A 72,089-nucleotide genomic window follows, 5' to 3' on the forward strand; every position below is an offset into this window, starting at 1 on the left:
GACCATGTTTCTTTTTAGCTGATAAACATTACACCCAGGTAACCTGCAGTGTTAAAAATGTGTTTTCTGACGATGTTTGCTACCCTACAATCCATCCTGCTCTGTAGTAAAATCAGCGACATTTCACCGTCCTGTTGCTCCCATAGAAATGTATACAGCCTATTTAAAATCTAAAACTTAAAATTGTCCGTAGCCTACTGTTGTTACCACTGTCCTGTTTTAAATGGATACTAACTAACTAACTGACTGAATGCCCATTAACCTTATAACTCCTGTTGTGTGTGTTTGTGTACAGAGAGACAGCCAGGTTCATAATGGATATAAGGAAGTTTTTTCAAAAAAAGCAGCGACATTCAGGTAAAAGTGTAAAATCAAATGATCCGTGAATCAAGAATAATGTTGGATCAGTGTTTCAATGTGTATCTTTTATTAGATGTTCATGTGGTTTGGTTGTTTGCCTTTTGGTTGAAAGTAGACTGAGAGAGGACTTTTTGTTAGTGATCTTAATAGTATTTTTTTCATATTAATGTAATTTTTCATCTAATTGAATATAATCTATTTGTGTATGATTGTTAGTCCAAAGAGGCAGAGAGGAAAGAGGGAACGTGAGGAGAAAGTACAAGGTCAGGAAGAACCAGGTAAGAAAACAGACAGGGAATACAGGGAGTGCAGAATTATTAGGCAAGTTGTATTTTTGAGGAATTATTTTATTATTGAACAACAACCATGTTCTCAATGAACCCAAAAAACTCATTAATACCAAAGCTGAATGTTTTTGGAAGTAGTTTTTAGTTTGTTTTTACTTTTAGCTATTTTAGGGGGATATCTGTGTGCAGGTGACTATTACTGTGCATAATTATTAGGCAACTTAACAAAAAACAAATATATACCCATTTCAATTATTTATTTTTACCAGTGAAACCAATATAACATCTCCACATTCACAAATATACGTTTCTGACATTCAAAAACAAAACAAAAACAAATCAGCGACCAACATAGCCACCTTTCTTTGCAAGAACACTCAAAAGCCTGCCATCCATGGATTCTGTCAGTGTTTTGATCTGTTCACCATCAACATTGCGTGGAGCAGCAACCACAGCCTCCCAGACACTGTTCAGAGAGGTGTACTGTTTTCCCTCCTTGTAAATCTCACATTTGATGATGGACCACAGGTTCTCAATGGGGTTCAGATCAGGTGAACAAGGTGGCCATGTCATTAGTTTTTCTTCTTTTATACCCTTTCTTGCCAGCCACGCTGTGGAGTACTTGGACGCGTGTGATGGAGCATTGTCCTGCATGAAAATCATGTTTTTCTTGAAGGATGCAGACTTCTTCCTGTACCACTGCTTGAAGAAGGTGTCTTCCAGAAACTGGCAGTAGGACTGGGAGTTGAGCTTGACTCCATCCTCAACCCGAAAAGGCCCCACAAGCTCATCTTTGATGATACCAGCCCAAACCAGTACTCCACCTCCACCTTGCTGGGCAGTTATTTTGCGCCTTGGTTTTTCCACATGCTTCTTGCGACCCTGTTGACTATTTTGAATGAAACGCTTGATTGTTCGATGATCACGCTTCAGAAGCTTTGCAATTTTGAGACGGCTGCATCCCTCTGCAAGATATCTCACTATTTTTGACTTTTCTGAGCCTGTCAAGTCCTTCTTTTGACCCGTTTTGCCAAAGGAAAGGACGTTGCCTAATAATTATGCACACCTGATATAGGGTGTTGATGTCATTAGACCACACCCCTTCTCATTACAGAGATGCACATCACCTAATATGCTTAATTGGTAGTAGGCTTTCGAGCCTATACAGCTTGGAGTAAGACAACATGCATGAAGAGGATGATGTGGACAAAATACTCATTTGCCTAATAATTCTGCACTCCCTGTAGTGACAGGCAAAACAGAAACTATTAAACTGACAAAGAGAAAAAAACAAATTTTACTCACACAATCTGGAAGTTGTGTTCTCCCTATATTAAAGCTGCTATACAGAATCTGCAAAACGAACTGGGTTGAAACATTCTTGACCCTCTTTAACAACATTCCAACATAACATTATAATTGATTGGGGAGATTAAAATTAATGATATATTTTTGTGGTTCAGCCACAACTCTACTAAAACCTCAGCCAGTAATAGGTAGGCCAACTTTTGGACCGTCCAGTTGTCTGTATGACTGCCGCAGTACGTACATCACATCAGAAAGTGCCAAACAGCCCTGGTGGAGTGAGGAGCTGTAAAGAGAAGCAGATGCTCTGTTTATATTCTAAAAATGTTTTAAGCTTGTTTCAAAATTCTATACTGCAGCTTTAAATGTTTTCCAAAAGCACACATATACTTATCATTGTTTCTCAAACTTTTTACAGTGTGTACCACCTGATAAAAATGTCAAGCTCTCCTAAGTACCACTATGAAAGCATGAAAGTCATAAATCTTACAACACAAAATTAGCATTATTAAATTAGTAAAATTAACATCTGCAGTAAAGATTTTTTCATGCATGGTATACATTCTACCACAGGCAAAGTTGCCTCCATTTTTTTATATATATATTTTTTATATTTTGTAATAATTTATTTGTAATAATTTATTCTGTTTTGGGAGTGTTTTTTTATGCATCTGTATTATATTATACATACACATTAAAAGTGAATCTCTGTCCAAAAAAATGCACTCAGTTTACTTTTCACTCACTATAAGCATCATTCATAATTCCCCCCCAGTAATTAAGGAACTAGATGTATTTTTTAAAATTCCAATCCATTCTTCTTTTGCAGCATTTAAATAACCTTGATCAGATTTGATGGTTTTGTTACAGACTTTTCAAAAAAGTGTTTTGCTTTTCTTTCACAAATGTGGGGGGTTAAATTGTTAAAATGCACAAAACAGTGATGTCATGTTTTGTGACGAGGGAACAGGGAGACTTGATGAATTTAAGAATCTTATGATTTAATAAAGAAATTTGCAGACTTGCACAGAGATGGTCAAATTATGATGACTGATAATGGAGACGAAGACAACAGACGACGAGGACAGGGAGGATGCAGTCTAAGCGGTTAGCAAGTTCTCTGAGTAACTCAGAAACGGACTTGTTTCCTGCAGCCATGCCCTTCACAAGAATTGATACACCTGTAACGTTATTCATGCCCAGTGTTTTGCATTTGTCGGTGCCTTAAGTTTATTTTGAGCTGCATACTGCCGCCAGCTGCATAGGAGACGCATTGCACCATTAAACCTAAATCGACAATTCATGTGCTATTACTTATGTCTGAGTAAAGGAGCAACCAATCACACAACTGGCTCCGCCCTGTCTCTCTTGATTGACAGACAAAGTCATTCTGCTGAAAAGTCGCATTATGAAATAAATAGACCATTGGGAAAAACGGGATTTTGAAATAAAGACTGACTTTGAAAAAAAGACATTTTGGAATATAAACAGCTGGAAATAAATAAAATGCCTCAGGAATAATCTCTGTTATTGTGAAAAATAATGACCATGAAATAATATTTCACAATAATAAGTAAATTTATATAGCAGAATGCAATATATTTCACAATAATGAGCATTTTTTTCAAAATGTGTTCCATGATTTCACAATATCATTCTCACATTACATATCTGTGTCTTATTTATTCACATAGTTATTTATTTCATCTTGACCTATTTATTTATTTAATTTTGAACACTTTGGAGTTCCATACGCCTAGGCTACACTGTCGAGCGCAGATCCACTGAGCGCTCAACACAGACAGCATCGTCAGAAGGAAGAGCGCAGGGCAAGCTAGCGAGACAGAAGTTAAGCTCTCCTTGCAACATGGCAAATTGAACCTCCCCGACCCTCATTCAGATGTGGCGTTTGGAATTATTTTGGTTTTCATGTGATGTATGACCCTGAAGGTAAGCGCGTCATGGACTAAAGTAAAACAGTATGTTGGATGTGCCATGCAATGCTCAATTACATGGGTGGGAACTAGTGTGTTAGCGGAGTTAGCTCGTTAACGTGTTGGCCGTCTAGCCCCATGCACGGGGCGATCGGCGGTAGCTCGTTAACGGAGATTTGCCGTGTTGTGGCGTTAACGTCATTTCAACGAGATTAACCTGAAAGCACTAGTGGGAACACAACGAATATGACTGCACATTTACATCATTCTAGTGCAAAAACAACAAGCATGCATGCTACAAACTTTAGCCGAGTCATTTAGACAGCCGTTAGCACATGAGTCTCCTTATGGGGACCTGATATGTTTAATATGCTGCTGAGAATATAGCCCAGAAGAAGCGTATAGTATAGCTTTTATTTTGGAAAGAGCCATTTCTCTGTAATAAACTCTCTTTTCCAAAGATGAGTGATTCCTCAATCAGATACAGGGCTGGAAAAATCGCTAGCCCGACGTCCAGGGGCTAGCGATTTTTCCAGTCAGGCTACCAAAATCTATCTCTGCCCTGCCCGTCGGGCTATTGTAGGAAGGAAAAATATATGTCAATGCTTTTGCATTCTTTCGGAAATGTAGCTGGGTAATTATGTTATTGGCATCGGTGAGCCACTGTCAATATGTGACATATTGAAATCGCGTTTGAATTTGTGCTTGTTTTTTGCTTTCACTTTGCAATCGCTCGGACAGCACTGATTGGTGCGTGATGATAATTTGCGCACCAATTCCTCTGACATCGTCTTATTAATCATTAGCTTACTACACAAACATGACAAGTGAAATCTCCCGCAGCAAGCTTAAACATGTGAGAGGTTGATCGCGCAGAGAATCGCTGAGCGTTATGTGAGTGCGTGTGTAAAAGCAGCAGGATATATATTTCAGTTCTGCTGAGCCAAATAAGACAGGTCAGGGTGAAGAAGTGACAGCCAAAGAAAAGCTTACCACAAAACGGAAAAGTTATGACAAATCAGACTATAAGGCAAAAAGAAAGTGCAGCTTTATGGTTTCATGGACAAAATAATTTCTGTGGCTGCAATATGATGAGCTATATAACCAGGGCTGCACATAAGTGGTCCACAGGTGCGCATTCGCTGTCAAAATAAAAAACACACACAAGGGTTAGGGTTAAATTTAAAAACTGTACTTTTGAGTTAAAATATATATTTACAATTTTAATAAATGACAAATTAAAAAGGCATGAACATTTTTTTGTATCGAAAAAATATCGAACCGTGACACCAAAGTATCGAACCGAACCGAACCGTGAATTTTGTGTATCGTTGCACCCCTAATAAACAGTTAACTATATATAAAGAGATGCTTGACTGGTCCCTATTAGTGAGTGATTATCTAATCCATCATTTTTTATTATGCAGTATACAATTATCTAATTAGTTTAATATTAACATACTTTAATGTGATATAGAGCGTAGGAGTTAGGCAGTGAGGTAGAGTGGTTAGAGTGGCTGTCCATCAACTGTACTGAAGGCTCTGTGTGGGCCTCCAGACATGCTGCATAAAATGGCCTGAGCCATGAGACTGAGTATAAACCAGCTGCTGTATAATGATCTCTAACACTGATGTAAAAAAACGTAATTGAGACTGTGAAAAAAAAGTCACATATCACCATCTGTATGCTCATTTTGAACAGCATTTGTTTCTGTAAATATTAGAAGATTTTTCAGTGTAGATTGGTGCTACAGTGTTAGTGGTTTGTCGATTTGGTTAAAAAAAAAGTAATGAAAGAACATTAAAAATATCAAAAATGACTAAAAGATAAGTCAAAACTGAACACAGAGCTTGTGGTGCTGTGATAAATTAGACAAAAAACTATAAATGTACATTTTCACGAGGAAGTGAGAGGTTTTTCTATCTTAGCACCAATTCAGAAAGCTGGAGCAAAGAACCTATCCATCCATCCATCCATCCATCCATCCATTCGCTTCCGCTTATCCTTTTCAGGGTTGCGAGGGGCGCTGGAGCCTATCCCAGCTGTCATAGGGCGAGAGGCAGGGTACAGCCTGGACAGGTCGCCAGTCTGTCGCAGGGCCAACTCACAGAGACAGACAACCATTCGCACTCACATTCACTCCTGCATTTACACAATTGAGATTGATAAATTAACCTATCCCCACTAGCAAACAACCTAGTTATGTCCAACAACTTAAATAGTTTTGTATACTGTTTTTCTTATTTAAAGTTTGGCAGAACAACACTTGACTGCAATTTCATTCACTGAAATTCAAAGAGACACGAGTCAAAAACTTAAAAACGAATCATAAGAAGGAGCAGTCCAAGAGCGTAAACCTCCGCCAAGGCAACTCACTCTCAGGGAAGAGTACTGCACATATGTACATGTATATAGTTATTTTGCTTTCTTTGTTCTTTTTAAATGTACTTCAAGTTTGCAGTGCAGGAAAACTCAAACAAGTGAAGCATGACAGATGTTTACTTTGATTCAACAAACATGTAGGAGTAGGCAATGAATAGCTATTGAATTGTAAATAACTGAATGTCTAAGGAGCTGGAAAGAAAAGCATCTGGACTTCTTTAAGTTTCCTTGAGGACGTTTCTCCTCTCATCTGAGAAGGTTCTTCGATTATAAGAGCAAATTGGTAGAGAGTCCCAAACCCTATTGGGAATGTCCCTAAAAGGGTCGTTGATGTGCTATTAATCATCTGCCTAATCTCATGAGCCAAGGTGTAAAAACCGGTGTGGGCTACTATCAGCCAAGGTTTTGGATGAGCCCATTGTGGGACCTTGCCCCGCTTCATCATGTGATTCACTGAGGTCAAATGGCCCAGGATGTGAGTGGGCATTAAGGCGTTGTATGATGCCAATACAAAAAGTAGTAGAATTGTAAGCATCATTTTAAAAATATGTGATGGCCCTCTGCCTTGGCCAGGTGTTGCTATTTTTCTGTTTGTCCCTTTGTGTTGTCTTGCAGGTTCCTAGTAGGCGGGGCTAATCAGTGCAACTGATTAATCAGTTGTTTTCACCATACAACACTATGCATCCTTAGCATTCAATCACACATCCAACTACTGACACACTAATAACACTAATGAAGGTTTTTTAACTTGTTTTTTAATAAACTTGTAAATTTTGGTTTTAGTGGCATCTTCCCCATTGTTTTTCATGGCCCCCGAGCCGGACTTTGACAAACTAAAGAGATTTTATGAAGTTTGATCTCATTTGAAATTAAAGAAGAGGTCCAACGTACTGAGATATTTAGAATCCCCGTGTATTATTCTTGGTATGCCTATATGTTGTCAATACAAACGATGGCAGTAAGAAACATAGTTTTAAATAACTCTATATAGCATTATTTGACCCTCAGATCTATTGAGCTTGAAGGAGAGATCAGAGGTCAAATGTGACATGATATTTGAAATCTTTATACAGTACTTTGTATGTGTTGACAATACACACCACACTTGTAAAAATCATAGTTTTTAAGTAATAAGGCTTTTTGTTCATTTTTGACCAATAAATCATTAAGTCGATCTTGAGGCTAGTTCATATGATGACATTTTTTCACAATTCACAAAATGTATAAACTAAGGAGTGTGAAGTCCCAGTAGAAAATAGTTCTTTTAATGTGTCAATCATGAAGCCACTCAAGCAGATTGCAAGAATGAAAATGTGGTGTTGGAAAAAACATTCGTCCTTAAAAAATATTGTCATTAAAAAAGGAATACAAATTTACTTGTAATAAATCTTGCAGTAAAGATAATAGTATAACAAAAAGAAGGGGACATGCATTTGAGTGTTCTGCATGTGACAAGTTCTTGGTGTGCAGCTGTGTAGTGAATAAAATCTGCATTCAAACTTTAGCATATAGGAAAGTTCAATTAGGGGTCCAATGAAAGACAGCAAGGGAGTTAAAAACAGTCAGGGCCAATAAAAAAAGAAAAAACAAAAGCCTGGGTCAATCATGTATATGTGTATTGGCATTTAGCTCACCATGAAAAGTATTATCACTGGCTGTTTATCACAAAACTACCAACTTCATAATGATGTCAGAACTGTGGGAAGTCACGCTACCAGCTGTTCATAACATTAAAGGTTTTACGAGGGAGAGTGGGTGTGCTCTGATTAAAGCGCACCTGTTCTGCACAATACCCTCTTCTGCTACGGATTCCTGCTGTTTTATATACACGGATTTAAGATGGTGGATAAACTGCTGACAGGAAGTATATTTAAAGCGACTTGTCAACCAAGTTTAATGGAACTGCCAGCTAAACCAGACTCTAATATTTCCCGTAGCTGTAATATAACAGGGTATTGCTGTCAGACATACAGTAAGATAAAGAACATTTTAAACTGAAACTTCTGGGGCATGGTGCACACAAAATTGTGGCAGAATTCAGTTGAGATGCTAGGCAGGTAAGAGAACTATCTATTGCCATTTTATTGAGGTCACTACAACTTTACTCAAATGTTTATGTTACCAAAAGGCGCTCAGCTGACAGAGCTGGGCTGATGAGGGGAGATAGCCCTCATATAGATCTTCATGGATGGTAGCATCAAGCAAGATGGACTGAACACGTGTATATTTCTGATAGTGTAAGTGCAACTGGAGGTAACGCTTTGTGCTCTCACCTTTCTCATTTCAATCTACCTTTTCTAGAGGTATTCTAAAATTCCACTGTAAATTGTGAGCATATTTTAGGAGTGGAACCCAAAAAACAGAAGAATTAAATGAAAATTCTTATACAGTACACATAATTGGGGGGTGTCTTTGGTCTTTATGTGGCGATCGAGAAGTCTTTCCAGTGCCAGACTCCTGCTAAAGTAAAAAAACAGAAAAAACAGCCGAGGACACTGAAACAATAGTGTCCAAAGAGGAAGTCCGAAAAGGTGCACCACTGTCAGCCCTAAGATGAGAAACTTACTAGTATTACTGAAAAAAAATCTGTCACTTGCATAAATTGCATAAATTAGACTGTGATGCTCAGACAGGATGCAGGCAGATTTTAATGAATGTGGATATATTATGCTAACCCTTTAAATTGATCTATAATCACATTGTGCATAAATTGTCTGGCTGACTAATAAAATATGTTCCAGAACAAAGCCTATAGCTGTTCAAGTAATATTTTGTGTTATTTTTATAAGGACATAGGTTAAAATTCAAAGTCACTGGGTCAAGAGTTAAAAGTTTCTTTGTTTGCTAGGCAACCATGATTAAGACAAAAGGTGCCAAGGTCCGGGGGCCACAAAACAAGCCCATATCATTACGCTTCCACCACTGTGCTTGACAGATGCTATGAGGTGTGGATGCTGATAAGATGCGTTTGGTTTCCTCCAAACGTGGCACTGTGCATTTTGGTCAAACATCTCTATCCGAATTATATTGATCCAGAAGTCATGCAATTTATTTAGATGCAATATTGCAAACCTGAGCTGTGATGCTCTCTTTAGACAGAAGAGGCTTTCTCCTGGCAACCCTTCCAAACAAGCCATACGTGTTCAGTCTATTTTTAAATTGTACTGTCATGAACTTTATGCTAACCGAGGCCTTCAGAATCTGAGATGTATTTTTTCACTCTGATTTTCAGGGTGTCTCGTTGATCATATTCAATTCCAGCAAATGATGTGGCATCCTTTTATTCCTAACACATTACCCTGTCCATATCAGTATAGATGTCCAGCATGATTTTTTTCCCCCCATTGAAATCTGATGGGCTTTTAAAGTGGCCCTTAAATTTTTTTGAGCAGTGTATGTTACAATGACAGAAAATAAAGAAACGCATTAGTTGGTTTTCAGAGAGCTTTCTGAAAGCTGTTGATGACGCCGAATGTGATGACGTACAGTCTCCTGCCTGGCCTTGAAGTCGCCCTACTCATACAAGGCTGGATATATGGCTATGGCATGTGCCAGTCTGATTTACCACATATTGTTTTCAATATCAAGTACCAGACAGAGAATCTCATTTCACTAACAGGTTCACTTCACAACATGACTCTACAGCACCATGCGTTCGTCTATATGCAGCAGGATACTTATTGTTTCAGTTTAACTGCATCTCCGGGCTGATTGCGAAAGGCGATTGTATTTGCTTTGCTCATTGCTTGTTCTGTAAAATTAACATCCCTGGAGTTTGTTCAAAGGACACACGGGCTGTTCTTTTCTTGTGGAGGATACATGATAACTGTTAATCATAAGATGCAGCCACCAAACTGTTTGTGAGACTAGCCTGAGGTTAATTCATGCTATCACCTCAATGCTTTGTTTCTGATATCTTGTCCGGCACTTCCCCTTTCTCCCTGTTCCTCATCCTTCAGAGGAAACATGATAAAGTCTTCATTTGGTTAGTACTTCATCATGGCCTCCAAAGCAGCATAAGGAGACTCGGCTCTTTGCTGAGCCCAGTTGGAAGCCAATGACAGAAGTTTATGTGAGAGTTATTTGAGAGTCAGATTAACTTCTTCCCCAGAGCATTTATCAATAAACATCAGATTGCTTTACTCGGGTGACAAAGATCCCTTTGATATTTAATTGGCTGGGGTCCAGACATGGTGCACGCTGCTTGTTTTAAATACTTGCAAATAAAAATTTCCAGTAGTTGCCAAACTAAACTCACAAGGGGAGGACGATGAATTGATACAGTATGTGGGTTGTGTGGTCTGTTTTGAATATGCTGTGACACAGTCTGTGTGGCTCTCTTTCAACATTCTTCATTTGAATCTTTTTGCTAATGCGTGAGAGCAGGAGTTGGTGTGCCTGTGTTTGGCCTCAGAGTGTGCATCTGTGTGTGTGTGTTGGTGGTGGGATGGGTAAAACGCAGAGGTCAGCTATCACTTTGAAACATGCTGGTCCTTATCTCTGTCACAAGGCCTAATAGAGTAATGAATCAACATAAAGCCTGGGTCTCTCATGAATGGACCGCTGCTTCCTGCAGTAACACTCGTGCTTTACTTCAACTACACTTACTGCCTCTGTAAGCATCTTTTGCCCTCCTCCGTTGTTTATGGGCGGTTTTCAGAAGTGCCTGACTTGTGACTACAGAGGTGTATTCACACATGAGCAAGTCCTACCACCTCGTCCTACACTCAGCTGCTATGAAATAACCACAGCCATGGTATAAACGGGGTGGAGGGGCTTTGTGAAGGGAAGGAAATTGGGCACAAAAAGGAAAGCAGCATATCTGCGATCACCTTCTGATCTTGTCTCATGACCGGTGCCAAATCACTGACTGCATTCATTACGAGCTGTGGGAGCTATCAGGAGGGAGAAAGCATAATTCAAAGCATAAGGAGTAACAGAAGAAAAGCATTTTAAAAAATGAGGTGCCAGGTTTCTACAAAGAATGGATGAAGTTTGTTCGATGCGTTCAATTGGCAGAAAGAAAATGACTTGTGTGAGACTTATTAGGTGTTCAAAGCCTCCAATAGCTGCTATTTAGCAAGCAGCACAAAGAAATAGACATTTTTTTTTCACTGTCACTTTTAGTGAATATGTGTCTCACAGTTTCATTCATTAGCTCATTTATTATGATTGTTGACTCAAAGTAGGCAATTTCCTCCATTACTGAGAGCTGCAGCAAACCTAGCATTGATTATTCACAAAGCGTATAACGTTTTATACAAAGATCTGTAAAAGCTTGTTTGTCTAACACAATATTGGAAACTTCTAAAAACAGCTTGTTCCTATACCTATACATCAGACATGAATTTTACACCAGCACTGAATGTGTAGAGGCTTTTCTTCCATACCACTTTCACAATAAGGCTGCAGTGTTGGCAGGCTGTATTTGGAAAAATTCAATTTTTGAATTTGGGTATTTGCATTCCTTTTCCAGTCACGTTCAGTATTTAAAAAGCAAATGGACTGTAAAGAGAAACCAAAATCTGGGTTTCCCGAAATAGACTGTTTCCAAGCTGACACCATCATGTGTGCAGTTGTTTCAGGATACTACAGGTCATCCAAACCACTGACACACTCTGGCATGCTAGTGCTTGATCAGAACTGCAGGCTTGTCATCCCTTTTAATTTTCTGGGATAAAGGAAATCGCTCTTGAATAACTTTGCATCACAGTAAAGGGAAACAAGCAGCAGAAACCTGCAGATGGTAATGTTTGGCCTCTGTGTTCACACTCTGACTTTTTCTGAAAAAACAAAAACAAAACACACACATGAGCAAAATTGGCACAAATATAATGATAGTCCGCTACCCTAGCATCTAATCACTAGCATTACTGCCAAATGACCATACAAACTTAGGACAGTATTCACTACATTTCTTACCATTTTTATCTTAATACTAGTATATGATTGTGTTCAGTATAACAAACAGAGAAAATAGAAAGGAGCCTTTACAGAATCAGAATCAGAATCAGAAACTTTATTGTCATTGTCATGAGAACAACGAAATTAAGAATGGTCCCCGATCATTGCATCATCCCTAGCAATATCAAAATATAAATAAAACAATAAAATTCAATAAATAAAATAGATAGAATACTTAAAATACTAATAAGATATAACAGTAAAACATTCACATACATTCCCACACACATGCTTCAGACCGTGCATAGATTAACACAAGAGTGGCGTGATGGACATTTTTTTGTAGTATTCAGATGTGTTATTGCAGTTGGATAACAGCTGTGTTTGAGTCTATTAGTCCTTGCTCTGATTGCCCTGTACCGTCTGCCTGAGGGCAACAGTTCGAACAGGGAGTGGCCAGGATGTGAGGTGTCTTTTATGATGTTTTGGGCCTTTTTAAAACAGTGGGCGTTGTGTAGAACTTCCAGTGTGGGGAGAGGGCAGCCAGTGATCTTTTGGGCGGTGTTAATGATCCCTTGGAGTGCTTTCCTCTGAGCCCCTGTGCAGCTAGTGTACCAGATGCATATCCAGTAAGTTAGAACACTCTCAATGGTGGCTCTGTAGAAGGACACCAGCAGTCTCTGTGTGATGTTATTCCTCCTGAGAATTCTCAGGAAGTACAGTCTCTGTTGGGCCTTTTTCAGCAGCTCGGAGGTGTTCACACTCCAGGAAAGGTTCTCCTCTATATTGACTCCCAGGAAGCGGAAGCTTGCCACCCTTTCTACACAGTCCCCATTTATGAATAGTGGTTGGATCTCTGCCTTTTTCCTTCTGAAGTCTATTATGAGTTCTTTGGTTTTTGAAGTGTTGAGGAGGAGGTTATTGGCCTTACACCATGACGTCAGCTGCTCCACCTCGTCTCTGTACGTAGACTCGTCTCCCTTGGAAATGAGCCCCACCACTGTGGTGTCATCTGCAAATTTCACAAAGATGTTGCTGTGGTGGCGAGGAGTGCAGTCGTGTGTGTAGAGAGAGTAGAGCAGTGGACTGAGCACACAGCCCTGGGGTGAGCCAGTGCTGAGACTCAGGGCTGAGGATGTGTGATGGCCAACTCTGACTCTCTGTCTACGGCCCGAGAGGAAGCTATTGATCCACATGCAGGTGCTGTATGGAAGTCCCAGGTCTTGTAGCTTGGCCACCAGTTTGTGTGGAAGGATGGTGTTAAAAGCTGAGCAGTAATCCACGAAGAGCATCCGCACATAGCTACCATGCTCTTCCAGGTGAGTTAATGCAGCATGGAGTGCTGTGGCTACAGCGTCTTCCGTGGATCGGTTTGCTCTGTAGGCAAACTGGTGTGGATCCAGGCTGCGGGGCAGGGCTGCTGTGTGTGAAGCCGAGAGATGTCACCAGAAATCAAGAGAATAAGTCATTATATTATAAGTTGATTTTTATACAACAATTTTAAGTGACATTGTAAGTGCTGAAACTCATCTAAGCATAATATTCAACGGAGCCCTGACTGAACCTTCAACCTTAAGCTTGCTGCACATGTGGTCATATTGACTGCATGTTAAATAGCCCGTGTAATGAATGGACTTCAATCATGACCCATGGCCATGATGGCAGTGAAGACTTAAGATTGTGCCGTGTTCTTATTAGTCAAGATTAACTAGAGTGAAAAGGTAAATGTCTATAAGACACAAAGGAGGTCACTGGGGAACGTAGGTTTCATATATGATATGTTATTCATTCTTTAACCCTTTAAGACCTACCACAGAACCAAGTCTGCCAGAGCTTATATTATATTTTTACATGCTGTAGTGCCATTTTTGGGAGCATTTCAAGTTGCTATACATCAATACAACTGTTATAGCCCATATTTTAATAATATATATGCATTAAGTCCATAGTAACTACATTAATTGCAAAAAGGGCAATAAACAACAAAAAAATTGAAAATAGTTTTTGGTTTTTTTTACATATATTTCTACTTGAAGAAATTTAAGAGGCTTATCCCTCAAAACTTTAAATACAAAAAAGTTGGAAAAAATAGTTTACAACAACAGGAAATTTATTTTGAGTGTCTTCATAGTTTTATTTTTGAGATACAGCAATTTTTATATACAGCAGGAAAAACGAAAAACAATCGTATGATGCAAATTTGCAAAGAAAACAGCAGGTGCAACAAAATAAACTATTTTAAGCAGTGTAATTCGAGTTTTAAGCATCCCAGAAACTATTCAGGAATGTATAAAGTCAAACATGACTTATCAAAACACCAATATAGGCTTTTAAGGCCTACAAGTAAAAAACTACATTTTCCGCGAAAATGACGTCACTTCCGGTTTTGGGCAGGAAATGGCGGACATGTGATCGTTCGCGCTGACGTCTGTTTCAATGTGGGAAGAGTTATGAACAGCTGATTGGATCGGCAAAGCCTGTTTCTGGAATATTATGTTTTTGTTGCTGCAAGCGCTTTTTATGCAATTTTTGCAAAGCTATATGTGGAAGGAAACCGTGACCTAGGACAAGCTGATGGCATGAGATGTAAGGACAACTCGTCTGGTTTCATATGCAAAAAAAATTATTGCGCTAGCTTACGCAGTTCGGTTCTACAGGGATTTAAAAATATTTACGCAAAACGGAGCGTGCTGCTCTGACCGGCTTTAAAGGGTTAAATACTTCCCTTTCGTATGAATCTACTAAACCATAATCTAATTTCTATATCACATTCCATTACTACCTATACTGCTCCTTTCTTAGGAAGGTATTTTCAGCCTGCACGCATATGTTTCATTCTTGCACTCCCATCATATTAGATGTCATTGCATATGCTGAGCAAGTCCTTGCTCATTCAGTCTGCATGATGATGCTTTTATGATACAGGCTTGTAAACCTTGGCACAAATTGGCCATATACCAGCCTTCAAAGGGAATACATTAATCAATTTCCATTGGCTTTGAAATGCTGGTTCTACGTTTGAATTCTGTGGGTGCTCATAGACTGAACTTTTTTTCTTAAATATCAAAAGAAATGGTTGTCCTCAAAAAGAACATACACTCTAATGCCATTCTCTTTCTTCTTTCCCTTTTATCCCCATTGTGTATCTTTTATTTTACCGCAGTTGAATAAGGTCAGCATTTTTTACTAGTTCTGAACTGTACCGTAGATGTCATAATATATGAACATACTGTATCATCTTCAAATATATTGCAGTTTATTGCATGGAGGTTATTATACATAGTGTTTGCACAGACATGCTTGAGGCCCCAGGCCAGCAAGGGACCCTTGAGGGCTGGCAAACTTGACAGTGCGCAACGTTTAACAGTCCGAGAGGTTGACCTCTCTAATGTGGCCCCACCTGACCCAACACGCCCATCCATCCATCCATCCATCCATCTTCATCCGCTTTATCCAGGTCCGGGTCGCGGGGGCAGAAGCCTAAGCAGAGAAGCCCAGACCTCCCTCTCCCCAGCGAACTTCCTCCAGCTTATCCGGGGGAACACCAAGGCGTTCCCAGGCCAGCCGAGAGATATAATCTCTCCAGCGTGTCCTGGGTCTGCCCCGGGGCCTCCTCCAAGTGGGACATGCCCGGAACACCAACCCCAGGAGGCACCCAGGAGGCATCCTTGTCAGATGCCCGAACCACCTCAGCTGGCTCCTTTCGACAACACGCCCATTGAAAGTGTTTTTTAGTTTTGATGTTTTATTTACTCAAAATAAAGGGGCGTTATCCTTCTATGACTAAAAAAGGGACAAGATGAGAGGGAAAAAAGCAAGATAGTAGAGACTGGAGCAGATAAAAACAACCTCCAATGCTAAATAAAGTAACTTCCACAAGCATTACATTATTTTTTTTGTTCCACGTTGACCTTTAGCACTACCTAGCTAAGCTAGCAGAGCATCAAGGTATGTTCATCTCTGCTGGATGTCATGTGACTATATTGAATACAGGAGGTGCAGAATTATTAGGCAAGTTGTATTTTTGAGGAATAATTTTATTATTTGCTTAGACTGCTGCCCCCGCGACCCGGTCCCGGATAAAGCGGATGAAGATGGATGGATGGATGGATGGATGGAATTTTATTATTGAACAACAACCATGTTCTCAATGAACCCAAAAAACTCATTAATATCAAAGCTGAATGTTTTTGGAAGTAGTTTTTAGTTTGTTTTTAGTTTTAGCTATTTTAGGGGGATATCTGTCTGTGCAGGTGACTATTACTGTGCATAATTATTAGGCAACTAAACAAAAAACAAATATATACCCATTTCAATTATTTATTTTTACCAGTGAAACCAATATAATATCTCCACATTCACAAATATACATTTCTGACATTCAAAAACAAAACAAAAACAAATCAGCGACCAATATAGCCAACTTTCTTTGCAAGGACACTCAAAAGCCTGCCATCCATGGTGTTTTGATCTGTTCACCATCAACATTGCGTGCAGCAGCAACCACAGCCTCCCAGACACTGTTCAGAGAGGTGTACTGTTTTCCCTCCTTGTAAATCTCACATTTGATGATGGACCACAGGTTCTCAATGGGGTTCAGATCAGGTGAACAAGGTGGCCATGTCATTAGTTTTTCTTCTTTTATACCCTTTCTTGCCAGCCACGCTGTGGAGTACTTGGACGCGTGTGATGGAGCATTGTCCTGCATGAAAATCATGTTTTTCTTGAATGATGCAGACTTCTTCCTGTACCACTGCTTGAAGAAGGTGTCTTCCAGAAACTGGCAGTAGGACTGGGAGTTGAGCTTGACTCCATCCTCAACCCGAAAAGGCCCCACAAGCTCATCTTTAATGATACCAGCCCAAACCAGTACTCCACCTCCACCTTGCTGGCGTCTGAGTCGGACTGGAGCTCTCTGCCCTTTACCAATCCAGCCACGGGCCCATCCATCTGGCCCATCAAGACTCACTCTCATTTCATCAGTCCATAAAACCTTAGAAAAATCAGTCTTGAGATATTTCTTGGCCCAGTCTTGACGTTTCAGCTTGTGTGTCTTGTTCAGTGGTGGTCGTCTTTCAGCCTTTCTTACCTTGGCCATGTCTCTGAGTATTGCACACCTTGTGCTTTTGGGCACTCCAGTGATGTTGCAGCTCTGAAATATGGCCAAACTGGTGGCAAGTGGCATCTTGGCAGCTGCACGCTTGACTTTTCTCAGTTCATGGGCAGTTATTTTGCGCCTTGGTTTTTCCACACGCTTCTTGCGACCCTGTTGACTATTTTGAATGAAACGCTTGATTGTTCGATGATCACGCTTCAGAAGCTTTGCAATTTTGAGACTGCTGCATCCCTCTGCAAGATATCTCACTATTTTTGACTTTTCTGAGTCTGTCAAGTCCTTCTTTTGACCCATTTTGCCAAAGGAAAGGACGTTGCCTAATAATTATGCACACCTGATATAGGGTGTTGATGTCATTAGACCACACCCCTTCTCATTACAGAGATGCACATCACCTAATATGCTTAATTGGTAGTAGGCTTTCGAGCCTATACAGCTTGGAGTAAGACAACATGCATGAAGAGGATGATGTGGACAAAATACTCATTTGCCTAATAATTCTGCACTCCCTGTATGTGTGGCCAGGAGTCAGAAGACTTATTTGTGAATCTAACATAGTAAAAAGAACAAATAACCTAATTGTTCTGAATTCAGAGTTTTGGTATTTGTCACCTTTGGTATTCAAAAAGAAAGTGGGGTGTAAAGACAAATAGATAAAAACGGCATCCTCCCAAAAAACAAACTCTCAGGTGTGCAGCTGTTACAGGTCTTCTAAGCCACTGAAAAATTCTCGGTCCTGCCATGCTGGTGCTTAAAGGAATCTGCTTTAGAATACCTTTGCATCATCGTAAATGAAAGCAACCATCAGAAACCTGCAAAGCATAAAGTTTGAAGTGGGGTTCGGGGAAATAATCCCATGGGGTTTTATACTTTTACTTTTGATGCTGTATAGCCTTTCCCACTCCGTACTAAGTTGTGGAAATGTAGGTGGATCTGCCACTACTGGCCTGGCTCAAACATCTCAAGATGGTAGAGAGTGGAAAAGATAAAAAGGACGAGTACTTATTGTATGTTTTACACACATTTGACTTTTCTGCCAGTGCAGGCTCAAGCAGATAAGTTTAATCATATCTCCTGGAACTATTACAATACATATCAAATGAAAAACACTTTGTTCAATTAACTGACTCAAACTTAAAGATTTGTTACTAGAGTGACTTTTATATTCTGATGGTGGTCAAATTTCACTCGCTTTCATTCGGCTTGCTTGATAACAGTGTCAACAAAGAAGTTATACGAGGTGATTTTCATTATCCTCTCAAATGTTAGATAAAAAGACTAATAGCTGTCACATTATTATTCACTAGCACCTCCTGAGTATAGGACAAAGGCTAATGGCTGAATAGTTGATACTCTCTCAGAGCATGACAACATAATTTACTTCTTGACTGCAATGTCTCTAAAATAAAGTCTTAAGATTTCTTAATAAAATATTTGTGCTTGCAGCCTCAAACTTTAGTCCATTTGTTAGGGCAAACAAGGCGATTGGTGTGTGTCTAGAGTTGGCAATTGTCTCTGAAAGCAGGATTACCTCTGATGACAGAACCACTGATGGGGTGGGTGCTCTCATGGGCATGTCCACGTCACATTTCTAATAGCTTTAGCTCATCAAACAGAAAGGCAAGCAGTTCTTTCTGGTTGTTTGCACATAATCAGCTATTCTTTGATTAGAGGCTAGTATATTAGACAAGTTGCTGGTGGGTCTGCATTAGGGATGGGAATCAAGAACTGGTTCCTAGTAGTCCAATTCCTCGGAATCATTAGTCTGTCTGCCTATCGATCCCAATTATCAGCTCTTGGACTCTTGTTACGATCAGCTGTTTTCAGTTTGCTGAGGCTGCAACCTCTATTTCTACCTGTTCATGTTTCTACAGAAGAATCACTGTGATGATTGCTTAAAGTGTCTTTGTGCTGGTTTTAATCTGTGATTTGTGCTCAACCTAAATACTAAGGGAAAGATGACAAGGATAGGGATTTGTGTTGGTGTGTGGGGCTGTAGCCTATAGGTTTATATTGTCAGTTGGTAATTATGAGATTTTACAGAGTAACATGAAAGTAATGTAACAAGTAATGTAACAAGTAATATAGCAAATGTCTTTCTCCTCTGTGTAATTAAGTAATTTACTACATTACTTTTAAGGAAAGTGTTCTGTGTAATATGGTAATAACTTTTAGACTTTTTATGAGTAACGACCATAACAATGATTAAAACAAAGAGGGGAAATACCTCCAACATCCACAAACATTTGACCATTTACTGTGCATGAATGTAATGTCTTTGATATGCTGCTGACCAGAGATGGGCATTGCAAGAAATGAATTTTCTCTCACAAACCACAATGTGACCATGAGCGACTTAAGAGCCTTTTAATAACTCATTTAGCATTATATAGATGAAAAGTTTGATGATGTAGAATTAATTAAAACAGGCAAGTTGAACAGCTGAAGGCTTTTAAATTAGCATCTAAGAAATCTCTTGTCTTTGATCAAATATACTATGTTTAACAAGCTTTTTCCTAGGACATCATCTTAATTTTTTGATAAAGTTTGATGCCCCACTGTTGATATTCAGTTGACCACATCCGAAAGTGCTTAATTCTTTTTTTTATTTATCTGCAATTTTAGAAAATAAACATGTTTTTTATATTAAGTTGTAGACCTATATCCCTTTGGTGCCACGGTGGCACAGTGGTTAGAGCTGTTATCAGGCCAGTGTAGCCCAGATGGAAAAAATCATATTTATTCTCTTTATATTAACTGTCCACATCAACAATACGTCATATTTCCTATGACCATTGAATGCACCTCTCAGTTCACCCCACGTGAGGGCACCTAGCTCAGCGACCAATCAGAGCCTACCCAGGCCGCATTGACCCTGTCAGCCAGGAAGTGAGGTGAAGGTGCATGGTGCTCCCGGGTTTTTTTTTTCTCATCTCAGCAAGAGGAGTGGAGGCATCTGCTAGTCAAACCGAGAAATCCACAGACAAAAGAGAGGAAAAACTCAGGATTGAGATGAAGGAAAGCCAGCCTACTTACCTGCTGGAAGTCCGGAGTCGAGTGGCTGGATGAAGGAGAGAAGCAACGTCGGCTAACCACTCACCTTTCATCCGGAGAGCTGCTGCAATTCCAACGCCAGTGTGTGTTGGGCTTTTGTGAAACAGAGCAACGGTCAGGTTTTTTGGAGAGGACGGAAAAGTCCAAGGACCAGGACGATATTCTGCTTGTGATAGATGGCGAGCCAACCACTTTGAGGACGATCTACCCCAAAGAAGATACACACCACACACTCATACATTCCAGTTACACTCACAAGGACCTTTGAAGTTGGCTATCGCCAGCTTAACTCTGAATTCTTAAAGGGCCCGAATGAGTACTTTTATTTTGTTTGAGTGTGCACACTATTTATTTTATTTTATACTTTATCTGTACAAATTGGACAAATACCTGTTATACCTTGTAACAATACAAGAGTGGCTACTCAAAAGTTAACATTGTGTTCAGGTCATTATTGCTGCTCAATACTTTAGCTCCATACGAATTTGGTGTCTTCTGATTCTGGCCAGGGTCTTATTACGAGCCCAAGTAATTATTGCGCTGTAATTCACCTTTATACCTTAAAGTTGGTTACAGAAGTGGCGAGCCAGCCAGGAGCCATTTGATTTGAGCATCAATATTGAGGCAATGACCAGCATGGATTTCATACAAAAGTCTGGTGTCAAAATACCTAATGCGGTTGTTGTCACTGGGATAACACAGGTATCTGAGAAAGATGAACAGGTCACTGACTTTCTGAAACAGTATGTTAAAATCACAAGAGTCCTTTTTGTTGATGATTCACTGTCCAACTTCTACCAAAACCTGATCGTAGAATACTCTAGCAGTTCAGCCTTAGAAGGTTTAGAACCTCGTTTGCCATACACATACACAGCACAAGCTGATCCCAGCGTTGTCTATGAAATTAAAACACTCAGTAGCATGTACACTACCACGGTTGGGAGTAATGTTACAAAGACCTACTTGGCTGAACTCAAGGAACTAGCCAAGCTGAGTGGCAAAGACTACGGTGAGGTGCTGAAGGAGATGATGTGTCAGATTGGGGAGGATGTTGAAGCCATGCGACCTACCACTGAAGAACCTTCTCCCACGTATGTCGAGACCACTGTTGTATCTCCGCCCGCTCCTAAAGAGCGACAGTGTCACACCTCACATTCAGATGTTACACCAAGTGATACTGGTGCCACTGATGATGTTCCCCTCACTAATGGAAGGAGAGCAGCGTCCCTTTCAGTAAGTGACTTGAACCCACCTGACATTCAGAAGGTTGTGGTAGAGCATATCGTACGAAGGCAAGATGTTGTTCCACACATCCAGTCCCAGGTGAGACTCCGTTCCTTCTCCGGTAAGGTTCCCAGACCTAACAACGAAACTGATTATGACACATGGCGCACACAAATTGAACTGCTCCAAAATGATCCCAGCATGTCCCCCCTGCAAATATCCAGAAAGATCCATGAGAGCCTGCTCCCAACAGCAGCTGATATAGTTAAGAGTTTGCGGGCTGAGTCACCACCTGTTACTTATTTGCAGCTTCTAGATTCAGCCTTTGGCACTGTAGAAGATGGCGAGGAACTTTTCGCTCAATTCCTGAACACCCTTCAAGATCCAGGTGAGAAGTCATCCACTTACCTTCACCGGCTACAGCTAGCATTAAACAGAGCCACGAAGAGGGGGGGGAGTCGCATGTGAAGAAGTGGAGAAACATCTACTTAAACAGTTCTGCAGGGGATGTTGAGACAACGACCTACTCAGCACCTCGCACCCCAGCCCACCCCAATTCTAAGACCTGTTTTTAATGATTCGCTCTGAGGAAAATCGACAGCAAGCAAAAACTAGTCGTATGAGAAAACACATTAGCACCACAAAGCAGAGAACTCAGTTACAGTTCCAGAGTGCACATGTTTGTGAACCAGAGGAGAAACATGAGAGTAGCATTGCTGCTATTGAGGATCTGCGAAAGCAGGTGGCGAGTCTGCAAAGTAAACTAACTACATTCATGTCACAGAAAAAGACAAAGTTTGCAAACAGTAAGGGATCTACAACGAAGCCGCATAGTAAGATGTCAAAGCCACACGATGTAGATGGACGTATGCAAAGACAGACTTCAAAGAGGCAAAGGGGCAGACCCAAGCCCTGGTATTGTTTCAACTGTGGTGATGATGGACATATCGCTCCATGCTGTGTTGACCCTGCTAACCCCAACCTAGTAGCAGAAAAAAAGAAGCAGTTGGAGGAGAAACAACGCCAGTGGGAAGCGCGAGATTGTACAGATTCACCTTTAAACATCTAACAGTTCCTGTTGTGGGACAAACAGGAGCTGAGGAGAGTCAACAACGTCCCTCAGACGTAAACAATGGCAACAAAATCACAGCTGAGGTTAACAAAGTAAGTACCGGAGCAAAGACTGTCAAAGCACAAACATGTTCTGGCTTAAACCATTCAGAGCAGAACCAATCTTTCCAACTCCCTAAACACTTGATTGGTGCCAGAAGTACAGCTCAAGTGACTGTGAGAGGTGAAGAAGTCAACTGTCTTCTTGACTCAGGCTCCCAAGTTACCACTGTTCCTGAGTCATTCTACCAGCAGCACCTTTCAGAGCAAAAGATCAAGCCACTACATGACCTCTTAGAAGTGGAAGGTGCTAATGGACAGCTAGTGCCTTACTTTGGCTATATAGAAATGACCATAACTTTTCCAAAGGACCTTACAGGTGTTCCAGTAGATGTAAACACACTTGCTTTAATCGTCCCTGACACTTCGCAATCCCTTATGCTCATAGGCACAAACACCCTAGATGTACTGTTCGACATCTACTCAAAGACTGACTTAGCCAATCGTCAACCCCTCCCACATGGCTACAAAGTAGTCTTCAAAATCATTGAGTTGAGACGGAAGCAGACAAGTGACACCCATCAGGGGGTAGTGAAGCTACTTGGCAAGATGTCTCAAGTCATTCCAGCTGGTTCAACTGTTGTGGTGGAGGGAGTCGCCCTTGGCAAGGGCCTTCAGGATGAAAAATCAGTTGTCATTGAGTACCCGTCATCGTCCCCCTTGCCCGGTGGCCTGCTACTTAAAGCCGGTCTGGTTGACTTTCCCCAGCGGCGGCCCCACAAGTTGCCAGTTGTTATAAGCAACGAGTCTGACCACGACATTGTCATCCCTGCCAAGTGTACTATTGCAGAGGTTAGTGCTTATCAGACCATCCTATTAAAGGAACACAACAAGACCAAACAGTCAGAACCACCCCAGAGAACTCCAGAGACTCCGTCTTTCCAAGAGCCCACCATAACCTTCAATTTTGGTGACTCCCCAGTTCCATTGGAATGGAAACAGCGCATCACTCAGCAGCTCAGCGGCATGCCTGAGGTGTTTGCACAGCACGACCTAGATTTTGGCCGGACGGACCAGGTGCGACATCATATAAAACTTTCGGATGACACGCCTTTCAAACTACGTGCCCGGCCAATCCACCCACGGGACATTGAGGCTGTCCGGAAGCACATTCAGGAACTCCTTGATGCAGGAGATATTAGAGAGTCAGAGTCCCCATTTGCGTCACCCATAGTGGCAGTCCGGAAAAAGAACGGCCAAGTCCGGTTGTGCATCGATTATAGGCGTCTAAACCTCCAGACTATAAAAGATGCGTACAGCCTTCCGAAGCTAGAGGACACGTTCTCAGCCCTCAATGGTTCACAGTGGTTCTCTGTTCTTGATCTAAAATCAGGGTACTACCAGATCGAGGTCGAAGAAGCAGACAAACCGAAGACGGCCTTTGTGTGCCCTCTCGGCTTCTGGGAGTTCAACAGAATGCCTCAGGGTGTAACGAACGCCTCCAGCACGTTCCAGCGGTTAATGGAGCGGTGCATGGGGGATACAGTGGGGCAAAAAAGTATTTAGTCAGCCACCGATTGTGCAAGTTCCCCCACTTAAAATGATGACAGAGGTCAGTAATTTGCACCAGAGGTACACTTCAACTGTGAGAGACAGAATGTGAAAAAAAAATCCATGAATTCACATGGTAGGATTTGTAAAGAATTTATTCGTAAAGTAGGGTGGAAAATAAGTATTTGGTCACCTCAAACAAGGAAAATCTCTGGCTCTCACAGACCTGTAACGTCTTCTGTAAGAAGCTTTTCTGTCCCCCACTCGTTACCTGTATGAATGGCACCTGTTTGAACTCATCATCTGTATAAAAGACACCTGTCCACAGCCTCAAACAGACTCCAAACTCCGCCATGGCCAAGACCAAAGAGCTTTCGAAGGACACCAGGAAAAAGTATTGTAGACCTGCACCAGACTGGGAAGAGTGAATCTACAATAGGCAAGCAGCTTGGTGTGAAAAAATCAACTGTGGGAGCAATCATCAGAAAATGGAAGACATACAAGACCACTGATAATCTCCCTCGATCTGGGGCTCCATGCAAGATCTCATCCCGTGGGGTCAAAATGATCATGAGAACGGTGAGCAAAGATCCCAGAACCACACAGGGGGACCTGGTGAATGACCTGCAGAGAGCTGGGACCAAAGTAACAAAGGTCACCATCAGTAACACACTACAACGGCAGGGATTCAAATCCCGCAGTGCCAGACGTGTTCCGCTGCTGAAGCCAGTGCATGTCCAGGCCCGTCTGAAGTTTGCCAGAGAGCACATGGATGATACAGCAGAGGATTGGGAGAATGTCATGTGGTCAGATGAAACCAAAGTAGAACTTTTTGGTATAAACTCAACTCGTCGTGTTTGGAGGAAGAAGAATACTGAGTTGCATCCCAAGAACACCATACCTACTGTGAAGCATGGGGGTGGAAACATCATGCTATGGGGCTGTTTTTCTGCCAAGGGGACAGGACGACTGATCCGTGTTAAGGACAGAATGAATGGGGCCATGTATCGTGAGATTTTGAGCCAAAACCTCCTTCCATCAGTGAGAACTTTGAAGATGAAACGAGGCTGGGTCTTCCAACATGACAATGATCCACAACACACCGCCCGGGCAACAAAGGAGTGGCTCCGTAAGAAGCATTTGAAAGTCCTGGAGTGGCCTAGCCAGTCTCCAGACCTCAACCCCATAGAAAATCTGTGGCGGGAGTCCGTGTTGCTCGGCGACAGCCCCAAAACATCACTGCTTTCGAGAAGATCTGCATGGAGGAATGGGCCAAAATACCAGCTACTGTGTGTGCAAACCTGGTAAAGACCTATAGTAAACGTTTGACCTCTGTTATTGCCAACAAAGGTTATGTTACAAAGTATTGAGTTGTAGTTTTGTTATTGACCAAATACTTATTTTCCACCCTGATTTACGAATAAATTCTTTACAAATCCTACCATGTGGATTCATGGATTTTTTTTTCACATTCTGTCTCTCACAGTTGAAGTGTACCTCTGGTGCAAATTACTGACCTCTGTCATCATTTTAGGTGGGGGAACTTGCACAATCGGTGGCTAACTAAATACTTTTTTGCCCCACTGTATGCATTTGAAGGATGCATTGGTCTTTCTTGATGACGTGATAGTATTCTCCCGAACCCTTGAGGAACACGAAGAAAGACTCATGAAAGTGCTCACTCGTCTAAAAGAGTTTGGGTTAAAGCTGTCACCAGAGAAATGCGTCTTCTTCCAGACTTCAGTCCGTTACCTGGGACATGTGGTCTCCAGAAATGGAGTTCGGACTGACCCTGAGAAGATTTCGGCTCTTAAAACATGGCCTGTCCCACAGACTCTGCGAGAGTTAAAGTCATTTCTTGGTTTTGCTGGGTATTATAGAAGGTTCGTTAAGGGGTATTCCAGCATTGTGAAACCTCTCCACAACTTAACTTCGGGGTACCCACCTAGCCACAAGAAATCAAAAGTAAACGCAAGACAAAGTGCACATCAGTACCATGACCCAAAAGACCCTTTCGGAGGTCGCTGGACGCCAGCTTGCCAGGAAGCCTTCGAGTCAGTCATCCAAAGTCTCACCACTGCCCCTCTACTTGCCTTCGCTGACCCCCAGAAACCCTATATACTGCACACCGATGCCAGTACCACCGGGCTTGGTGCTGTATTGTATCAGGAGCAAGAGGGACAACTTAGAGTCATAGGCTATGCAAGTAGAGGGCTGTCACGGAGCGAAAATCGCCATCCAGCGCACAAGTTGGAGTTTCTGGCGCTCAAGTGGTCAGTTACAGAAAAGTTCAGCGACTATCTCTACGGCAACCACTTCACCGTTGTAACGGATAGTAATCCGCTGACTTACATTTTGACTTCAGCAAAACTTGACGCAACTAGCTATAGGTGGCTAGCAGCACTGTCCACATTCTCTTTCAAACTCTATCGTCCAGGGAAGCAGAATGGAGATGCGGATGGATTATCACGCAGACCACACGGAGGGCTAGCGGACGATCTGAAATCACAAAAAGAGATTGAACGCATACAACAGTTCACTCAAGATCACCTTTTTGATCCAGATAACATCAATGCCGTAAATCAGTCTGTGGTGAAAGCAATCTGTGAGAGGCAGTTCACCTGCAGCGTCAGTCCTGACAATGAAAGAGAGGCAGATGCAGATTGTGTTGCCTTGGTGGAGGTGCTTGCTATGTCTCCTAGTGCTGTACCTGATAGCTATGGGCAAGAGGAACAGTTTGGAGGTCTGCCAACCATTCCCCATCTAACTGAGACAGAGCTGGCAGATGAGCAAAGAGCAGATCAGTGTATAAAGCATGTTATTTCTCAGATCGAATATGGGGACACACCACCTCCAACCATGCGCACACACCTCCCTGAGCTTCCACTGCTCCTCCGAGAGCTTAACCGTCTTGAGCTCCGCAACAATGTCTTGTACCGGCGATGCCAAGAGGGGTCCCAGAAAACCTACCAGCTTATACTTCCAGCTGAGCTTCACAACACAGTTCTCACCAGCCTGCATGACCATATGGGTCACATGGGAGTCGATCGTACACTGGACCTTGTAAGGACAAGATTTTATTGGCCAAGGATGGCTTTGGACGTGGAAAGGAAAGTGAAGACGTGTGGCAGGTGCGTGCAGAGGAAGGCACAGCCTGAAAGAGCGGCCCCCTTGGTTAACATTAATACGACACGACCTCTTGAACTCTTGTACATGGACTTCTTGTCTCTGGAAGCTGACAAGAGTGGAACCAAGGATATATTGGTGATCACGGACCACTTCACTAAGTTTGCAGTTGCTATCCCAACACCTAATCAAAAGGCCCACACAGTGGCAAGGTGTCTGTGGGAGAACTTTATGGTACACTATGGCATCCCAGAAAAATTGCATAGTGACCAGGGTCCAGATTTCGAGTCCCGCACAATCAAGGAACTCTGTCAGGTGGCTGGTATCCACAAGGTGAGGACAACCCCATACCATCCTAGGGGCAATCCTGTGGAACGATTTAATCGTACCTTGCTTGATATGTTGGGAACTCTCCGTGATCAAGATAAGTCCTGTTGGCGTGACCATGTAAGACCCCTGGTTCACGCTTATAACTGCACCAGGAATGAAGTGACTGGTTTTGTCATGGTCCTGGGCCATGTGGGCCCAGTATTCTTAGTTCCTTGTATGTTTGTATTTCGTTCCTTATTTAGGCCATGTTTCCTGAGTTGCCCTGTTGTGTTGTTCCCTAAGTGTTTTCCCTTCGTGACTCTTACCCCCTGTGTGCCCCTCTGTGTATTTATGAGCCCTCGTCTCTCTTTGTGTTTTATTCTATGTTTTCCCCAGCCCGTTATGTCTGTGTTCTCCCCGTGCTCTCTCTCCTCCTGTCTGAACCTCTGTACTTCCTGTTTTACTTTGCCCGTCTCCCGTTAGTGTTGCGTTCACTCCTGCCGTGTCTTGTTATGATTATCAGTGTCACCTGTGTTCCCCGTGTGCTCCCACTTCCCTCGTTAACCCTCTGTGTATTTATGTCTGCGTCTTCCTCAGTTCTGTGTCGCGTTCTCCCTCATGCTGCGTGGATTTCCCTGTGTCTCTCTCCGAGTATTAGTTTATTGTTCCCAGTTTAAGTTTTGTATTTTCCTGTCATCTTGTCAGCAATAAAGCTGCCTTTTGAGTTCATCCCTTGAGTCCGTGAGTTTTGCGATTGGGTCCTCATCCTGCCTGCCACGCAGCGAGCCATGACAGAAGAACGCGACCACGACATGGACCCAGCGACTCACAACCCCTCTGCTGAGCTCCGGGAGGATTTGATCTATACGGTGGAGTACCACTGTCAGGAGTGGGAGGCGCTGCCAGGAGACGAACACCGGGAGGTCGTAGCCGTCCGTCTACAGCGGATGGTGTCCGGACCCCCGTGGCTGTTCGGCGCGCTGCGCCCCCATATCCGGGACTTTCTCGTTTCCACCGTAGGCGTCCGCCCGGAGCTGCCTCTCCAGTGTGAGGGGTCGGAGGACGTTCAGCCCGGTCCGCTGGAGGATTCGCGGCCCGGCTCATCTCCTCCCCCCTCTCGGCGAAAACGGCGTTCACGCCGCCGTTGCGCCAGTACTGCTGAGCGGGCTGCACCTGTGGGAGAGAGTGACTGTGCGTCACACACTCCGCCCAAGTTTTCGGGACCCGAACTTCATGACCTATGCACTACTGTGAGTGGCTCCGTTTTCCCCGCCGTTGTGTTACCTGACTCGGATAATTCCGCCGCTTTTTGTTCGGACTCCAGAGACGCTGTACAGCGAGGCACCTCAGTGTCAGATTATTCAGCCGTAGCTCTCACCAGTGATCTTTGTGTTTCTGAGCCATCAGATTCTTGTAATGCTCGCAGTTTTTCCTTTGTTTCAGCCGGTATGAATGCTTCCCCTGTTGAGTTAACTGAACCTAAGACTGTTATTTCACGCCAGACTCCCCTACATACTGCTACCAGCATTGTAGCCCCGCAGAACTGTTTTGCTCAGCCTTTGGATTCTGAAGTTTTCCAGTCTGAGCCCAGCCACACACCATCAGTATCATCAGCTCTACATGTAACAGTGCATGCTGAGAAACTCATACACCCTGAAACCGTATGTTCTATAGCTAATGCTCCTCCTAGTGACTGTTTCATGTTCCAGCCTAGTTTGTCTTTAGACATTCCTGATATTTCTCAGCCAACTCCTCAACCAGCCACTGCTTTCGCAGCTCTTCAGAGAGTTACTGAGAACAAGACCTGTGTTGCTGAGCCAGCCAACTTAACATCTACGCTTAGCGTTCTGCCTGAGCCAGGTGACACAGAGACTAGTAGCCATTCCTCTGCTATGAACAGTTTAATCTTTAAACCAGCTCTTGTATCTGTGACTCCCAGTGTTGCTCCTTCAGTTTCTCAGGCTGTGGTTTTTCCTGTGCCACAACTTGAAAGTGCTAACTCGGACGCTACCTGTGTAAACTCACCTCCTCTCGTGCCTGCTAAGCAGGAAACTGCTTCTGTTTTTCCTCGTGGACTCCTCGAGACTGTGTATTCAATGCCTGCTAAGGTTAAGAGCCGCAAGGTTTCATCTGCCATACAGAGACTGGCAAAAGATCTTAGTTTGAGCACTGCAGAACTGTTTGCACAGGTTAAATTTTCTGTTCCACACTCATGTCAGTTTAACTCTTTGCGCCATGCTTTTTGGCCAGGTTTCATGGACTCTGTGTGCACTACGTCTCGGACTACATCCTGTACGTCTGTATGTAGTGTTGTCTCACATCCAGATTATCCTGACGCTGCTTGTGTGAATTCTCCTGTACCTGTGGCTGTACCTAAACTCACTCTTTCCAAAACTGCTAATTATGACACGGACAACTTAAGTACAGCAGAGTTGCTAGAACCAGCCCACCATAAGTCTCTGTTTACTGAAACTGTGTTTGGCTCCACCAACTTGGTTCACCCAGTGACTGTTACTGTTCCTGTGCTTCGCTCTCCGCCTCCAGTTCCTGTAACCAGGGCAGCGCGGGCCCGGCTTTCCCTTGCTCCCGTATCAGTTCCTCGGGAGAGGGTGGCTGAGGTCCAGCTGGTCCCTGCTTCTGTCCCCAGCTTGGCAGAGGCGCTGTTCATCCCGGCACCCGTACCTGCCCCTCGGGTGGGGTTGATGGACGCCCAGCCTATGCCTGCGCCAGTTCCGGTTCCCTGGGTGAGGTCTACTGTGACCCTGCCGACTCCTGCACCCGTCTCAGTCCCTCGGGTGGGAGCAGCAGAGGCCCAGCTAGCTCCTGCACCTACACTGGCCCCCAGGGTAAAGGGGGCCGCTGGGGGTTCAGGAGAACCTCTCCAGCCGCTCCTCGTCTCCGCTGGGGGTTCAGGGGAACCTCTCCAGCCGCTCCTCGTCTCTGCTGGCGGCTCAGGTCAGCCCGGCCAGCACCTCCTCGTCTCCGCTGGAGGGCCCGGGGAGCCCGTCCAGCCACCATCTACTTCTGCGTCGCCTGGTCCGGCCCCGTCGTCGCCTGGTCCGGCCCCGTCGTCGCCTGGTCCGGCCCCGTCGTCGCCTGGTCTGGCCCCGGCTTCGCCTGGTCCAGCTCCAGCATCTGCTTCTGCTCCGCCTGGTCCTGCTTCGGCCTGTGCTTCGCCCCGTCCGGCCTCAGCCTCAGCTCCTGCTTCGCCGTCGCCTGGTCCAGCCTCAGCCTCTGCAGCGACGCCTGGTCCGGCCCCCGCATCGCCACAGTCTGGTCCTGCCTCGTCTGGTCCTGCCTCATCTGGTCCTGTGCCCACCGGGCCATGGCCAGCACGTCTCTCTTTGTGTTTTATTCTATGTTTTCCCCAGCCCGTTATGTCTGTGTTCTCCCCATGCTCTCTCTCCTCCTGTCTGAACCTCTGTACTTCCTGTTTTACTTTGCCCGTCTCCCGTTAGTGTTGCGTTCACTCCTGCCGTGTCTTGTTATGATTATCAGTGTCACCTGTGTTCCCCGTGTGCTCCCACTTCCCTCGTTAACCCTCTGTGTATTTATGTCTGCGTCTTCCTCAGTTCTGTGTCGCGTTCTCCCTCATGCTGCGTGGATTTCCCTGTGTCTCTCTCCAAGTATTAGTTTATTGTTCCCAGTTTAAGTTTTGTATTTTCCTGTCATCTTGTCAGCAATAAAGCTGCCTTTTGAGTTCATCCCTTGAGTCCGTGAGTTTTGCGATTGGGTCCTCATCCTGCCTGCCACGCAGCGAGCCATGACAGGTTTCACCCTGTACGAACTGATGTTCGGACGCCAACCTCAGTTGCCAGTTGACCTTGCATTCAACCTGCCAGTGCAAGAGGAACAACACTCATCTCACTCTGAATATGTGCAAAAACTCAAGTCACGTCTCAAAGAAAGCTACAAGTTAGCTATGGACAAGGCTGCAAAGATAGCTCACAAGAACAAAATGAGGTTTGACAGACATGTAACTGCCTCAGACTTGGAAGCTGGAGATCGGGTATTGGTCAGGAATGTCCGTATCCGGGGCAAACATAAGATTTCAGACAAGTGGGAACACACTGTGCATGTAGTGGTGAGAAGGGCAGGCAACCTCCCAGTATATACGGTTAAGCCTGAAAACAAAGATGGTCCCCTAAGGACACTACACCGGGATCTGTTGCTACCATGTGGCTACCTACCTGTGGAGGAAAGCAGTGAGCATGTACAGAAGCCAGTGTCACGCAGGCCAAGAACCCGTGCAAATCCAGCGCTAGAGGAAGAGAACTCCTCAGACGAAGAAGATGATTTGCTCATTCCTGTTTGGTTGAGTTCCCCTGTCCACACAGTGAGTGAGAGTCCTGTCAATGTTCCTGATATTGACAACCCACCTGTTTTTGACAGCCAATCTGATTTTAGCAACATACCTGATATGCCTAACAGTACTACAGATGATACTGAGTACTTATCTGCCAATGGAGTCACACCGACCGAACAAGTGGATGAAATAACCTTAACTGAAAATGACTCACCTGTTGATGACCCAGACGTCCAAGAAAGGCAACTTCCATTTCAAGAGGCTGGCACCAGAGGTGCGAATCCTGAGGAGAGAATGGAGGAGATAGTCCCAGTGGATACAAGGGAAAACATGGATACAAATGATTCTGTAAGGAGATCTGAGAGAAACCGTCGTCCGCCACGACGGCTTGACTATACGGAGCTAGGCAATCCTCTGATCACTGCAGCAAAATCATTCTTGCAAGGACTGTCTTCAGCTTGGGCCAATGTCATCAGTGATGGTGAAGAGCCTGTTTCGCCCTCTTCCTTGACCCGTCAAATAATCATCATTTAACTGTCTACCATGCACAGGGACGTGCATGAGTTCAGGAGGGGAGGGTGTAGCCCAGATGGAAAAAATCATATTTATTCTCTTTATATTAACTGTCCACATCAACAAAACGTCATATTTCCTATGACCATTGAATGCACCTCTCAGTTCACCCCACGTGAGGGCACCTAGCTCAGCGACCAATCAGAGCCTACCCAGGCCACATTGACCCTGTCAGCCAGGAAGTGAGGTGAAGGTGCATGGTGCTCCCGGGTTTTTTTTTCTCATCTCAGCAAGAGGAGTGGAGGCATCTGCTAGTAAAACCGAGAAATCCACGGACAAAAGAGAGGAAAAACTCAGGATTGAGATGAAGGAAAGCCAGCCTACTTACCTGCTGGAAGTCCGGAGTCAAGTGGCTGGATGAAGGAGAGAAGCAACGTCGGCTAACCACTCACCTTTCATCCGGAGAGCTGCTGCAATTCCAACGCCAGTGTGTGTTGGGCCTTTGTGAAACAGAGCAATGGTCAGGTTTTTTGGAGAGGACGGAAAAGTCCAAGGACCAGGACGATATTCTGCTTGTGATAGATGGCGAGCCAACCACTTTCAGGACGATCTACCCCAAAGAAGATACACACCACACACTCATACATTCCAGTTACACTCACAAGGACCTTTGAAGTTGGCTATCGCCAGCTTAACTCTGAATTCTTAAAGGGCCCGAACAAGTACTTTTATTTTGTTTGAGTGTGCACACTATTTATTTTATTTTATACTTTATCTGTACAAATTGGACAAATACCTGTTATACCTTGTAACAATACAAGAGTGGCTACTCAAAAGTTAACACTGTGTTCAGGTCATTATTGCTGCTCAATACTTTAGCTCCATACGAATTTGGTGTCTTCTGATTCTGGCCAGGGTCTTATTACGAGCCCAAGTAATTATTGCGCTGTAATTCACCTTTATACCTTAAAGTTGGTTACACCAGGGTCTGTTTTTGCATGGCTTATTTCTGGGTACTCTGGCTTCCTCCAATAGTCCAAAGACATGCAGTTAGTGGGGATAGGTTAATTGGAAACTCTAATTACCCATAGGTGTGAATGTGAGTGTGAATGTCTGTGTCTACATGTCAACCCTGCGACAGACTGGCAACCTGTCCAGGGTGTACCCTGCCTCTCGCCCTGCGACAGATGGGATAGGCGACAGCTGGCCCGGCGACCCTGAAAAGGATAAGCGGCAGATGATGGATGGATGTTCCTGAGCTGATTAAAATTATTTATTTCGAAGTATGGTAAATGTTTACATGATAACTATAGAAGTAATATGCTTTATAGTTCTTCAGAAGAGTGCAGAGAGTTGAAGGTGTCCAGGACGAGGCTGTCAGAACATTTTCTTTAATGTGTTCTAATTGTTTTGTTGAAGAGTGGAGGAAGACTAGATAACGACTGTAAAAAGAGCATATTTCATATTATATACCTATCATATTATATGTTATATTCCAGTGTCTTCCTATGGATGCGTTTTCAACAATGGATGTGGATGTACGAAATAGTTTTAACTGCAGAACTAAAATGTTGCTTTCACATCCCACAAATGAAATATTAACCAACTTTTGATCTAGTATGTTGTTTACTTTGGATTGCAGCTCTGATAACCAATCTCATATTTCCTGCTAGCTGACAAAAGAAGGTGATTAAAATCAAACATTATTTCTTTATGAAATTGCTATGTGTGACAAACGGTGTGTTTTCAGCCAAGCCATCACACATCACTCTTCACCATTTCTGGTCTATTTACATATTTTGGTTTTTGACACGCAGGATTTAACTAAATGGTTGATGTCCGCTAACCTCTTGATGCCAGAACTTACTTTCCTTCTGTGATGTGAGAATTATGACGATTCCTGAATTTGAGTATGTCTCTCTCCCTTTTTCTTTTCTTTTTTTTTGATTCGAACTCAGGCGAGGCATGCAGTTTGGCATGCACATGCGTTGGCATCTTTCTGTGGAGCAGACACGTATAAATCCTTTTATACGCAATGCTGCCAAACTACCCTGTAGGCAGGCTTTGCATTTGAAATGTACAATTAGTTATCCCTGTTTGGTTTGAATGCAACATTTCTGAAACAACAAGCCTGGGGGCAACACCAGGAGAATGGCAGCAGCGACCTCATACATTGCACCTTGTTGTTGTTGTTGTCCTTGTTTATCTCGTTCTTTGTCTTGCTCTCCACTTTCATTCTTATTTCTCTCTGTCTTGTGTCCTGAGGTGAACTGAATCGTCATCTAGAGTGCAGATGAGGTTAGGTCTTTATGTGGGCTTCATTCACCGCAATGTGTTTTGGCAGGAGCATAAAAATACTGCCTGAGTTTCTCGGTCAGGGTTGAGGAAGTAGATGGGATAAACTGAGGTGCTTCATCTAATCAGCAGTGCCAGCAGCGTGCAGTAAAGCCAGCTGCTGGCCACAGGCAGGTGGGGCCAGAAATCTGCTTGTACTACCTGCTTCTAGCACTGACCCCTAGTGTGCCCCCATGCTGTGCCTAATCTACAAAGGCATTAATACAGGCAGAGTTGGCTCACAACAAGGCTGTTAGTAAGATTAAAAAGCCTTCCCTAAGTGTTCTGTTGGCAAATGGAGAGCTTTTTTCGTGTATTCCCCACGAAGGATTAAAGTGAAGATCAACATGCTAAAAGACTATGTTTAAAGAAATGCAATTTTAGCCTCGTGTTTTTGTTCTATTTTTTTATTTCTGACTTTCCATTTCCTACATCCTCCTACAAGGCCTGAATGATTCTGGAACAGCTTAATAGCAGTGAATGATGCATGGAAAGTACCATGTTTGACAATATATTTCTGCCAAAAGACAGTATTTTACATCAAGGCTAAAAGAGGCTTGGTGGTAAGGTCTAACAGAGCCACCTACACATTTTTAAAAAGAAACACAAACACCATTGTTTGTGAGAAACTAAAGCTTAGCTGATGAATTAAAAGAAATTGTATGAATGGGCCTAAGCATCCTATGACTTCATCCAAGCCTAAAATAACACAAGGCTTTGAAAATTATGCCTCACCTCTTTTTAATAATAATAAATAATAATAAATTTTATTTATAAAGCGCCTTTTAAGACACCCAAGGACACTTTACAGAGTTCCACAGCCTGGGAGCAGAGCAGCTAAAAGCTCTGCTTCCCATGGTGGTGAGGCAGAAGGAAGGCACAGCAAGCTGGATAGAAGAAGAAGATCGAAGTGAGCGGGCAGAAAAGGTAGTGCTTAACAGATCATAAAAGGTAAGAAGGTGCGAGGTTATGAATGGCCTTGAAGGTGAGCAGAAGAAGTTTGTATATTATCCGGAATTTCACAGGGAGCCAGTGAAGTTCCTGAAGAACAGGGGTGATGTGCTGGTAGGAGGGGATTCTGGTGATAATGCGGGCAGCAGAGTTCTGAACCAGTTGAAGCTTATGGAGGGATTTTTGGGGGAGACCATGTAAGAGAGAGTTGCAGTAGTCAATACGAGACTGTGGAAAAGAATGAACGTAGACTAGGTGGAAAGAGAAGGACGTAATCTGTTAAAGTTACGTAGATAGAAATAGGCAGAACAGGGAGAGATTATTGATGTGAGATTTATATGTGAGATTTATAGGAAAGTGAACTGTCTGGGATGACACCAAACTGAGGAGAAGGGAAAACTGTGGAGTTATCGATAGTGAGTGAGAAATGGTTTGCCTGCAAAAGGTTGGATTTGGTGCCAGTAAGGAGGATTTCAGTTTTATCCTCATTGAGCTTTAGAAAATTGGAGCTAAACCAGGATTTTAATTCGGACAGACATTCTGTAAGGGAAGAAGGTGGGAGGGAGGAATCCAAAAGTTTCTGAACTCTGGCCTGCAAAAGCAAAAAAGATCACATTATGTAAATCTGAATCAGCTGGGCTATTCTTAATAGTGGGATGCAAGGAATTGTGCATTAAAAGATTTTGTTCACACCAACAAAACTGGAAGTAGAATTTGTTTATGTAGTCCTTACGAGAACAAAAGTCACATGACTATTCACAATATAACATAAAAAGATAGAAAGGCGTGCATACAGCAATTAAAAGTGCTTTAAATGAAATAAAAATAATAAAATCAAGCTTGCACAGGTGTCCACAGATATTAAGTCTAGTGGAGGCAAGCTAAACAAATTAGGTGGCGCTTTCTAGAAAATGAAATCTCCCCTGCTCTTTAGGTACCACCAGCAACCTTTGATCAGCAGCCCTCAGAGACCTGCCTGTTACACATGGATATAAAAGTTCACTAATACAGAGAGCCATCTGACCACTCAGAGCCTGGAAGGCGATTATCAAACTCTAAATTTAACCTTAAATTTAAGGAGGAGCCACTGTAAAGAGAAAAGAATCAGTGTCACATGACACCTTTTAGAGGACCATGTGAGAAGCCTTGCAGCATTCTGGCCCATTTGTTGGCAATCCAGGGACGATTTACTGCACATTAATAATAAATTGTACTAAACGAGTCATGATGAAATAAAAACATGATGATCAACTTATATCACGTTGACCCTAAACCCACCCTGTTCTCCAGATTCTGCTCCCTGCAATTTTGTGCTTTTGCCTAAAAATAATAACAATAAATGATCGTAATACCTTTGTTGTCATTGTGCATGTGCAGCAAAACTCGATGCAGTGGCTTTCTATCCTCAGTGGGTAAGTGGGACTTTCACAAAGGGGTGGGAGCAGCTTAAAAGAAACGACCTTCTGATCTAGTGGCTTAGTGGCGAGGGTTTCCAAACATTTCTATTCCCTTATTTCCTGTCTGTTACAAAGATGAATGTTCATATTAAACATGGCCACAGTTCAAATAAAGTCAGTATGTTACTAACGTGTTATATGAAAACTCAGGCTTTAGAATTAATCTGTATATTATCAGTGAGGGCAGATATGACAATCATGGGCACACACAGCTCTGACTCTGCTAGAAAAGCCCCGCCCACTTACTTACATTTCAAGTTTACCAGCTGACAATAAAGTTACACATTTACAGATCATACGCTAACACAAACATCTGCGGGGTGTCAGGATTTAAAAATGGACAGATTCTGCTGCACAAATATGAAAGCTATTTTCACCTGCTCATACATTAACTGCTAATGTGTTCATATTTTTATACCCCTGTAGAGTAGAGCATCTAAATAGCACCGTCTAAAGATTACTGTGCAATTTTTGCCATCTATTACATCCTAACACTACACTTCCTTCATCTTAAGTGACCTCAAATGGCTATAAAGTTTCATATTCTTTTTCATTCTCAGTTCAAAGTACCATTGTTTTGTGCCTCACTGTACACACACACACACACACACACACACACACACACACACACACACACACACACACACACACACACAGTCATATACACAGAGTAGAAGTAGAGAGAGTAACCACTCATGCTTAACCGGATAGACTCCATGCTTTCTGCTCACATTTCCTCAAGGATACTTAGCGTATTCATGGCCTCTTATCCCCACAGAAACACCCATCAGGAAGGAAATGAAGCTAACTGGAGGGGTAGAGTAAAGGAAAAGAAACAAGGACTATTTCCTTTATTTCTTATCAACAGGCGACATTGGGCAGAGTCGATGAGCAAATTCTAAACTGTTTTGCTTTTAGCAGCAGTGGAGCTCTTCGGCGCAGGTTCCAGTGTGTTTGGCTGACTTAGCAGCAGATATTAAACATTATTGAATCTTTCCAAAGACGTGGACTGGAGGGTTTTGAAATTTGATACAGCTGATGAAAGCTGTGCTGAAAAATTGGGGATGGGAGGAAGGCGGAGGGTGTGCGGGGTGCCGCTTCAAATGTTTCAAATCTCCGGGCTGAAATGAATCTGGTTTTTATCAGGTCACTGAAGCATTTCCATGGCAATCAGAAAAATAAAAAAAGGCCTTGAACTGAAATCAAAAGCATCAAAGAGGATCACAGAGCCTCACCGAGAGCAGGACCTAAAAAATAAAATAAAATCATATAGCTAATATCCATGTGTGAAATGATCTCCTGAACAAAACAGAACTTACATTTCACTTATAGCTCAATATCTCTTTTAAATATTTGTGTGCGTGTGTGTGTGTGCGTGCATGTGTGTGTGTGTGTGTAATTGGTCCAGAGTTGAAAGGAAAACCAGTTCACAAGCTAGTACATACGTTGGTTTAATGAATAAGATGTGATGAAAGGCAAGAGAGTATTTTTCAAAAGCATACATATTTTAATTGGGGGTTTCAGAAGTAGCTTTCATCTCTTCTACTGATTCAGGTTTCTTTCATTAGGGCAGCATAAAGATGTCCCACTAGGTGTGCAGTGTTGACATCACTGGTGCAGGTTTGGTTTGAGCACTGACGAGAACACGGTAACCACAGGTGTCTTTGGGTCCTGAGGTGTCACTTCCCTTTTTTCAAAAGTTTGGTGTATTTGATTGCTTCAGTTTGTACTTTTAAACACACAACCAATTAAAAATATTGACACTGCTGATGTCAGTGTCATTACACACAACAACAAAAAACAAAAACAAGTGGGCCATCTACAGCCAACCACACCCCACGTTTCCAAGGGAAACATGAAAGTAAATAGTTGAGATTATGGATCTGTTGAGAATGATATGGTCAAGTCATCAAGTAGTTACTTCCTGTAATTACATGTGAAAAAAAAAAAAAAAAAATATAACTGAAAATAATGTAAACATTTGTTTGATTTTAAAAGACTTTTATATGCCAAACACCAATTTACTGATGTCAATCCCATGTTTTTCTCGTGCAATATGATTAAAAGTATGAAGTAGTCATGTTCTGTGAGAAGAATGTGAAAACTTTACCCTGTAAAATAAAACCATTAGGTCTCAGTAGATTACATATAGCAAGATTGCAGACCATTATTCTGTTTTCTTATCGCTCCTCATTCAAGGTCATAATCTTGACATTGGCTGGTGATTGCGATAAACTGTTAACCAGTGAGAGTGTGGTTCCACTATCAGACCTGCACCTCTCTCGTAACATTTGCAAACAACCAAGGCGATAATCCTTTGTCCAAAAGTGTTGAGTCACACACCCAAAGCCAAGTTTTCCAAGCTTTCCAAGGCCTTTGAACACAGCCTGGTTCAAACTAGTCACACAAGATGAAGGTTTTCATTATTTACACCCTGCATAGCCAGCAGACATGAATTAAACAAAGTCAAGTTTAAATCAATACTGCAGACATCCATTTTCATGAATAGAAAAATAAGGAATAATATTAATTTCCTATATAATTTGTATCAAAAATAGCTTTGTGAATCAATGCCATTTGGCTTCCATTACGATCTTCTTAAGCAGCCTTTCAGTGCTGCCATTTCTCCATTCATTGAAACAGCACAGCTGATAAAGGTGCACAGTGGAGCAGCAGTAATGACAGAAAATGATTCATTTTTCATCAGTGTAAGTGCAGGCTCTTTTTTCAAAAAAGGGCTTGAGGAAAACATTTAGCAGTTGCTCGTGAAGTGTGAATTCAGTTCCAAGTAGACGGAATTGGTTATGCCAGGAATCTTCCTTGAACATTAATTTATGTTCCTGCAAAATGTGTTCTAATTCTACCGAAAGGCATTAGTGTGTAATTACAGCATCTCGGGCAAACGGGAGACGTTTGGATTGTGAAGGGAAAATGGATTGTTTGGAAGAGAGATTCAGTGATTCAGGCAGACTTCACCTCGTGTCCGAAGAGGTAGGTGCTGGCGCTGTGTTACTCAACCTTGAATGGAGAGTGGTTTTCTGCTGTTGCATAAGCATGTGACACATTCAGAATTACCACATACTGAACTGCAGTCAATACCTTTTTTTTCCTTTAATTTTTAAACTACATAAATCAAAACCTTTAACTCATATAAAAATAGTGGTAACTCTGTACTTTGTAGATAAATATAAAGATTAAACACAAAAGTAGTACAAAACAACTTGAAGTAGGAGCAGTTAATTTGGAGTGTCGATATATACGAGAACATTGCCTAATTCACAGAGCTGGTTATACTACATGCTAAAGTTCATTTAACAGGTTCACAGTAAACACAAAGCTCTCTGGTTTCTTCCCTTCTGCCATTTAATGACAGGTTTCAAAGGCTTGCCGTCTTGATTGCATGTTACAACAATGGCATGGACCAAAACAAACAAGCTCACAAATGCTGGGTACGACAAAGGAGTAACCACATCAAGTTGTTAATGAAAAACACATCAAACAGGAAATGTTATGGTTCATCTCCAATTTCACAGCTCACACGGAATTGAGGAGCTTCGTTAGGAACATACTGCTACGTATGCCACAACAAAGTAAAGTAGAAAAAACTGAAAATAGCCCCTTTTGTGAACAAATGCACAGTGTTTTGCTAGCTTGGAAAATCTTATTTAAGGGGAAATCATTCATCAGCAGGGAGATAAAGGTATACTCTTTGACATATTCAAAGACACAAAGCTCAGTGGCAGAGGAAGCCTTGGCATTTTACATATACCGCACTGTAAAAGTAATAGTTCTGTATTAAACGTGATTTTATGTTATGATTATGCTATATTTTATTACAAAAACATAAGAGAAAATATAACCTATGCCCCCCTTTGACTTTTGGACCACTTTCAGAAGACAAAGTTTACTTCTTCTAAAAAGAACTGTATGTGAAAACATGCTCATACAGCCATCTTAAAGATGTTTTGTAGACGTTTTACATTTGTCTGAATGGAGCATGATACGGCATGAGTACAGACAGTATGATTGACATCATCAGGTGGTTTTAGATTCCATATTCTGTAATATATAATAATGGTGGGCTGCTTACTAATAGGCTAATGCTAACAAAGTCTCATTTCATACTATCCCAAACTCAAACAAACACTGTGTTACAAACTGTCTGAATTCTTTCGTCTTTAATTTTTAAATTTTTTTTTGTCTGTCCCATTTGGATCTTTAGCCATCAGAATTGTTGTCTGAAGGCCAAGAAAGATGCCAAGCGGATTTACTTTACCAATTGGATCATCATGGCCTTGCCATATTGGTCCATTTGATTGACCTTTATTATAATTATGTATTTATTTGATTTGATTTTCGGTTGTTACAGACGGAACAGACATGACTGGGGGAAAGGACAGGGAGAAAGAATGAAAGAAGGAGAGGGAGAGAAAGAAAAATAGAGGGGAGAAGAGATGGTGAGAAAGGGGGGAAGAAAAAAATAAAAACAAACAAAACACCTGGATCACCTGTATGGAGATAAGAAAAAACAGAAGAGAAAACAAATAAAAAAGAGCAACATAATAAATACAGCACCATCACAATAAACTAGCTAACAGTAGATAACAGTAGATACTAAATATTACATGTTATTGTGAAGTACGCTTTGAGGTAGCAGCCAAGAAAGGTGTAGTTTGTGTCTGTGAACACCTGTGTGGACCAGCACGCTTGTATTCAAAAGGTTTCTCCATGTAATGATCTGCTAGGGAGTGTGGGCAGCCATAGCTCCGTCCCCCACAGGGATTAAATGATCAGCGTTGTTGCTCTACCAGGTGAAACAATTAAGTTTAACATCCAGACTAGAAGTTAGAATGGTTAGAAGGTTAGAAGTTAGAAAGGAGTTAGATCACTAGCTTCCATCTAAAGATGATATCATACATAAATGACATAACATAAATGAAGGCAGGAAAGTAAACAGCAGCAATTTGGGCATTTTAAATACTGGAATCTGTGGGAGCTTACTCACCTTTGTACTGCACTTTTGGCACTTCTATGTTAGCTTTCTTTTTTCAGTCCTGGAGGTTGCTGCTTGGGCATTGTTATTTTTTACCGAGTGTAGAAACAGTAATACATGTTCCTGTAAGAGGAACTTTTTTGATATGTTAATATACAAGAAGAATTAGAAATGTTAGCATTTGTTACTTTGACTAGATATAATCACATGTAACTTTGCATCAACTGCAGCATGTATTTGGTCAGCAGGAAAGATTTTTGTCTAAACAATTCTTGCATTGTATAGTTAAGAGAAAAATAAATGTTAACTGGTTAGGAATTTCATTTCTGTCTCTGCAGTCCAGCTGATAAGATGTATAGATATGTAAAGAGAATGAGTAAAAGTTGAGGTCACCTTTGCTTAAAATGCATACTCTCCCTATTCCACCCCATTGGGTTCTGACAGATTGACACATGGGAGTATATGTGTGTCAAGCTGTGCCAAGGGGCTGAGGCGGAGGTGTTGATCAGTGAACTGAAGCTCTGTGACTCATCTCTGATGATGACTAGCTTCGCTGAACAGCTTACAGTCATTCTGTCCAAACATCAGGAGAGGGCTATCATCAGGGTTGAGTCCTCATCTAATCCCCCAAGCTGTGAGGTTAGTGGATATGTTTTTTTTTTTTTTTTTGTTGCATACTTGACACAAACTCAGATGTATCTTGTGCTATATGAGTCCCATATGTTTGTCTATGTAAGGTATTGTAGGAAGATTTTGCCCACTCCATTCACCACAATCAGTAAGACACCAGCCATCTTTGCACCACCAGGGTGCCTGTGAATCATCATGTGAGGGCATTTTGTTATGGACATGTGAAGTGCCAGAATAAAAAAAATAATAACAGAATAATTCATCCTATTTTGGATCTTTGATTCGGGTTTTAATTTCATAACGATCAACCTTTCCATTACATTGTTTATATATTCATTTTTACATTAAACATGTTTAATATTGATAAATAATTTTTTCTTCTTTCATTTTTTTCTCTGAAATTAATGCATTGTACAGATAAGCAATTGGAGTTAACTGTAGAATCAATTTATAGACCAACATTTCTTCTAAACGTTTGACTCATCAAAGTCAACAACTGAACACACTCATTGCATTCTTTCTACAATAGAAATCAAATATTCTTCAGAAAGTTCTTCCCATATCTGTTGCAGAAGTTCCCATAAATGTGTAGGTCGCTTTACTTTCACTCTTCTGTCCGGGTTTAAGTCTGGAGACTGTGCTGGCCACTCCATGTTTTCAAGCTTACCATCTTGTTCTTTTTTCTTGAGGTAGTTTTGGCATAGTTTGGACTTATGTTTGGGTCATTATTTTGCTGTAGGATGAACCCCTGACCAACCAGGTGCATACCAGAGGGTAGTGCATGGCGCTGCAGAATGCTGTGGTAGCCGTTTTGGTTCAGGGTGCCTCTCACTCTGTACCAGTCACTGATCCTGGATCCAGCAAAACAGCCTCAGACCATCACACTTCCTCCTCCATGACTGACAGTTGAGGCCATACATTGTGGAACCATCCTTTCGCCTACAAAGATCCTGTATGATGAACTGAAGATTTCAAATTTAGATTCATCAGTCCATAATACCTTCTTCCAGTTTTCAGTGGTCCAGTGGCAGTGTTTCATGGCCTCTTTGTCTTATTCTGACGTCTGGCTTTCTTGCTGCAACTCATCCTGTCAGACGTCTCTTCCATTGTTAATTGCCTTTTCCTTCAGAACTTGTCTCACAGAATTGAGAAAACACAAATAGGAAATAGATGAAAGCTTGCAGATTATGCGCAAAGATTAGACACCTCCTATCATGCTGTATACATGCATGGAAATCTGTAATCAATTCAACCAACCACAGAGTTTCCCCTTGAAATTCAAAACATGACTTAAATGAGATGAAATGATGTACAAGACTTATTTGATGTTAAATCTTTGTGCTAACCTCTTAATCATAGGTGTCTAAAAGATCAAAATTGTCTCCAATAAAAGTGTATGACATGAAAGTGAGTTGATCATATTGTGACCAGTTCTGGACAAAATAAATTAAAATCAGGTTTAAAGTGGAAATGAAACACTAAATGTATAAAGGCAAATTTAAACCATGGAGCCTTGCTCTCAAAAATACTGTCTGTGAAGGTGGATTTAAAAAATAAGTGCTTAAAGACAAAGTTTTAAAAACATGTTTAGGGCCATCTTCTGTCAGTACAGAATGTTAGGTCACCAGGTGGGTTGGTTGGTTGCGGCGAATAGAATGACATTAGTTTATGTTAGCTAACTAGTAGTAGAACCGATAACTCAGGGGAAAATAAATACACTAAAACTAAAAGTCAGTCTGTGTGTCACGTTTGTGCTGCCGCTGGCTGTAACATTGAGTTTTATGTTTAAGTTACATTTCATGTTATGCTAGAGCTGAAGTCTACTCTATGATATGTTGTATTTGGTTGTGTGTGTGAGTGAGAGAAAGAGCGAGTGAAAGGAATGATTGATGAGAACGGTAAATCACACAAGCTCTCAATGGTCTGATGCATAAATGAAGAAAAAAAAACAAGCACTGGGAGCTTGCACAATAGTAATGTTAATTAATGGTGGTTAACAAAATAATGACCTTCTTCCAGTAACACAATATATCACAGCCACATCAAGATGTATTTTTAGCTAACTACAGATAATAGAAAACTAGCTTGCTAACTGATAGGCAGTTTCGATAGTTAGCTTTACAGGTTTTTCTTTGATGTTAACATTATTAATATAACTTTCCAACTGGTAGCTAGTTTGTCCACCGCTAGCACTTGCTCCACTTTTGTATACAGTTGTGGTGAGGTAAACAGCACTCCACAGTAATATACTGTAGCCTGGCGCTAATCATCATCATCTCTCATGACATCTTGTTGAGCCAGGCAGCCAACCGTCCACGGTCCGTCCACTCTCTTGCTGTTCTCGTCTCTCCTGCCACTAACATCATAGCCACTGGTGCTAAAGAATGGCCTGCAGCAAACATGTCAGCAACTTCTGCACATTTGGAAAAAAAAACCTGCCTGAAGGCCCTGTCTTTTTTTGGCCCACCATTTCCCTACACTTTCCCTGCATTTTGTCTTATCCAATTTGACACTCTGACATTTTTTTTTTGCTGTTTAATAAAGTCACTTTCCCCACAGAGGGAGGGGCTTAAAGATGTGCCTGGGAAATTAAAAAAAACCCAAAACAAACAGTAGTGAGCCCTCAACATGGACTTTATATGGTGGATGGATGTTAAATGTGGGTAATACCTCTAGTTGCAGAAAGACTTCAGGTTTATAGAATTTCTTTTCTTTCTTTTTTTTTTGGTTTTTCGCTCAGCTGCCTGATTCAAGTCACAGGAAATTAATTTTATAAATCATGATCTTCATTACAGTAAAAAAGAAAAAAAATAGGGCATGCTTTGCCATTTGTTTGACAAGTTTCTCGGTTAGAGAAACTGAGGGATACTTGTCATGTCTAGTTTAAAAATAATAAAAGACAATTACAGCAGAAACTGTCACCACAAGGCTTCATAATGTGGAATAATATAGGGTTCAGAGAACCAGTGGGTGACATCAGTGGATGGCTACATCATTTAAATAGAGTTTTTACATTTTTATTAATTTTTTTCTAAAATCAGAACTTTGGATAATTCATATCAAGATCATTCTGAAGGCTGACAAGGTAGTTTTATGTCAAAACCACCACGGGCTTTTTTCACTAGAAAGTAAACATTTTTTTTGTTAGTGTCAACTCACAGTTATTTTTTTTAAAATCTGCTTTAACAAATTTATAGGGGCAAAAGTAATGAAACACAAATACCATAAAGTGATGCTATTCCAGAAGTTCCTTAATCCTGCATTTCTTCTAATGGCCAGCAAGGGGCAACTCTTCTGGTTTTTAAAAGTCATCAATGTGTATGCAACTCTGAGAAAACAGCCCCCAGCTCCTTGGATCAATGACCTTAGTAAACACTTTGAGGATGACTCTGGGCTCTCTAGTTTAAAATCTTGCTGAGTAAAAAGTGATTCGCGATTATTGAAGTCATAAAGGAGGATATAGCAGAGTGTACTCACTGGATAAAGAATAATTGTTAGCGGTATCCTGAGTATCACAGTTAGCCCTACCCATTAGGCATCATGTCCAATATCAAAATACCAAAACAGCGACGGAAAAAAGCTCATCTCAAGGTGTTATAGCATAACTTCATTTAATTTAAAAAATATAGCGTGTAACACTGGCATTCTCTTCTATTCATTCCTATACAGAAGTAAGTCTTTAAGATTAAAGTTCTAAGTCTTTGATCATTTTGACATAATTAATGTATTAATCAAAAGAGAAAACAAGCAAACCCATTGTTCACTATGGAACAACTTAGCGACCCCTAAGAACACCAGGTTTTTTTTATTTAAAAATGCTGCCACTAAGGTTTTATCATATATTATCAAGAAAGTTCACGTTAAGCTCCATGTATTTCCATCCTACTGCACCATAATAACATGAAAGCTAGCTGATGATGAAGGTGTGATTTTTTTTTTTTTTTTTTATGGGACAGTTATTCTATAGCCTCATGCTGTGCCAAGTACAAATTAATTCCTTGCAACTCTATTAGTCAGTGTGAGACTAAGCCTCCTGCCAAGTGCCTGCATAGTTAAGTTCAGTTTTGAGTTTCATTTGACACACTTTGGTATTGTGGCTCTCTGGAGTGAAGATTTTGTAGGCCCTTCATTTTAAAGTGGATTAGAACTCATAGAAGTCAAGCCCATGTATGTATGACATTTTTAGTATACTGTGTTTTTAGTGATTAATGTCTTTTGTTACATTACCCTGTGTGTCTAACACTGAATACATAATCATTTGTATAGAGCTACTGTTGGAATACTGCATAAACTGCTTCTGTATCGCAGTGCAATGGAAGTGTTATTGTGACAGGGCTTGGTTTGTTGTTGACACAACAAACCAAGCCAGCAGCAACTTCAAGGCAATTGTTGGGCAATTTAACAACTTTGAGATGCTAAAAGGCAACCTGAGTTCAAAAACACTTGAGTTCCATTCAGTCATGTCTCTGTGTCTGTCTGGGCCTCTGTGTGTGTGTTCCCACTACTTCCTGTTTTAATTTGGTAGTCTCCTGTGTGTGTGCACTGTGTTTTGCTTTGTCTCGTTGTGTGTGATTTGCCCCAGCTGTGTTTCCCACGTGTTTCCTGTTCCCTCATCATTCCCTGTCTAGTTAAGCCTTTTGTTTTCTTCTGTCCAGCGTCGCGATCTCCCTCATGGCTGTTTCTCTGTGACAGTGGTGGAGCGGGGGGGCTTAAGCCCGGGTTGCTTTTTCAGAAGCCCGGGGTCTTTTGGAGTGTGATTTTTTTTCATAGTTAGATGCCTGGCTGACAACTGTATAAAACAAAAACTACACATAATATTTGAAGCACATAGTGCACACTGTGGGAATTTATGACGTAAATTCCCCCTAATAATGGTATGATCCGAGCTCAGACTCTAAGCAACTGAGGGGGGGTAGAATTGAAGTTTGACCAGGTACCAAAGCAAATCATTTGTACTGTACAAATAATGTAAATATGACGGTTTATCACAAAAGATTGATATCAAACTGATCACTTGACCCATATTATGTTACTTGCTCTTTAAGTGAATCAACAAATGGCAAAATGAAAAGCCGAACAACAAAAATGCTGTTTTTTTTTTCAGTCCTAGCTTACATGTGTGTTTATTTCATATTTTCAGTTGTTTCCCACCATGGCTAAATAAATCGGTTTCAGTAATGCACTGATATACAAGAATGGACATAAGGAGCTTCTTTCAAAGAAAAAACTCTGGTAGATGTTGTTTTATATATTATGCTTTGTATGTTGTTCAGTATATTTCTATGCAAAACAAGAGGAATTTCAATACACAGCAGTATATTCACAGTTTAAACCAGATATTTACATACACTTTATGGAAAACAAAAGAACATCTTTTTACTGTACAACATCAATTTAGAGCAAACTTGTTTTGTTTTGGATAAATAAACAGAGGTGTGGACTCGAGTCACATGACTTGGACTCGAGTCAGACTCGAGTCATTAATTTTATGACTTTAGACTTGACTTGAAAAAATGTTCTAAGACTTGTGACTTGACTTGGACTTTTACACCAATGACTTGGGACTTGAATTGGACTTGAACCGGTTTACTTGAAAAGACTTGATATTTCACCCCAAATATAAAATTTAACATGCATATTATATAGAGATTGAAAATGTGAAGTCATTCAGGGGTAAAACCGCAAAGGATTCTGGGAACTCATGGCAAGAGGTACTAGCGCACGCAGGCTTTCAATTGAAATCAGTTACACAGCGATAAAAAGAAACACAAAAATGTCAAGAAGCTGTTGTATGATTAACTGCAATAGCCGGTCGCATGACAGCCACGGGAAGCCGACGGGTAATGAGATCGGTTGTTATCGGATTACGTCGTTGAAGAGAAATTGTTCGAGCCATGTTTCCGAAATAACAAAGAGGCGACTGGATTGCAGCCATTCAAAGACCAAATATAACGTCCCAGAACACTCCAGCTCACAGGTTAGTCTGCTCCAAGCATTTACACAAAGGTCAGTCTGCTGTTGTAGTTAATGCGTCATTTTCATAACATAATTGGTGATATAGGTTACAAGCAAGTCTGGCGCTGAACAGAAATTGTCGCGCTATGCTCCTTTATTTATTGTGCATAAATAGTGAATTGTCCTGACACAATATTGCGTTTCGCTTCTGTTATTATGGTGCATTGACAAAAACATATACTTTTATTCACAGGATAAAACAGGTTTTTTGTATCACCAATTGCCCAGTACGATTACAGCATACAGTATTATTGTCACTGTTACATTTCTGTGATGCTACCAGAAATTATTTCCACTGCTAATTAATTACCATTGAGCTCAAAGGTTATATTAATAAACGGTTAACGAATGTGTGTTTATGACAACGATTTGTGAGACTGGTAAACTTATGATATGTACGATGGTCTTTACTTTCTACACGGTGCATTTCAAGGTCCTGTACCCATCCGGCGGTAAACTGTACCTGGGCTTGTTGCAGTGACCTGAAGTTACTAAACTTCATGAGTGTATGCACTCACTCCAAGAACCGTATGATTATAAATATGCATATAAATATGCTACGATGAGATAGCTGACTTCATCTAACTAGCAAATGTTGTCCAGGCTATGTTGGTGATACAGTTTTTTTTAATGTGTATGATATTTTTGTCATGCGATTTTAAAGCCGGTCCTACAACCGCATCCAAGAATAACATGCAGCTTATCTCAGAACTGTCGGTGAAAATTATTCTAGGAGCTAAGTTTAATTGAGCTGCATTTTAAAGAGGTGCAATTTCACAATTTGTGTATATTTTCTGAGTTCACTATTTTGTCATGTGTTGAGAAAAACACAGATTTAAAAATTACATGGTCTAATATTTACATTTAGTATAACTGCAACATTATTTTTTCGTTTGTTTTTTTTAAAGACTCGAAAGGACTTGAAATTCAAAATTTCAGACTTGTGACTTTACTCGGACGTTTACACCAGTGACTTGAGACTCGACTCTGACTTGCCTGACATTACTTGAGACTTGACTTGAGACTTGAGGATAAAGACTTGAGACTTACTTGAGACTTGCAAAACAATGACTTGGTCCCACCTCTGTAAATAAATATTGAAATATCTTTTGAATTAGTTAAACGTCAGAATAACGAGAGACAGAGCTGTCTATTTTATCATTATCATCAAATTTAGGAGTACATGTACACTAAGTTTATTGTTAAATAATAAGAAAACTCCAGACGATTCCATTCTGAGCTGAAGAAGCTTCTGATAGGTTAGTAGAGTCCATGTGAGTAAATTGGTGGCACACCTGTGGATGCATATAAGGCAAAACACAGAGCCTGTTTCTTTGACATGGGAAAATCAAGAGATGTCAACCAAAACACCAGGAAAAGAATTGTGGAGCTCCATAAGTGTGGCAAAATTTCGAATACAATTTGGGTCCATTTGCAATTAAGAAATACAGATAGTTTCTCTCTTTACTCTTAAAGGTAACAAATATGTTTTTTATATTTATCAATCTAAAAAAAATAAACATTTAGTCTGATTTGATGTTACAATTAAAAAGTGTTTGTGTTTTGATCTGAAGAGTATGTAAATATCTGGCTTCAACTGTATATTTGATGATTGTCAGCACAAAGAGGGAGAGAGAGGAACAGAGAGGGAGAGAGAGAATGAAGATAGAACAGAGATGGAACAAGAGCAGGTGAGACACACATGTTAGTCAAATGGTTGTTTACCAAAAGTATCACTGTATCATAGGTACTCATGTATCTCGTACCTAGTGTTTCTTTTTAGGTTTGTTATTTTTCAAATTCTATATTTATTAAGTTATGCAGACTTGTTTGCACAACAAGGCTAAATAATTATATAAACTTTTCTCAATCTAAATAGTGGACTTTGGTAGAATTAAAAAATAAGTGTAGTGCAGGTCTATGATTCTGGTTCTGTCTTGGTTAAGTCCTAAGTCAGGGGTGTCAAACTCAAATACACAGTGGGCCAAAATTCAAAACTGGAACAAGGTCGCGGGCTAACATTAATATTTATTGAAAAAAAATCTTCCTCCAGATTTAAGAATGAATCTCTTGTTATGGACTCAAACATGTTTTGCTGAAAAACTGAATATGGAACAAGCAAAGCTTAATACTAAACAATATATATATTAGCTGTATAATACCAGTAGGCCAGCTCTAATAATAATTTGGTATGGCTTCGCAGGCCAAATGTAATTAGGCTGCAGGCCTAATTTGGCCCGTGAGCCAGAGGTTGACACCTATGTCCTAAGTAGTCCTGATTTTGAACTGTTGTAGTCCTGTTATAATTCCGGATCAGTTCTGGGTCTGGTTGAATTGGGGTTTAGTCCTCATGTCTTGATACAGACCTGATTTTGTTCTGCCTTGCTGCTTAATTAAAAAACTAGTTTAAGGTGACCTGCATATGTGATATATATCTTTCCCTATATGAAGTCATTCTTTCTTGAACAAAACTCAAAACAGAGCCTATTACTCTGGCACACAGCTCAGTGGACATTTAGATGAGAAAATATATATTTGACACATAATAAAATAAAAATAAATAAAATAAATGCTCCCTTTAGAAATCTTTTTTTTTTTTTTTGCTTTTTTTTTGCTCTATAATATAGTCGTTTAGAGAAACAAATTAAGTTTAAGTGAAAATGTACATTTTTTGCACTCTCTGGTCAACTGACTCAGTGACTCAAATGACTCAAAAAACCGATTCACTTTGGTGAGTGACTCATTCAAACTCGATTCAGTAAAAAGAATCAAATTTACCATCACTACAACTGATGCGAAACCCCTTCCACAGGCAAATGACATAAGAAAGATTCCAGCATCAGTCAGTTTCACTCCAGTTAGGGAGTTTGGAACTGCATTTTAATACATTTTCCCCTTTACAGTGGCCAAATGGGAACAACCTCTCAGTCTCCTCGGCAACCCAGTGAAGGATCGTTTAAAACTAGACTGGAACAAACCCATTATTTGATTAATGTCATAACAGAATGTGTTAACAAAACTGAACTATCACTGTTAGAGTCACACTATAGTAACCTTGAAAACCAACAAACATTAGCTACCTAGCGAACTTTAATTAATATGTTCTAATTTTTGCCCTGACAGTGAAGACTTTCTTTTCTTCTCCCACCCAGAGTGGAGGATTATTGATCCATTAAGCGTGAAAAACTATGCAACTGACTTCACTTTGTGCATGTTACACATGGCTATTTTTGTAAGGGAAAGATCTAGCAGGTACTTTGCTGGTTACATGGTTGAAGTACTGTATCAGGGGCAGGAAATGGATTGCAAGTTCCTGAAACAAACAGTCTAGTCTGTTCACATATCTTTTTAAATGTGAACTAAATATTTATGGGTTTAAACCGTTGGGGAATTGATAGGTCATCTGCTCATAAATCTTCAGAAGTGGAAACTTCTGAAGGTGTGTCTCTGGACACCTGGTCCACCACTAAAAGATCCTCATCCTCGCTGGCTATCTGCCTGGTTCCTCATGATTGTCATCTTCACCACTGGCTCTCTGCCCAGCGGGCTGTGGTCATCAACAGGGAACCATGTATAGCTTTTAGCCTCCAGAGGTGTCCCGCCTCCCCAACTTGGCTCTGGGCCATCCACCATTGAGCATTTAATAGTTCTTTCATCTGCAAGTCCATTAGGATCTGCTTGGCTCAAGGTGATGTCAAATTTGTCATCAGATGGGGAGCACCTAGCTGACATCCTTGTGTCTTACAAAGAAATAGCTATATACATACACCCTTTAGACGGACTTTAAGGAAGTACAAAAGGAAGGATTACTTAGCCCTTGTGTCTCCAGCTCTCTGTGTCCTTGTCTGCAACAGATTATAGTAGCCACATAGGTTGGCTTAGTTAGAAAGCCGTTCAACCACACTGGCCTAAGATCCTTAGTTTTTAGTCTCTCTTTCCAAGATTTCGGACTCCTTCTGAAGCTTTGTTGCCATTTTCTAGGTTGTCCTTTACAAAATATATTTGTGATACTTTACAAACAGACATAATCCTGGAGAACAAATATATTTCTCTGGAAACACAATTTAGACTTTGGCTGAAACATAATTTTCAGGAGATATGACTGAGCGTTACTGTTATATCATGACCAGTGGCATTTTAAATTATAAATATATTACAGAGGCTTATGTGCACAAGCCATCAAAATATCTTTAGTGTTACATGTATAATCCTGTTTTGATGCAGAATTCAGTTGAAATCAGGCAAGAATGGGACTTTCTTTTATAATGCGTTCTTGTGAATTGATTGTGTATCGCATACATTTGATTTGGGTTCCAGTTCTTACTTCTGCAAGACAAAAGTCGTCCGCTGGCCTGGATTTAGAAAAGCATAGCAAAAACAATCTGCACCTCCTGCTTCAGATGCAATTTGTGTTTGTGTATTCAGAGGCTGCGGCGAGAGGCAGGACCTCGGCTCTTCCAGGGCACCCTGCAGGCTTGGCTGCTGGCATCAGCGAGGGAGTGCGGCCACTGCTGGGATGACGTGAACGCCAAACCGGAGTACATCACAGCTCGACTGGAGGTATGCGAGTCAGACCTTCTCAGGAGGGTTTCACTTTTCTCTCTTCTTTATAATCGACTCTTTTTCTCTCTCTCTCTTAGCTCCTTGTCTCAGAGTGGGAGGGATTTGAAGCACAAAGGGAGGAGCTTGTCGTTTGGTTGGCTGATATGGATGTCCACCTGAGTGAGGTTGACCAGCTGACAGGAAACACGTGGAAAAACTGAAACAACTGCAGGTGTGAGGTTGTTTTTATATAACATATATGTGATAATATATAAACGTCAGAGACATTGTCCTAAACTGGACTAATAAAGAACCATGAGTACAACATGAAACTTACCTTACATAACATGAAGCTGAAGTCCATTGATCATTTTAATAAAAAAAATTGTTGTTGAAATATTTTTACTGAACATGCAAATATCTTCTGATGAAAATGTGTTGATTTATTGGTCTGTTATGAAGCTATTGCTATTTCTAATGTGTTTTATCACTTTCTGATTTTTTATTAATTAAACAATACATGCATTAATTGTGTTATCTTAGTATAGTTTATATATATATATATATATATATATATATATATATATATCTATTTATAGTCTAGTAAAAATGTTTAATTATTACTGTTTAAATGACTAATATGTGACATGTATTAGTTGTGATGTTGTGCTGAGGGTTAAAATGCCTTTTTGTCTTTTGGTATACTACGAAATGGCAATAAACCATTAAAATATCTCTATGTGCTTGTATTTATTTTACCCTACTCAAATTCAATTTAGGATACATTTTATTTTGAAAGATTTAAAATGGTGCTTTAAAGAACCACTCAAAAAAGGTTCTTTAAAATGTTTTTTTATAGAATGACCTTTTAAAAATGGTTTTTCAAAGAACCATTTTTAAAAAGGTTTTTTCTTTGAAAAAGGTGCCCCAAAGAACCATTTCTTGATGGTTCTTTGTGGCACCAAAAAAGGTTCTTCTATGGCATCAGTCTAAAGAATCACTTTTGGTTCCAGTTGGCACCTTTATTTTTCTGAGTGCAAGTTGATTATTTCTGTTTTTTGGGCATGTCTTGTTGGATATAATGATTTTTCATGAAATGAATCTGTCAAGGGCAACGGGTTATTATTCACAGAATTGGTGCAGAAATCAGGTGTGTTTTCAGTATGTGTACAGCATAGAGAAAAGCTTTGTAACCAGAGAGTGTAACTCCCTGTCACTGACATGACCTAAAGTGATAGTTGCAGGGATTTCCTCTCACCTTCCTCATACTTCTAAGAGGTAGATTGACTGTTCTGACAGGTGGTGGTTTCTTTTTTTTCATTTGAGGATTTTGTCTCACGGAGAGCTGGAAATTGACAATCTTGTTGAGTAGTTGCACTAACGTTTGTGGTGAAGTTGTCAGTCTTCCTCTCAAGAATAAAGACCACGTGTGGCCACTTGAGCTGAACAAAATAGACTGCAGAGGCCAGTGACAAGGGGCTGAGGCTTTGTACTCTCTGAGAATCTACATGTTGACTTGATTTCTTTGAGATCCAAGCTGCTGCAGCGTGAAAGGGACAATGTCACCCATGTGGACCAAGTATGGCACTCAATTTCCCTCAAAGGATATCAAGAAAGATTTATCGAAGAACATCCATTTAAACGACATCCCACATAGCGAGGACAATGGGACAGTTTAGTAATTTATCTCCATGTGAGTTCTGCAGACAGTGAACCATGCACAACAGTTGCCGCATTTAGAGTCAAACAGTAGGTCATAGGTGTTAGCAGTGCAGTTTCTTTAGACAAAGCTCTCACGCAGTGAATTTGAATGGAGGGTGGAAGTTCCCTGGACCACGTATTGTACATGATTCACTGCATGTGGTGAGCACGCTACATACAGCTAGTGTTCTGCTAAAATAACCACTTGTGCTGCTATAATCACAGCGATGGATCACACATATCCCATTATGCAAACAAAGGCATTACCTAAACTAATTTGCACACTTATTAGCAAATTGCATCTGTCATATGAAAACACTGTAACTCCAGTTATACTGACTTTCATGTTTGATGATTTTTCAGAGGTATAGGTTTTATAGATTTTATATGCATTACAACTTAAAACTAATCTATTCAGATGGGCAATGTTTGATCTGTTCATTGTGACTGTTTTTCAATACCTCTATAAAGACTTCATGACTCTTGTCTCAAAAAATTGCTATATGAACAAATTTTACTTTATTAGTCACTTGTATTCCAAAACATATCAGAATATCCGAGCCAGTCCAAAACGAGTATATAACGACATATACTTAAATAAACTCCAATTCCAAAAAAGGAGGGATTCTCTAAATATATTAATACTAAGAACACAATGATTTGCAAATCTCGAACATATTTCATTTATGAGACATATGAACTCATTGAGACATTGAACTATTAGTTACTATTACTTTGATAGTGGTGTATCAAATGACGTCTCAAAAAAACTGAAATTCATTTTGAAAAACATGGGCGCCATCTCCTCTGGACTACAGAGGAAAGGGAATATCCAACTTATTATCAGTTCTCAGTTCAAAAGCCTGCATCTCTGATGGTATAGGGGTGCATAAGTGCCTATCACATAAATCACGATCATATAAACAATATACAGAGAGTCAATTAGAAAGAGGAAAACAAATAAAGAAATGTTATACAAAATTAAGCAAAATATACTCCAATTTCCCTCCATCTATACTTAGTTTAGATATTGAAAGGAGTGGGAATGTCATGATCATGTCTTAGAGAGGACCCAAATTCAGAGTGGAGCATGTAGCAAGGTTACATGACAATACAAAAATGAAAGGCAAAAGGAGACTAAACCTTTACTAACATGAAACTACACTGGGCAAAACCAGCACTAAGAACATGGACTATAGGTGTCCATGGAGGAAGAAGAACTGATGTTCTGGCACAAGGGAGACTGGGACCATACATGCACATCAGGATGATCAGGAAAGAGCACAGGAGGGACAAATCAGATGCAGGCTTGACACAAAGACCGGGATTATCAAACATGGAAACACACAACAGACTGGGGAGACAAAGGTTGAAAAACAGAATAACATGGGAACAGGTAAGGGAGACAGAACACAGAGATACAGGAGAAGAGGGAGCGAGAGAGAGAAAGAGAGGGCAAGAAACATGGAGAGTATTAAATATTGCTTCCACAGTGTCACTACACACACAGAAACCCAATTTTCCACACAAAGTTACAAAAAATGCTCAAATTGTAACCTTGTTCTCTCACTCAATGAACCATCAATAAACCCAGGAAAACTGTTTTCATCGACTCCTTCAGTTTCAACCCCATTTTGAATCTTTACAGATGTGTTATTTAAAAAACAACATTAAAAAAAACAACAGTCAACTCATTCAACAAATGCATCAAATCATTATCCGATCAGTATCATGCAGCAGTATCGTATCAATATTACTACAACTCCATCCCAATGACTTTTTAATCTCACCTTTCTGTCTCAATGAATCCAGCTTTTCTTCTCCTGGATCAGTGATTTTTTCCCACTAAATCTGGTCCAACAGTTACGAGAAACCATCCATATTATAATCCTCGTGTTTGTTACGATGCAATACTCGGATTAGTTGTTTTGGTATAGACCCACTTCTAATTACACTGACAAGTATGTCCTCCATCCTTTTAATAATATTTATATTATTGTTGAATGGTTTCTTATAATATTTCTTCTTCATAGATGTTATTATATAAATGAAATCATTTTTATATCTTATTTCAGCATCTTCAGGTTTTTGCCTATGAAATCTGTGTATAGTGCATTTTTCTTTTTACATATATTTTGAAGACCAGTCCATGTATTTATGTTTTCTGCTATATTGGTGTATTGGGCAATTTATATTACACAATAATGTAAATATTTTAAGCAATTCTTCATATGCACCTCTGGCATCTTGTTTCTGATATCATATTTCTCCACAGTTCTGTTTCATTTGTTGACTCCTCTAATCTTACTCATCTCTATCCATTTTTTCTGCCCAGTTTATTGATTTTTATAGTTCCTATCATATACTGTAAAAAGTGGAATATATCAATAATGAAGTCCACATACTGTAATATTTTCTGTTTTCTCAATTTCTTCCCCAATCAGACAGCACTGTTGGTCTATTCTTAGATCACAGTAACAGATGTGAGTGTTACAAAGCCACAAAGTTGTGCCTAAGGTTAGTTATACACACTCTTCAAGTCTGTGACCAATTTCTAACCGTAAGAACCCTGTGCATTCTGCTGGATGCTTTTTTTGAGCGAAGCGTCCTTGAGAGTACGGTGTACATTTTAGGACATCGTCAGGTACCTGACAATTTTTTGTCTGATACCTGACGATGTCCTAAAATGTACACCGTATGAGAGGACAGAGTCATTTTACTAATTATCATGAAAATGCATTAGACATGAAAAAATACAATATTTTGTTTGTATAATAAGACAAAGACAATTGTCATATTAATATTAAAATAATCTATTATTTCGGATTGTGTATTTTGCGTGTTTTATGTTACTCTTGTTTTTACATTTTAAAGGCGGCCTTGAGGGTTCAAATGCACTGCAACTTAAGAAAAGACCAACAAAAGGACGCAAAAAACAACAGAAGCCTATTTAGTCCTTTACCAATTGTATATCTGCATTAACTGATGCACTGTAAAAACACTTCTGTTGTGTTTTGTGCACTTTTGCAGCTGTTTTTTGTTTGCCGGTGTTTTCTTAAGTTGTGGTGTATTTGAACTCTCTGGGCCATCGTATCAAGCAAGTTTTATTGTATTTAAAATGGGCTACTAAAAAAGTAGCTTTGCCTCCATGTAATAAGGAAAAATCTCTCTGCCAGTAAACTGAATGTAATGTAATGATAAAGTCAATAGGTTGTTTCAGCATCTAATCAGATAATCTACTCAGGGTATCCAGTTTATTGCAAGTCCGGCAGTGCAGAGCTACACACAGACACATACAAAATTAGGTAGTAGAATTATAGTAGGTGGATACTTCCAAGTACTGACTCTACCCCCCTCGAACTTACCTAATTTTCCTGGCAGAAACCCTGCTACTATGAAGGATACCTTCACTGCAGGTATGGATTTTCTGTTGCTGTTGCTGGCTTACTGTGTTTGCAATGTAACACACCACATGGAAGATGAATAAAATCTAAATTTTAGGTTAGACACAGACCATTTCATATCTGGAAGCCAAAAAAAAAAAAAATGTTTTAGAAGCAGGGAGTATTGCTGACAGTGAGCTCTTTCATATCTTTTCTTTTCCTCTCATTGTGGTGAAAAATAATATTCTCATGCTGGCCTAGAAAATTATTTCACACATAACTCCAAATGCAATTTCTTTTCTGATTTCTGAGTCTTAAGCAGTCTGTTAGATTTGTAAACCCGATGCATCCCACATCCAGGCATTTATTCCATCTTTTGCCAGTTCATTTAGCTGTGTGAGCCACACAGGCTTCACGGCTGCATCTGTCTCCATCTAGACCACCATATGCAGCTTTCTGTCATCTAAAAGGTGTGTTAGATTCTGAGGAAAGACAGCTGTGGGAGTGACTTTTTTTTTTGGGCAGCCGTGAGTAAAATGTCCTTCACTACTCGCTCTACTACATGCATCTGGTCACACTGGGAAAGAAAATAGACAGGACTTCTCTAGAGGAAGATAAAGTGATGTTCCCGGAGTCAAAGCATGTTTATGTGTGACTGACAGTGTGTGATACCATATTAATCCTAAACTATAATCAGTACTGGCACATAATGTGTTAAAATAGAGTTAAAATTCATTGCTGATGCTCCAGAATCGACGTGAATATGACCTTGAAATCTTTAGGAGTCAGCTGGCTGGTGCTGCCATTCCTCGATTTTCTTAAATGCTTTTGTGCATTTGCTTTAACTGCTTTATTATTTCACCTAGCGTTTAGGACATCCTTTTTATTACTATTTTTACTTTAACTATTTGAATGTGTTTTTGCCTTTTATAAATGGAGCTGCTTTATAAGAATTTGCCTCAACTATACCAATTTACAGCAGTGGTACCGGTCCGTGAGTCGTTTGGTACTGGGCCGCGAGAGTTGAGGCTCGGGTATGAAATTTATGGTTTTCAGGGTTTTTATTTATCATTATTTTTTTTTTATCATTTTTATTGCTAACTAGGATTCCCTCAGTCTTTTCCTGTGTGTTATAAATAAATCTTCTTTTTTTTTTGGTACCAGTACTGGTTTTATTTTGTTGTATTTATCCGCGACACCTTAAAGGCTGGTCAATGAAAAAGTTGTCGGACATAAACCGGTCCATAGCACAAAAAAAAGGTTGGGGACCGCTGATTTAGAGCACTGCATGTAAAAAGCACAAAGGCATATGCTTCCAACTAGGGATGGAGGGGAAAAATCAGATGTAATTTGTTGTTAGAAAGAAACACACACACAAATAAATATTACTCAGCTGGAGGAAAAAAAGAGAAATGTCTCTGATAAACTCATGATACCTAAAAAAAATAGGGAGAGATGGGTTCTTATAGTCATGTTAAAAAGAGAACTTTCTTATGCAGTCCCGTGAAAAACAGACTTGAATTACATCCTTAATGTACTTTAAGGCTAGAGTTATGAGAGAAAGCAGCAGCCAGCAGGTGCTACTCAGATGCACTTGCTAACATGTACATTCATTATTCTTTGGAGTGTGGGAGGAGCCATATACACAGGGAGGACAGGCAAACTGCAAACAGTCTCCAGCCGAGTCCGACCAACAGATTTGAGACTACTACTAACACTGAGCTGCAGCTTCATGTACATAAAGAAAGTAATAATGATAACAGCTATATTGAAGATTCTCTGACAAAATAAAATAATGTGTATCTGTTTATTAATTTTACTGTTACTCAGAAATGCTTTCACAAAAAAGATCCAGTGATCGAAATCACAGCAGAACACCAGTTTGAAATTCTGCTAAAGAGAAGAAAAGTACAGTGTGAGCAAATGTTCTTATCAGCGCTCAGCCAATTCTAGTTAGAAAGAATAAAATGAAATGGAAATTCATGCCTACAGGAAACAAGAGTTGTAACAGAGAGTAACAACCGTAATAAAGTAAAATGTGTGAATTTTCCACACATTTTACTTCAACTGTTAATGGAAGATTGGTTAAGAGCTTTTCTTTGAACGGAAAAAATAAAAGCAAGTTCACTGAGTCATGGAGAGGTGAATCTTAGGGCAGCCTGAGTGTTTTCAGCTTGGAGAGGAGATTAAATTCCCTTCTGCCAATATTAAAGGCTCATCTGAGGTTTTGGAGCGATTGGCACATAGACTGTTGGATTTCATCATGACAGTCTGGTGGAAATAAGGTTACAGCCTCCGTATTGTCTTCTTTCAGCTGTGGCTATCTTATTGCATCTTTGGCTGACACATGGAGCGTCAGTCTGCTCAATGCCTGCGTGTCTCAGGACCAAGGGAAAAAAAGTTTTGAGTACAAGCTGTTAAAAAGTTGCTGCTTGTTTGTAGTGAAAGTGCACATTATTTGAAATGTAAGATCCTTTATATGTCTTTTAAAATAATACAATATGGAACCCAAGAAGAACTGAAGAATTACAGACTTTCGCCAGACAGCTTAAAGTTACACAGCATAAAAGAAGTTCCACTCTTGAATTAACTGTTAAATATCTAGATTGTACACAAGGTGCGCCACTCCAATAACTGTAAAACACTAGTATTATGACAAATACACAACTGAAGAGTTTATTCAGATACCTCTCCAGTGAGTCTCTTTCTGCAGACAGACTCTGATTCGAACGTCTTTGTCAGGGAGCGGCTGTGTGTAGGCAGGCGAGGACCCAAATGCTGGACTCAAAACACACGGGGTTAAACACAAAAACACGGGTTGAGAGACCCAGGATCCTGACAGTCTTAGCCTGGAAGTGAATTTTATGGCTTCCTTGTTTTGTTTGGCAGCCTTGGGGAGGCTGCACCTGCTCAGAACCAACCTACCTAACTGTAATGGAGGACCAGTACAAGCAGAAGCTTTACTGGAGATCTATAGAATTATAAACATGCACCTGTACGCAATGTAGCACTGCAATGTTGCCAAGTGCAGTCCACGACAGTGGTTCTGGAGTCTTTCACACTAAGAAAGCTTTGTTGCAGAGGCAGCTCACTTACACAAAGTTCTGCTGTAACACCTGCCTGGCCAGCATACCAGTGGGGAAACACAAGGATTGGACTGTTCGAGAGACAAATAAATAGATCAATTTGTGGGCTACTTATTTTTTATTATGCAATGTATTTTATGGTAAACTAGATAGAAATGGATTTCATTTTATTTAAATGTCACATGACAATACTGGACAGTTCAAGGACTTGGTAAAATGAGTAGTTTGTCATATTCTGTTGGAGTTTATAAAAATGGACAAGCAGGACTGATTATATCAGCTTATATACATGTAGAAAGAGCAGTAAACCTCAGGAGCCACACAGGTCAGGCAATCACAGTGAGGAAGTTGTTTGCCCTCACTGCAGCATTCTAACATGATTAGCATTTACAATAAAGTAATCATAATGTATACAATTTCAAGGAAGAATCATGGACTGGTTCATTAGAAGGCTAGATGTTGTAGAGCGTTGTATGGAGAAAAAAGAAGAAACGTGTCCTAAAGCTGATATATTTCTGGATATGGTTTCTTTAATTTTATTTTCAGAGTCAACAAAATCAGAAAATAAGGTCAGGGTCAAAATCCCAGCCAACCTAGGTACTCGTGTCCCCCAAGGCCTAATATATTGTTGTGAAGACAATCCATACTGATTTTACTGAATTGACCTTGAGCTTGTCCCGATTTTCACCAAACTTAAATTAGCTTGAGTTGCTATCGGTATCTACCATCACTCAAAATTTGAAAATGATATCTCGAAAACTGTGGATGCTAGGCTGCTAACAAACAGACAGACAGACATGGGGAGACAATGACATATTCCCTTCCTTCGTGGGGATAACAGCAAGGACAGGAATGCATGGCTAACTTACCACGATGATTTTGCATATTGCCACATTTATTTTAATTAATGTTGAATCCCTGGTAACAGCTGGATGATGAAAAAATTGCAAAAGTATGTTTATGTGCTAATATAGAAGTTTTGAATAAATACACAGATGGAGCTTGCTGTTTCCATGGGGCCTTACAATATAGGCATATTTTTAAAATCAAGTAATATATGAGTAGTCATTTTCCACTTAATTATCCTATTAGTTGTTAGAAGTTGTTAGAAGTTGTGGCAGGTTACCTCTGAACAAAATTCATTTTGTTCTTGGAAACTGGCATGAAGATGTTGGCACTCATAGTCAAAAAGGTTAGTCTACATTGTCTTGAAAGTGTTTGACATGATGCACCCTGCAGGCAGTCTTTATTTGCTCACAAGTTATAAACTCTGTTGTAATAACTGCGGACATAATTGTGTTTGCTCTTGGATATTTGTGAAAGAAACTGGACTGCAGGGTGTACTGACGCCTGGCTGGGTGAAGAAATAGTGGGGTAACTTCAAGCAAAAGTAGGTTGGTAAGACAATTTTCACAATAGCAAGTCTTAGAGACACTTATTTTAATGTTTAATATTTATTCTTTTATGTTTTGTAGCACTTAAGCTGTCCCCAGTTAGGGATTAGTTCTCAGGGTGGTGAGGCAACAGCAGCACCATGGAAATGCCATGGATGAGGCAATAGGTGGCAGGACATCCATAACACCTCGTGTCCTTATTGCCTCATCCTGCAGGGATGCTGCTGTATCCTCAGCAGCCTCAACCACTGGCAGAAGGCATAAGAGGGGAACGAGAAGGAAAAAAGAGACGGAGGATAGACGTCCTCGGGCACAAGGGAGTCTGAGGAGACCGAAAGAGAAAGAATTGACACTGTTAATGATAATGTTTTGTTTATGATTATATAATTTCAATCTTCCAATCATCGCTGTGACTGCCATTATGTAGAATGCAGGGTCAGGATATTTTGCCCACGGCAGTAATAGCACTTCAAATTGACAATAAACTCCAGCAACCAGTACAGGTTTATGTAAGAAGTAATTTCATATTATAGTCAAAAATGATACTTTGCATTAACATAAATATCATGTATTCTACAGAACTGTATTTAGACATACTTTTCTGTCCTTACACAAATTATACTCAGACTATATATTCAATTATATTACTATAACTTTAAACGTTACCATATGGAACAACAACAAATTCTGCCATTAATGTTAAACTGTCATTATGGGCTTCCAAGAAAACGAAACGCCAGGTGTTCATCATCCCGAACACGTGTTTCCTTTTTCTCTCCCTGCACCTGCTCTGGGTTCTGCATGGGCTCACAGTCCAAGTTATCTCATAAAATACTGATTAAGCTGTTTAATGTAAGCTCAGCTGTTCTGGCCATCATGACCAACAACAATATCCGCAAATAGCCTGTGATCAAAGATGGCATACATAATTTATAGGTGTTTTTTCTCTGATTGAATCAACTGCCACACTGAATTTTTGTTTTTACACCAGTGATTTCTTAAGTTGCAGTGCATTTGAACTCTCAGGTCCACTGTACGTTTTCCAATGTCATTATGTTTCATCCTATCACTGTATGACATTTCAGTCCTAGTGGGTGTGGGGCTAATGTCACGCTGGACAAAAAGTGGTGCACCGTCATCCAATATTAGCAGCTAATATAAAAAAAAAACAATACAAAAAAAAACTGAATAGGCTTTAAAAAGTTTCTTTGCACCACTGTTCTTCGATTGTGCAGGTGCAACTACTAAGCTGATAACTCTATATAGGACTAGCCTTGTATTTTCCCTCTAAATCCCTGAGACACCAGCCCAATTTTGGCAGCTGCACAAAGTCTAAGAATGAGAATTTTTTCCTGCTGAACAGGAGTCTGGGTTGAATTGTTTCTTTGGTGAGACCTGGACACACGGGTGTATTATTCTGAATAGAGATCCTGTTACACCAGGGGATCACATGCTTGGCAGGATGGCCAGCATGAAAAGACTCTTGGTTGTTTGTGAGCAGAAAGCCCCTAGCAACAGCATTCCCCTAGAGAAGAAACTGGCAGGGCACTGCAAAACAGTCAGGCCACTACGTCCTGATAGTGCTTATATGATCTATAGAATTATAAACATGCACCTGTACGGATGTGGATAACAAAACACTTCAACAACCCCGGTTTCAAAAAAGGTAGTTGCTGTGTAAAATGTACATAAAACACAATCCAGTGGTTTGCAAAAACCCAGAAAGCACATCGATTTTTTAAACTGATGTTTAACTATTTCATAAAATGAATTAATATTAGCCCGTTTTGAGTTTGATGGTAGCAACTTGTCTCAAAAAATCTACTTCTGTTCAATATTAGAAGGTAAGTATTTGGTCACCTCAAACAAGGAAAATCTCTGGCTCTCACAGACCTGTAACGTCTTCTGTAAGAAGCTTTTCTGTCCCCCACTCGTTACCTGTATGAATGGCACCTGTTTGAACTCATCATCTGTATAAAAGACACCTGTCCACAGCCTCAAACAGTCAGACTCCAAACTCCGCCATGGCCAAGACCAAAGAGCTTTCGAAGGACACCAGGAAAAGTATTGTAGACCTGCACCAGACTGGGAAGAGTGAATCTACAATAGGCAAGCAGCTTGGTGTGAAAAAATCAACTGTGGGAGCAATCATCAGAAAATGGAAGACATACAAGACCACTGATAATCTCCCTCGATCTGGGGCTCCACGCAAGATCTCATCCCGTGGGGTCAAAATGATCATGAGAACGGTGAGCAAAGATCCCAGAACCACACAGGGGGGACCTGGTGAATGACCTGCAGAGAGCTGGGACCAAAGTAACAAAGGTCACCATCAGTAACACACTACAACGGCAGGGAATCAAATCCCGCAGTGCCAGACGTGTTCCGCTGCTGAAGCCAGTGCATGTCCAGGCCCGTCTGAAGTTTGCCAGAGAGCACATGGATGATACAGCAGAGGATTGGGAGAATGTCATGTGGTCAGATGAAACCAAAGTAGAACTTTTTGGTATAAACTCAACTCGTCGTGTTTGGAGGAAGAAGAATACTGAGTTGCATCCCAAGAACACCATACCTACTGTGAAGCATGGGGGTGGAAACATCATGCTATGGGGCTGTTTTTCTGCCAAGGGGACAGGACGACTGATCCGTGTTAAGGACAGAATGAATGGGGCCATGTATCGTGAGATTTTGAGCCAAAACCTCCTTCCATCAGTGAGAACTTTGAAGATGAAACGAGGCTGGGTCTTCCAACATGACAATGATCCAAAACACACCGCCCGGGCAACAAAGGAGTGGCTCCGTAAGAAGCATTTGAAAGTCCTGGAGTGGCCTAGCCAGTCTCCAGACCTCAACCCCATAGAAAATCTGTGGCGGGAGTTGAAAGTCCGTGTTGCTCGGCGACAGCCCCAAAACATCACTGCTCTCGAGAAGATCTGCATGGAGGAATGGGCCAAAATACCAGCTACTGTGTGTGCAAACCTGGTAAAGACCTATAGTAAACGTTTGACCTCTGTTATTGCCAACAAAGGTTATGTTACAAAGTATTGAGTTGTATTTTTGTTATTGACCAAATACTTATTTTCCACCCTGATTTAGGAATAAATTCTTTACAAATCCTACCATGTGGATTCATGGATTTTTTTTTCACATTCTGTCTCTCACAGTTGAAGTGTACCTCTGGTGCAAATTACTGACCTCTGTCATCATTTTAAGTGGGGGAACTTGCACAATCGGTGGCTGACTAAATACTTTTTTGCCCCACTGTATGCATCAAAATAGATGAAGAGCAATGCTTAGAACAGTTTAAAAAGTCGTTTTTGTCATCAAGAAACTGAGATGATATTTTTGTCAGTCAAGCTGATGATTGTCCAACTACCAGATCCATGTACTGCTAGATAACTTTAGAGCTCACGTATGTAAGCCTTTAGACTTTTATAATACAAATGAAAAACCTGAACAACACAAGTAATTTGGTAATATTTAGCTATACTTGGTGACTTTTTTGACTGACATAAATATGGCAGCACTGAAATCCAGATTTGTAAAAATACACTCCCTCCCATTTGAAGCAAAACTGACATATTTCCACGCTGCCTTCTTTCCCATGTAAACAGACTATGGGTGAAACGACTGTCACTTTCAGAGAGTCTTTAATAGTTGATATAACTGTGATCATGATCATGAACACACTTTCACGACAAGACTGCACTTGTATCTTGTATATTTGCCAAACTAACAGAAAAAATAGAAACTTGAGGAAACCAAACCAGGAAAATGTTAAAAAAAAGAAAAAGCTGTTAAGGAAAACATGAACAAATAAGCTAAAGCACAGAAAAAGAGGGAAGGCGCATAGACTAAAAAACCTCAGGGAAAGAAGGGTAATAAAAAGTTAATGTTGGTATTCTGAACACAGAAAATGTTTTTAGCATGTACATTTTAATCAGAGTAATTTCATCAAAGCTAATAATTCTCATCATAAGCGTTGATCATAAAAGTATGGTGAGTTTTAGGTTATTACTTCTGATTGCCCAGGCACACAATTGACATTTTTTAAGAAATACAAACCTGCAACATGCACAGCTCTTTGCTATTAAATTTATGGAAATGGGTGCATGATCTAGTGTCCTTGTACAATATAAATATTAGTTTTAAAAATACTCCAGTAAAAGTTGAATTACTGGTTCAATGTATTTACTCAAGTGAAAAAAGTACAGGCTCTGAAATGTATTCAAAACAATTAAGTAAATAGTAGCTCTCTGGAGGATGTTTCTACCAGCTGGTTTTGTGCAAAGCTAACTAAGCCTTGTGCTACAATAATGTATCAATATAAAAATATAAGAAGATGGGAATACAAACTTAATTCTAATAGTACTCAACTTGAATCTGAAGAAAAATCTCAATTTTCTGTTGCCTATGTTGGAGTGTGACTGCCTCGAAACAGGAAAATGAGTACAGTCAGGGGTTAAAGTGGGAGTCAGCAGGTGGGGGAACCCTAAAATCAGTAGTAGTAGCACAGCATGGAGAAGAATCACAAACATTCCAACTGAGAACTCAGTTAGATTTTCTCAGTGTACAGGGTGTGATCAGCTGATCTGGGCTACTGGGCTGGATGTACACAACTGAATTCCCCAAGATGTTGTCCTGATTTCCATCCTCTACACTGACAGTATACTGACTTTATCTAGATGTTATAAAGTTGGTATGAAGGTAGAATTCAGTCAATTAATCTCAGCATCATCAGCATCATATCAAAGGGCAGCAACAATGAGCTTTATGTTAACAAACCAAGGATTCACTCTCTGTCTCTTTAGTAGTAAGTTCGCTGTTTGAGTAGCTGCACTGAAACAGGAAAATCCAACTGTTAGTTGTAATATGGTTTTGTAAAGCACTTTATGAATGAGGATTGTTTGAGCCAGGTGACAGGTGGTTCACCGGGCCGACAGAAACATGTTTTTCCTTCTCTGGCTCCCTTCCCTGGCAGTGTACCGAGTGGTGCAATCAAATAATGTGATCAGCGCTATTAAATGAAATAGAATAACATTCCTCTTCGCAAGCTAATCCAACAGCCCACTACATGCACATCACACCACAAATATAACTAAGTTCGGGAATCTCATCAGCACATCTGCAGGGAAAGTAGGTTAATGTGTGTGAAGGAAAAAACAGCAGAGGCTCCAAGAAAGAGATGCCAAACTTTTTGGAGATCTTTGTTTTTTCCTCACATCATCTCACTGACTGGATTACTTCATATTAGAAATGACCCAGCCTGGTCAGTAAAATGGGAGTGTGGACTGCAGCTTGTCAGTCTGGTGGCTCAAACAGGCTCTCTTCAACACAGTCCTCATTTATAAAGTACTTTGCAAACCCGAACATTATGGCTAACAGCTGGATTTTCCTGTCTAAGTGCAGCTAGCTTACTGCTAAAGAGAGAGCAAATGACAGTATATCCTCGGTTTGTTTACATGGAACTCATTGTTGCAGCCAGGGCTCACACAAATGTGACTGATTTTTAATTTTAGTTTTGTTATCGATTCTTATTGTCACTAGTTCAGCTTACATGAGTGTATGTTAGGTCAGCTGCAACCAAACAACCACATGACGTCACATTCAGTATTGACAGAAGACGATGCTAAACATTTTTTAAAACTTTATTTCTTGAATTTGCATTTATATTGTATTTACAAAATACCACGGTTTTTGACTTGGTCCTATCATTTTATTTTGTTGCATTTATCTGCGACACCTTAAAGGCCGGTCTGTGAAAATATTGTCTGACATTAAACCGGTCCGTGCCGCAAAAAAGGTTGGCGACCACTGACCTAATTTAAAACTGTGTGAAAGCTTTCATCAATCTATACCCCAACAAGTTAAAGATGAGTTTTGCTGATTGCAAAATTTTTTATTCATTCAAGTTTTTCATAGATATAACATTAGATAATATAAAATAATATATATCATTAGACGATATGCTACAATAACAGTGTTGTTATAATCTCTATATATGTCATCTAGCTTTAACATACATACACCTGGCAAATATTCATTTTTATTTATTGAGAGTCTGTCTCCTTCATTCAACATATTTATGTACCCACCACTGCATCTGCACTCAGCTCAGAATGAATATGAACCTCTGATGATAAATGTCATTTAGCATTGAGCGTGTGTCACTGTGTGGATACAAAGCAGTTTCTTCCCATGTTGTTTTCCTAGAAAGTAAAATATCTATTTTTGAATTAGTCAAACTTAATGAAATGAAACACTGTAAATAATTTACTGTGAACAGCAAAGATGTAAGGCAGTGACGATAGGATTGACTAAAATTAATATGATCAAGTTTGACCTGACACAACCGACATAGATCAGCATTGAGTAAATGAACTCTTTATAGTAAAGACGCAACTTCGGCATCATCTCAGACCACTGACAGCTTCACTGCCTGTTCTCTTTACGGCACGATCAGAGGAATATTTATGACTTTTCTTCCTTACCCCTATCAAAATGAACAACTACAAAGTGAAACTGACTTACCTCGGGGTATCTAAACCTTCTCCAGAGACTTAATCTTTCATCTCTTAAATGATGAATCACTTGGACAAAGATGTTGTCACTTATATGCTAAATGTTTGCATACAAAATGACTGATGATGTTAAAATTTATACGCTCACAAAAACACTGCCAGAAAATCCCAGAGGGATCGTGTTGTAGTTGAGTCTATGTCACTTTTCACCGCTGTTGCTGTGCTGCTATAGCCATCCACAGCGTTTCCTTCACAGGCACAGACACTTGTGAGACAGGTAGCTGATGCAGGAAGAAACTAGAAATTGAAAAATGTAAAATCCTTATTTTCAAAACTTGTACTCATAATCCCTGACTTCAAGTAAACCCATATGGAAAAGATATATATAAATCTTATAAAGTTTGTATCTGTCTTGTGTGAAACTTGTATGAAAAGCATACAAGAGTGAAAACAGATATAAGATCCCTTGAAAAAATTATATAAATGAAACTTGTATGTTTTGGATACTTACTAAAACGATATATGAAAGTAATGAGAAAGTGGCCACTTTCATGAGTAAATCATATAAGTTTTTACTATTTCTTTTCCATATGGGAAAATTCATTTCAAGTTAATAAAGTTGACTTTAGCTGGAGGAGACAAATATATTGCACTGAAAACACAGAATACATAATATAATAATATTATTATATAGAAACATGTTTTTCTATCGATGTAGTGCTTTGATTTATATGTAAGATAAGGTGACAGGTAGGTTAAATACTTGCAACCACTGCCTCTGAAATACGTAAGCGAATGCAGCACGTGCAATAACAAGCACTATAAATACAATCCAATACTGTCAAACAAATTTCTGCATTTTCTTTTCGCGTGATCTGGGTCGACTAAAAGTCACCGTGAGCAATTACTGTAAAAACAACAATCTCTGAAGTAAAGAAAAGAGGAATTCAAAAGGAAAACTCCACAGCAAATTATGTTATCTGTCCGCTGACATAGAAACCGGTCGATGCCGAATGAATCGCGGATCACTGAGCCTGCGTGCGCTTGACTGGTCTTTCCGTGTAGAGTAGGACTTGAGCCAGACAGATGCTTCCAGGTGGAAGCGGACCAGAGGCCAGCGCAGTGTTTCTGGAGCACTGCCACCAAAAGCTCCACCTGAATCAAACTGCATGCTCCAACTACACGGTGCCTCACACAGAAAGACTGCTCTCCAGGACTCCCTGACCACATGGATCAATAATTAACTCAAAATGCCAGAGCATAACTGCAGTGTGTGAAGGCTGGCGATTTATGCATTGTGAACAATCTGATTGGTTCCCATGTGTCAGGAAAGATAAATGGATAGCAGAAAAGTAACTGTATTCTGTCTGAATAGTAATTGCCACACTTGGCTGCTTATCCGCATGTATCACTACCACTGGCATGTCTCCAAGGCTTTCTTTTAAATGCTTACTATGAATCTTTATTTGCAAAAATTAATACAGCTAGTGGCTAAGGTGCACACTCTATCTGTATTCATTTAAAAATTTTGTATTTATTTATCCATTTATTGTTTTACTTTTAGATCGTATGGCGTCATTAATAGTACTATACTTAAGTTGAATTTGAACCATCCACTCATCTGTTTTCATGACCACTTATTCTACTCAGTGGAATGGAGCCTGAGTAAAACAGCTGCGATTAGGGTCGGGCACACCCCGGACAGGTTGCCAGGGCCAACACAGTAAGAAAAACACAAATGTACAGGGCTGCTATTACTTTGGAAAAACAGACAGAAAGGAGGGTTAGTGAAGTTGGGCTACTTTACCGATTCTCAGCTGTTCAGTTACCTGGTGGCTAGATATGAAGTTGTGGTTAGGCTAATATAAACAGAGCAGGGAAGATGGTGGTTAAATTGTTTTCAGCAAACGTTCATGTTAAGGGTCTCTGACGGGCAGAGACAAATGCCTTCCTTTGGCAGAAGAATGGACCAAACTTCAGCCAAAAGATTGTCTGAGATGAGCTAACCACAACACAAGGCTAATCATTAATCCTCTTTAAAATACCTGCTACGAAGTCATGATCCTAAGCTCAAGTTGGCCTGAGTTCAAACATTTGGGGTCTGCATCACCTGAGCCCATGTGCTGTAGCTTAAAGACTTGCTCCACATCAAAAATGCCAATAAAATGTCCAGGAGTCATTATCTGTTGTGCTAAGTGAAGAATTGTGCTATACTATGACAAACTGTATGATATATGTAAATAAATACCACTAGCAGCTACCACTAAATACAACCATAGTGTTATAGATAGTCACACAAGTCTGAGTAGTATAATTTTCCTGTATGGAGCAGCGATTGTAGCTGTTTATAATGTGTTTTTAATTAAACCTTTGAGCTTTTAGCTTTGTTTTGGTCTCCACTTACTTTCAAGAGGAGTTTCTGTCTCTTCAGCTTCCACTACTCCACGAGGGTTCAATGACGTTACCAGAGCTGGACTGAAAATCATGCCAAAAAAAAAAAAGTAGCAGCAAAACAAGGCAATTATTTTTTCTGTTTGTCACAACAAGCCAAAGCTTTTTATATTACAAACACTGAGGTTACAAATCTAAAAATATTGATT

This window comes from Astatotilapia calliptera, chromosome 17 (assembly GCF_900246225.1).
Source record: "Astatotilapia calliptera chromosome 17, fAstCal1.2, whole genome shotgun sequence".
Taxonomy (NCBI): domain Eukaryota; kingdom Metazoa; phylum Chordata; class Actinopteri; order Cichliformes; family Cichlidae; genus Astatotilapia; species Astatotilapia calliptera.